Raw genomic sequence first — 72,089 nt, forward strand, 5'->3', positions numbered from 1 at the left:
TGAACATACAAATGACATAGTTAATGACACATGATGATGCAACGAACTTACTATTACGAACTTGCTTACTGTGAAGTCGCTCAACTAGTTGTTGACTCTCTGTTACATGCCTTGCAGGACAATAGGTACTCATGGAGCTTGCACGGGAGGCGCGATCGTTGTGGGAACATGGACTGTTGAGTTCCATGTTAAACATTTACACTTCATGAACTTATACTCATGTTTGGGTTTTCACAATTATGCTTCCGCTATACTTAACTATGTTTGGTTTTGACCACATTTTATATTGATGGGTTGAATTTTATTTAATACTTGCAATGTTTAATATGATTGGTGGCTTGATCCTGGTCATGTCACGCCCCCATGCGGTGATACTCCGCGTGTGGATTTTGGGGGTGTGATAGATTGGTATCAGAGCCATTGGTTATAGAGAACTTGGTTTTAATAAGGGGAAAACGTTTTTATTAAAACCAGACTATAACCTGTACAGTGCTCAACGATCCACAACGACGCCTCGCTCCACGTGCAAGACTCAACATTCTAGGTAATATGGTATATGTTTTATTGCCTACTTGCTAGATTACATAGAACTTTGCTCATGGTATGCTTAGATACACATAACCACCATTGCCTGAGAACACTTGTGTGCTTGCTCTCTTCTGTCATCGCACTTTTCGCGAACCTCCCTCACTTATGTTCCCTTTGCTATGAAGATCATGGCTGGACGTATTAACATGACTCAAGCCCAGTTGACGGCTCTCATTAACGAACAAGTTGCTGCGGCACTTGCAGCCGCACAAGCAGGAAGTCAACACGCTCAGCCACCTGTTTGCACTTTCAAGAATTTCATGGACTGTCGTCCAAGCACGTTCAGTGGCACTGAAGGAGCAGTTGGACTCCTCCATTGGTTTGAAAAGCTCGAGTCCGTGTTTGAGATGTGTGAATGCCCTGAGGCTCGCAGGGTGAAGTACGCCACCGGTACTCTAGAAGGCATTGCGCTGACTTGGTGGAATGCGCAAGTTCAGATTTTAGGGCTGGCAGCTGCTAACGCCACTCCTTGGAACGATTTCAAGGAACTTATCAAGAGGGAATACTGCACACGTGATGACATCCACAAGTTAGAAGTGGAGTTCTTTCATTTGAAAATGACAGGGTCGGAAATTGAGGCTTATACGAAATGGTCAAACGAGCTGGCCATCTTGTGTCCAACTATGGTGGACCCTCCTATCAAGCGTATAGAGTTGTATCTCAAAGGGCTAGCACCAGAAATTCAGAGCCATGTGACATCGGCCAACCTTGATAATATCCGGGATATTCAACGTCTTGCTCATCGCCTCACGGATCAGGCAGTGGAACAGAACAGGCTGCCAAAACGTATCAGTGCAACTACTACCGCTACCACTTCTGCTACTCCTGCTACTCCCAGTGACAACAAGAGAAAGTGGGAGGGGGATTCCAGCAAGGGTTCAGCCACAGTTCAGTCTCAGGTGCAGCAGCGAAAGACTGACAACTATCAGAGCCGTGGTCAACAATCTTCGGGTAATCAGGGACGGGGTGTGTATCGAGGAAATCACCCAAGGTGCAACAATTGTAACAGACACCACAGTGGCCAGTGCAACAAGGGTCGTTGTCAGAGGTGTCTCAAGATGGGTCATGAGGCCAAGGATTGTAGGAGCCCACGGCCTGTAACTCAGGATCGCCAGCAGCAGCAGCAAACGCCGCAGAATCAGCAACAGGGCAACAACGGATGTTTTCATTGTGGCGCTGAAGGTCACTTCAAGAGACACTGCCCCCAGTTAAATCGAAACCAGAACAACAACAACAACAACAACAATAACCAAGGCAATGGGAACAACAACGGGGGAAATAACAATGATGGGAACAACGGCGCTAGGGGTCGTGCATTTGTGCTGGGGCAGGGTGACGCAAGGAACGATCCTGACGTGGTTATGGGTAAGTTTCTTCTCGACGACTTTTATGTTACTGTTTTGTTTGATTCGGGTGCGGATACCAGTTATATGTCTCTGAAAGTTAGTCGGATGCTCAAACGTACACCCACACTTCTGAACACTAAGCATGTCGTAGAGTTAGCTAATGGTAAAAGTCTAGAGGCCACACACATAGTTCAGGGTTGTAATCTTATCCTCGCTGGTCAGACCTTTTCGATCGATCTCATTCCTATAACTCTGGGAAGTTTCGACATCGTCATTGGTATGGATTGGTTATCCCAATAGCAAGCAGAGATCTTATGCAAGGAGAAGATTGTTCGTATTCCCCGTTCTGGTAAAGAACCTCTCGAAGTCCAAGGCGACAAGAGTGGTGCCGTGGTTGGCATCATCTCCTTCCTGAAGGCCCAGAAGTGTTTACGAAAGGGCCACACTGCCATTCTGGCACTTGTTACTGACGCATCAATGAAGGAGAAGAGATTGGAGGACATTCCAGTTGTACGTGATTTTCCTCAAGTGTTTCCTGAAGACTTACCCGGTCTACCGCCTCATCGCCAGGTCGAATTCCAGATTGAACTAGCTCCAGGAGCAGCACCCATAGCTCGTGCACCATATCGCTTAGCTCCAACTGAGCTGGAGGAACTGTCTAGGCAACTGCAAGAACTCTTGGATAAGGGCTTTATTCGCCCTAGCTCTTCACCTTGGGGAGCTCCAGTATTATTCGTGAAAAAGAAGGACGGTACCTTCAGGATGTGCATTGATTATCGCGAGCTCAACAAGGTGACAGTGAAGAATCGCTATCCTCTTCCACGTATTGTTGATTTGTTCGATCAGTTGCAAGGATCGAGCTACTACTCAAAGATATATCTGAGGTCAGGCTACCATCAGCTGAGAGTCCGGGATGAGGACGTCTCCAAAACAGCATTTAGAACTCGCTACAGCCACTACGAGTTTCTTGTCATGCCATTCGGGCTAACGAACGCACCGGCAGTCTTCATGGATCTTATGAACAGAGTGTACAAGCCTTATTTAGACAAGTTTGTGATTGTCTTTATCGACGACATCCTGATCTACTCCAAGAGTCAGGAGGAACACGAGCAGCATTTGCGACTTATTTTGAAGCTCCTTCGAACAGAACAGTTGTACGCCAAGATTTCAAAATGCGACTTCTGGCTTCGTGAAGTCCACTTTCTAGGCCACGTGGTAAACAAGGACGGGATTCATGTGGATCCATCCAAGGTAGACTCGATCAGGAACTGGCCTGCACCACGTACACCAATGGAAATGCGCCAATTCTTGGGTTTGACAGGTTACTACAGAAGGTTCATTAAAGACTTCTCAAAAGTTGCGCAGCCGCTTACACTACTGAAACAGAAGGGTGTCACCTACCGTTGGGGTAGTACACAGGAAACTGCTTTTCAGCACTTAAAGGACAGGCTCTGCAGCGCACCTATTCTTTCATTGCCAGAGGGCACGGACGATTTCGTGGTTTATTACGACGCATCCATTCAGGGTCTTGGATGTGTGTTAATGCAGCGTGACAAGGTCATTGCTTATGCTTCGCGCCAACTCAAGGTTCATGAACGGAACTATACTACGCACGATTTAGAGCTGGGAGCTGTTGTTTTTGCACTTAAGATATGGCGACATTACCTGTACGGTACCAAGTGCACTATCTACACCGATCACAGGAGTCTCGAGCATATCTTCAAGCAGAAGGAATTGAACATGCGTCAACGTCGATGGGTTGAGCTACTTAATAATTACGAACGTGCCATCAAGTACCATCCGGGCAAAGTCAATGTTGTGGCTGACGCCCTCAGTCGAAAGGATACTACGCCTAGGCGCGTACGAGCACTACAACTTACTATTCAGTCTGGTCTTCCTGCTCAGATACGAGATGCTCCGGTAGAAGCATTGAAACCAGAAAACGTCAGGGCTGAAGCCTTACGTGGCTCAAGGCAACGATTAGAACGAAAGGAAGACGGCGCCTATTATGTAACGGGGCGTATTTGGGTCCCACTATATGGCAACTTACGCGAGCTTGTAATGGACGAAGCACATAAGTCTCGCTACTCGGTACATCCAGGTTAGGATAAAATGTACCACGATCTCAGAACTACGTATTGGTGGCCTAGCATGAAAGCTCACATAGCAACATACGTTAGCAAGTGCTTGACTTGTGCGAGAGTCAAGTTGGAATACCAGAAACCATCAGGCCTACTTTAGCAACCCAAGATACCACAATGGAAATGGGAGGAAATTTCCATGGATTTTGTTACTGGCCTACCTAGATCTCAACGTGGGAACGATACCATTTGGTGATCGTGGATCGACTCACAAAGTCTGCACACTTCCTGGATATTAAGGAAGCGGATAAGTTCTCCACTCTAGCAGACGTATATCTTAAGGAAGTTGTCTCAAGGCATGGAGTGCCGACCTCTATTATCTCTGATCGAGATGCACGATTTACTTCAGAACTGTGGCAACCAATGCACAAATCTTTTGGCTCTCGATTAGACATGAGCACAGCTTACCACCCTCAGACGGATGGGCAGTCTGAGCGCACTATCCAGACTCTAGAAGACATGCTTCGGGCGTGTGTTATTGATTTCGGCAACAGCTAGGAAAAGCGTCTCCCATTAGTGGAGTTTTCGTACAATAACAGTTACCATACCAGCATCCAAGCCGCTCCATTCGAGGCATTGTACGGACGTAAATGCCGGCCACCTCTCTGTTGGGCAGAGGTGGGGGATAGTCAGATCACAGGTCCAGAACTTGTAGTTGATGCTACTGAACGGATTGCACAGATACGGCAACGCATGGCGGCGGCTCGTGACCGTCAGAAAAGTTACGCTGATAAGCGCAGGAAACCACTCGAGTTCCAGGTTGGGGATCGAGTGCTACTCAAAGTCTCACCTTGGAAAGGTGTGGTTCGTTTTGGCAAACGAGGCAAGCTCAATCCGCGGTATGTCGGACCATTCGAAATCATAGAAAGAATAGGCAAAGTGGCCTACAAACTAAACCTACCAGCGGAACTCGGTGCGGTTTATAACGTTTTCCATGTGTTGAATCTGAAGAAGTGTCTGTCAGACGAGACCCTCGTAGTTCCTTTGAAGGAGCTCACTATCGACGAACAGTTGCGATTCGTCGAGGAACCAGTCGAAATCACGGACCGGGATGTTAAGGTCCTCAAGCACACCAGAATACCTCTTGTTCGAGTTCGTTGGAACTCCCGTCGTGGCCCAGAGTTCACCTGGGAACGCGAAGACCAAATGAAGCAAAGGTATCCCCAATTATTCGCAAACCGTACAATCACTACTGAGGCTGAAGCTACCACGGAATTTCGGGACGAAATTCCAGATCAACGGGGGGAGGATGTGACACCCCAGGAAACCCATGCAACTTAACTAGCTTCCTCAGTGAGTACGTACCAAATTTCAGGACGAAATTTCTTTCAACTTGGGGATAATGTGACAACTCGTGTTCCAAACCTCTCATTGTACTTTGATTATGTGATTATGTGAACTTGTTGATTAACTGAATGATATGTGATGTTATGTATTAATGTGTGACGAATGTATGTATTTAAACAAACCGGTCGCACAACACTTGGCCAATCGCACAAGCCTTTGGGCTTCGGCTCCTTACCACTCTCGGCTCACACTCTTGTAATCGGACCAATAGGGCAGCCCAAGGAAGGGTTCGGCCCACTCCTCTTATACGCAAACAAACACCCATCATTGGGGTTTGTTTCTCATAACTTGCAAACCAAGAGCACGCACACACAAAACCCTACTCTCTTCCTCTCTCTTGAAGCCGGCGACCACACCACCCTTCTCCATCGGAGCTTTGTTCGGATCATTCTCATCACACTCTCTTAATCGGTTAGTGCTTCATGATATGTGTTTGTAAATGATGTATGATTACATGTTCGATTACATGGTTAGGGTTGCATGTATGATGAACAGTGATGTTTTATATGTATGTAAATCGGATGTCATGCAAGTAATCGGCTGATTATATGTTTTGTTCCAATAATGTTAAAGATGATTGTTAACCGAAGGCATGATAATCGACTGTGATGTGCTACTGTTTGTATGATTGGTATATTGTTATGATTGGGGTGTATGTTAGTAATCACAACCTTGAATCGGTTAGGGTTCATATGAATTTCATGATAAAAACCTTGTTTTGATCGATAGCTGCATAACTGTTGATTGATTGATTGTGTGCAAATATGGAAATGTATAGGGATGTGTTGGGGCCTCGAAGCCCAAGTCCAGTCGCACAAGATCAACTGGATCGCACAAGATGGTTTCTCATTTATTAATTTGGGCCGTGTAAATGTATAGGGATGTGTTGGGGCCTTCTAGTTAATGGGCCGGGTACTATTGGGTTTCAAAGGGGTGACTCGCACAAGGTTGTTGAACTTGTGCGAGCCCAATCTTCTGATCACACAAGTTGGGTACGTTATGACTGTTAATATGATCCTTGTGTTTTCCATGCTCGCTTTGTGATATGACTTGTTAGCTTACGTGTAAACTTGCGTGCTTTACTTGAAACCAAAACCTGACTTGTATGGTAACCATGTTAGGACGTGGTTGACCACTTATAACTCAAGTGACCTTTTCATGTATCTGCCGAGCAAACCAAGGTGAGTTCACACTCTTACCAAGGCATGGGATTCCCGGCGGGTAGGGAATGGGATTTGAAGGAACGGGATTGAACAATTACTTGTACTTACACTGTTACTAGACTATCTACCATTGTCCTCGGATGCGAAGGACCCAAACGTAAAACCTACGTATACTTGTACTTATCACTGTCCTCGGGTTGCGAAGGACACTTACGTAAAACCTATGTAAACTAATACTCACTACTGCCTCGGGTTGTGAAGAGCACTTACGTAAAACCTACGTAAACCCCCGCGTACCACTGTCCTCGAGTTAAGAAGGACACTTACGTAAAACCTACGTAAATCTTGTACGTACTACTGTTCTTGGGTTAAGAAGAACACTTATGGTTGCCCCTAGTCTAGTACATATACACATGGGAAGCCCCCACTAAATGAACATACAAATGACATAGTTAATGACGCATGATGATGCAACAAACTTACTATTACGAACTTGCTTACTGTGAACTCGCTCAACTAGTTGTTGACTCTCTGTTACATGCCTTGCAGGACAATAGGTACTCATGGAGCTTGCACGGGAGGCGCGATCGTTGTGGGAACATGGACTGTTGAGTTCCATGTTAAACATTTACACTTCATGAACTTATACTCATGTTTGGGTTTTCACAATTATGCTTCCGCTATACTTAACTATGTTTGGTTTTGACCACCTTTTATATTGATGGGTTGAATTTTATTTAATACTTGCAATGTTCAATATGATTGGTGGCTTGATCCTGGTCATGTCACGCCCCTATGCAGTGATACTCCGTGTGTGGATTTTGGGGGTGTGATAGGTTGAACGTGGGCCCACATTTCTTTTGCAATGTCTGCATTTCATGGTCGATTTTTGGAGTTTTGGATCAGGATTTTCATCATATCTTTGATCTCTCCAATAAATGTTTCCAAATATGTGACCTTCTCCATCAATTCTTGGTTTAATCCATCACCTGTTAATAGGATCATCTGAATTCCCACCAGAGGTGGTTAAACTTGGTTTTATACTAAAAGTGTCCCATGTTCTTGGTACTGGGGACTTCCAACTGGTGTAGCGACTATTGTCTCAACAGTTGTTTCCTTCAAAGGGGTCTTAGAGATGTAACCACTGTCCAACTGTGAGACTGTTATCTCTACAGTTGTAGTAGCTGCCCCACTTGAAATACCAACCTGTATCTCTTTGGATACAAAAGGTGTTGCCTCCTCTACTTGTGGAATAACAATGATCTCTGAACTTACCCTAGTTACTTGTGGGAGTGAACTATCTGTGATTTGTTGTTGAGAGGAACTAGCTGTATGCAAGTCAGATGCATCAATTACATCAAGCAATTTTTGTAATGTTGATGGGAATGTTGAAACGGGTGGTGGTGTAGAAAGAGAAGCAGCCCTGGGTGAAAGGCTTGAGTAGAGATAATAAAGTGATATATATCCCCTTTGGCACGTGTTCCCTGTGCTTACAACACTTTCTTTTTGTGATGAAAAGTGAAGAGTTTGGCTTGGTGGAGATGTTTGCATCTGTTGTGAGGAAGTAACAACAGATGTTAGCTGCATTTGTGTTACAACAGGTATCTCTGGCATCTCACCCTCTAGAGACCCTTTCTTTTTGGGTTTTCTTTTGGATTTGGGGATGGGAATGGAAATGGTTTGTATGGAAGAGTCTGGTGTGGGTTCCACAGTGTTGGGTTGTGCAATGTGGCCACCAGGCTCAACAAATGTTGTAACATCTGTTGCTTGGTTTTCCAAAACGTTTTCATTTACCACATTTTCCTAGCATTTGGCCATCATGCGAGTAAAAGTTTCGTTTGAAAGATTGTTACTTTTAATTGCTTCATCCTATTCAAAGTTTTATTTCCTTAAAACATTTTGAAGATAGAAGCTTAACAACTGGGGATAGATGATAAAAGGATTTCCAGTTCCTCTCTTGATTGCCCTTAGATTTGCTACCAAGTCCAGAAACAGTATCTGGGATAGCTTATGGTTTGAATGTCTCAAAATAGCATATCCCAAGTACTGAGTATTGAGGGGTATTTCATTAAAAACAGTGGTTTTAGGAGATAGGCAAACCAAGAGAGTATGGAAAAATAATTTCATTTCAGGTGGGAACTTTGGTTTAAAAAGTGTTGCTCCCACCGTCTGACCTTTGTAGCCCCTTTCTATGAACTCAGCATGTAAGTCATTTTTGGGGTAAGATTCCACACCTGTAATATCCTCTAATCAAAACATGGTGGAGATGGTTTCTGCAGTGATTTCCACATGTTCTTTATTAACAGTGGAGGTAATGAGAAATGGCCTTTTGTTTTGCAAAGAAAGCTTTTCATTTGCCCAAAATTCTCTGAGTGTGGAAAGATAGATGGGTGCGTCTGCGGTGAGGATGTAGAGATATTTGGAGGAATTTATGTGTCGATGATGTGGTGAAAATCCGTATTCTTGCTGTGTTTTACAAGATACGGTAAGTAGTTGGGGGTGTTTTCATATTGAGGGCCATGATGAACTGTTTGTTCAAATCTTTTGAAAACCTTTATGTAGATGATCTTTTAATTGAAAGCAGAGTTTGATGGAAGCAAATTCATAGTTTTTCCCTTTTGAAATGCTTTTGAATTTTTCAATAAGGGTTGGTAGAAGTAAACTCTATTTCTCATGGGTTTTTATAGGGTTAATGGAATAGGGATGTCAGTGTAGACAACGGTTACCCTTTTTATCCACGTGGTCAGTTGCTATTTGTTGTAGCAAACCTCTATTCAGAAGGTGGGTCCTACAGAGGAAACCTTTTGAAAAAAGATATCAAATATTTGTTTTTCAAAATATCTGATTGAAACCTCTGTTGTGCTCAACAGACCTTTGAACAACAAGATCAGTGTTTTGAAACATCTGTTTGACTTTTGGTCAACAGGGTTTTGAGTGAAAACAATGGTGAATTTTGATGGAATAACGGCTTTGAAGTCAAACAGTTGTTTTGAAAAACAGTGGTTCTTTTGCCTCAACCAGTGGTTGTCACACTTAAACAGTCTTTTGAACCAATGAAACAGAGGTTTTACTCATTTGAACAGAGTTTTGATTTTGTTGATTTTATCAATCTTTCCTTGATTTTAAAACACTAATTTTTGATTTTATGAAATTAAGAACAATATTTTAATGGTGTTCCAAACCCTTTTTGTGAGATTTCAAAATGATTTTCTTTCTTTTATTTGGATAGATACCAATGCAAGAGTAACCTATGTCTGCAATTTTAAATTGCCAACAGTGGTACCCTGCAAATGATAGTTAATGGGTCAATCTTGCAGATGATCCAAAGCTTTTTCTGCTTTGGATTTGGTGTTATCAACTACTACATTGGTTCCTTGTGATTGGTCAGAGGCCATGAGAAGTTTTTGCACCATCTCATACATTTGTTTTTGACCTTCTGCAAGTGCCTGCACACTTGGATCAACTGGAGTTGACCATTCCCAATAAGATGTTGATACCCATGTGGATGCAGGTTTGCCCTTGGCTTTTGAGGTTGTGGGGCAGGTTCTACATACCTGTAAGGTACTGTGTTACATGGTGGTTGTCCATAGTCTCTAGGTAGTGGGCTTTGTGGTACAACAAAGGTTTGACCTGGCCTCTATGCAGGATAATGATTCACATTTTGTGGGTGAACAGAGTGATTTGACTCAACTCTTTTGGGAAGAGATTGGGAATTCCTGTTACCAGGCCTATCTTCCCTTTTGAAGTTCATTTTCTTTCTTGACGTATTTAGATTTACATCAAAAGGTATACGAAAAGAACGTTGTTGGGTGAAATAGTTGAGTTTTCCATAAATGGTGCACCCAGGGGTAGAGATACACTGACACTGTTTGTTCTATTAAATAAAATTTATTGTATTCACTCGTCCATAATCATCTATCGTTCATATCTTCTTTCATCATCTTTTAATCGCAACATACATGATATAATGGACAGTTCGATGCAATAGGCAGATACATGTTACGTTATGGTGTTTTATGGACAACTGAATTATGATGAAAGGATCGAGTTCGTAATAATTACTCAATGGAACAAGATGATACAGTTATGGTGTTTTACACCTTCAATTCCAGTAGATCTTTTTCGTATGGTGTTTTAAACTGCATTCATGGTGTTTTACACATGTATTTCAGTAGTTGTGCTTCGTATGGTGTTTTACACCTGCATTCATGGTGTTTTACACCTGCATTCCAGTAGGTGTTCTTCGTATAGTGTTTTACATCCGCATTTACACCTGTATTCATGGTGTTTTACACCTTCATTCCAATAGGTGTTCTTCGTATGATGTTTTACACCTGCATTTACACCTCCATTCATGGTGTTTTACATATGCATTCCAGTAGATGTTCTTTGTATGGTGTTTTAAACCTGTATTCCAGTAGATGTTCTTTGTATAGTGTTTTAAACCTGTATTCCAGTAGGTTTCATATCATGTTATACGTATTTTTTTCTCTATATAAGTATAACAATATGATACTCATATTAAAGATAAAAAAAACTCGCTATTATGGTGTAATTTATATTTTTAAAAAAGGTTATGTTTAAAAAGTTATTGACATTAAAAAAAGTTGGATGTAACTTGCATGTACGGCTGTTCATTTTTATCCAAAACCCGAAACCCAGCCCGAATTCAAAGCCACCCGAATTAGCGAATATCCGAAAAAACCCAAACCCGAGAAACCCTAACCCGACCAACCAGAACTTTACATGGTTCGGTTATCGGGTCACTTTTTCCCTACCAAAAACCCGAACAACCCGACCTGAAAAATGCGAAACACGAAACCCGAAAAAAAACATGAACATTTATTGTTTTTTTCTTATAAAAGTGTTTTGGTTTGGAGTCTTTAATATATGAAACATTAAGTTTTGGGACTTTTAAATATTACAATAGCATATTGTCAAATAATGTTTGAACTTTGATGATATTTTTAAAATAGCAATATGAACTTTGATGATATCTTATAAAAAAAACATAAATTTTTCATTTTTCATCTAAACCTGAAAACCGAACAACCCGACCCGAACTCGAATAACCCAAAACCGACTAACCCGAACTTTAAATGGGTCGGTTATTGGGTCAATTTTTCCTAGACAAAAAGACGAACAACCCGACTCGGAAACCCGAAGAAAAAACCCGATGAACACCCCTACTTGCATGTGCATTGAGCTTGATGACAGTTTCTTTATTTTAACAACACAACTTAAAAAGAGTATTACCCTTAATCTAGCTAAACTAGTAAAAAAATAAATAAATAAAACATAATTTACATTTTACATCCTTTTTTATCTCAACCATTAACTATAAGATCTAAGAGCTTAAAACATTTCTTACACTTCTCACAAAACCTGTAGGATCGTTAAACGACCAAACGAGTCGATCAGAAGAGGTCTCAGATAGAATCAGAGGCGGAATTCATTGATTCTGTCTTTGTTTAGCTTGAACTCACTATTAACTGCCTCGTTTATTAATCTGGAAGCAATTTATAGCACGTAGACACTTCGACAGAGCTTCGCCATCGGAAACATGAACAGTTGCAACTGATTTCGCTCGAGTAGGTATTTATAGGCATGTGATTCCGCTTGAACATGCTCAAGCGGAATCACATTCAAGCGGAATCACCACAAAGTTCTAAATCTCATGATTTCGCTTGAAGTGAAACTCTTGATTTCGCTTGAAATGACTATATGTCATTTCAAGCGGAATCACCTGTAAATTCCATTTCCTCGTTTTTCGTGTCCTATACAAACAGTTCTAATCTAAGACTCGAACGAAGATGAAGTCGACAGACAACTGCACCAACAGACCCCCCTGAATGTTGACGGAATCTTCAGTGAGAGCCTTCAACATGACGACTCTTCAATCTTGATCGGTCTTCTTTCTTTCTTAGCATGAACCACGATCTTCTCTTTGGCTCTAACCTCGTCAGACTCCCCCTTTCATCATGCTGGGATCGCTGTCTGGAATTATCTATCACCTTGAGATCAATCCCTGGCTTTTTCTCTGATAAAGCTCTCCACAGGTTCTGAATTGCATCCTGGCTTTCCGTAGCAACAGGTTCAGAAACCTTTCTTTTACCTATACACATCTCAACCACTCATAAACAAATTTTCTCATTTGAAATCTTTTCAAAAATTTGAAACATTCTAAATTCTGATTCAAATTAATGAATCATCTAAACATTTCAAAATTTTCAACACAAACACTCTTTTCCAAAACCATCAGTTTGTCATGTTTAGCCTTTGAATTTTGAAAATCAGCTCATCATCATCAGATGTCGAAAACCTTTTTGAATTTTCCAAAATATGTAAACTGAACAGAAATTTAAATGCAGAAATGAAATATGTACAAACATTATTTTTTGTGAGATTGTGAAAGAGGATCATATCAGTTTTTGAGACACATCACAAGCATCGTTAAGCTTTCAATCGTTTTCAGTTCTAAGCGATTCACATAGATTGACGATATTGTTGTCCACTTAAACTCAATCTAAAAACTTTCGAAATGCTTACCGATACGTTAGGTATATTAATTTTGCACTAAATTCGTATGGACCCCATGATCTCAGCATATCCCCTCATCATGTAATACACTAACTCAAGTAATGCCTTTAAACTTTGATCAACTGTGATTTGTGCGAAAACAACGCAGAATGTTTAAACATTAACAATCAGGTTGATACTTCCGTATACGCAGAGAAAGTCCAATGTTTAAATAAAATAAAGAAACTAAAAACAAGTTGAAATTGTTTAGGCTTTAACCACCAGTTCGATACTCACGTATACACAGAGGTGATCCAAAGCTTAAACGAAACACCAAAGAAAATAAAGCTGAACGTTTAGGCAATGACATCCAGGTTGATACTCAGGTATACGCAGAGGATGTCCAATGCTTAAACAAAATAAAGAAATAAAACAAGTTTAAGTCTTTGCAAAAGAAATACACAATCACAGTGTCATTTTCAGCAAAGTTGTGAAAGCTCACAAACTTAACCAGTTTTTATGCTTTTTGGCATTCAGCGATTACTGAGCAGGCACACAATCAAGAAGGACAAAACTAAGTACTATGCTTTCAATCATGTTTCCCACTAGAACTAGGCTTTTTCTTTATGTTTGTAACATTATCGCAAATCTACTAGTCTAGCTGAGCCTATCGTCACATCCTTAGTGAGATTGTTTATCACCTTTGGCATTACATTTCTTTAGCATGCTGTGATAGTCCACTGGTTTACTATCATTTCCTCTTGTATAAAAAAAAAAACTCATTTTTCATTTTATCATGTTTTTGGCTTTTTCAAAATTTTCTAAGGTTTTTGGATTTTCTAAAATTTTTTACTCCCCCTAAAATTCAAACACATTTAAAGAAATTTGAAAACAAACTGTACAGGAACATGACAACATGATGTGAATCGCCTCAATTCTCCATCCACTTGACATAAACATGTAACACCCCAAATTCCATGAGAATTTTAATTTAAGCTAGTTATGAACAAGTAAGGATAGTCTTGGTCTTAATAATATACATATTATTCTTGAGGGGCCAAATGTGTAAAGTGGCAAAACTTAAAACATTAAAAGAATGAAAAATTAAAAACACACATAGAGTGTGCGTGTGTATATACGATCGATCAGGGGCAGAGGGTGAGGTGAAACCCTAGTTTCACCAAAATCCATCAAATTGAAGGGGGATTGAAGGGCTAAACTAATGCATGAACCAAGATTGTCGATCACTTTAGTGTTTCTACCATCATGTAAGTCGAATTTTGGTATTCTAATAATGTTTGATCAAGTGGGTTTTGTGTAATATGTGATTATAGGGTAAGATTAAGCATGGATGTTAGTGATAATGAATGGGTAGATGCCAAAGTATGTTAAATTTTGATTATGATGAAGATTTGGGGAAAACCCATTTGCTATAGGTAGGGTGGTGACATGGGTATACTACCCATGTCAAATCTTATGCAAAAATTGAATGTGTATTGATTTATGTGATTGGTTATTGTTAGTTAGAATTAGTATGGTGCGAAGTTATGCGATTTCTTTTTAGGTGTTAATGACAAGTGAGCACAAAAATTAGGAAGATGAACATGAAAATATATTGTACATTATGCTTTAATGCGAAACCCGCCAAGTGTTCGATGAAATGCTCAAGAGAACAAGTTTGTGGGTTACTAGTAAGGATGATGTCGGGTTCAAGATTAGGGTTAAAATAGCTAATTTTTAATGATGATTGTTAATCGTGAATTATGAGTTGACTAGTACGGAAGAAATCGTTTGTGTTGTGTGCATATATGATCTTGTGGTTGTATATGTGTTTTATTATGTGAGTAGGGAATGAAAAGATATGATTCTAGTTAATACTTTGCGTTGATGGAAATTAACGAGTAAAGTTAAAATAGATTACGAATGTGAAAATGAATGCAATGTTAGAATGTGTGTTTATTCTAATGAAGTAGTAATATTGATGGTATGAAAGTTTAGGATCATGTTTAAAGGGGAAAGCATGGAAGGCAAACGGAAAAGGGATGAGGAAGCATGTATGAAACGGACACTCGAGGTAAGTGATTCCGTAATCACTTCTTAGTTTGTTTAAGTAATGTAGCGTTTTAATTAATTAAACATGATGTTTAATGTCAAATATGGATTTAGTTGGATGAAATTGGTGAATTTTTCTAAGTAGACCAAACGGGTCAAAATGAGGTCTTATGATTATATCGAAAAGTTGTATAAGAAATGGCTACGGTAATATAAACGGTTAATGGGTAGAATTGCACATAAGTACGCAATCCGGGAATCGGAGATGTGGTTTAATAGTCAAAAGATTCAGATGTGAGTTGGTTTAATAGATATACATTTGCGCAAGTGGAGGTTTTAGTAACAAGTTTGATACGTAGATTTAAATGGAATGAATGAATATAATGAATACCAGGTATCGGTTGCGTAAACCTCAAGTACGAAACTCTAGATAATATAAGAGTATCATGGATATAATGTTCATGTATGTTTTGGGTTAAAACAAAGGAGTGGTTTGATGAAAACATAAACGGGTCAAATAATTAGAAAATGATTATTAAGCCGATAGCATGTAAGTTAAGAATTTCCTTAATCCGGATATGGGATTTTAAGTTCATATGATAGAATGTGAATTTACAAGCATGTAGGAAGAAACGTGAGGTTAAACGGACAATCGGGTTAAAAGTTATGCGAGTTTTAGTGGGCATTTTGTATCTGCACCCGGAGTATGGAACGCCGGGTTTGGGAGTATGGAACGCCGGGCAGAAACCCAAACGCCCATGCTTCACTATCAAACGCTGGTTCCATGTTAAAGTGAACGTCGGGGTCTTCCAAACAAGCCTAGATCACTTTCCTTGAGTTCCTTTGATGTGTGTAAAGCTCCATGTGATAGGTTTATGATCCGGAATCATCACGTAACCTTCCACCACTACCCTACATGTAAAAATGCATCAAAGTAACATGTCTCGATACAAATTCGATGCTAAAACATGTAAATATTAACCACTTAGGCGTACCAAAAGCATATGCATCAGATATGTACGTATGTATGTATGTATGTATGTATGTATGTATGTATGTATGTATGTATGTATGTATGTATGTATGTATGTATGTATGTATGTATGTATGTATGTATGTATGTATGTATGTATGTATGTATGTATGTATGTATGTATGTATGTATGTATGTATGTATGTATGTATGTATGTATGTATGTATGTATGTATGTATGTATGTATAAATATGATTGTATGTAGATATGTAGGTGCGTATGATCAGGCGTATGAATATATGAATGCACGAAGTAGGATTTATCGTCTATGAAAAGAATGGGACAGGTATGCATGTATACATGGTTTCAATACATTTGAGTATGGACATTACTAATGATGTGCTTGAGATTGAAATGTAATGCAGGAATGAGAACGTCAGACTCTTGTAGAATTGAAGCCGAACCTTGAAGCCGAACTCGGAACAAAGGAATCCGAGAGGATAGTCGAATGAATCAAAGTTTATGTTGTCGAATGTTATATGATTTTTAATTTGTATCAGATTATTGTTGTATGACGTTGTCAATGACTAATGGTTAAGTTGTATGTGGTGTCCACAGGTACTACACGGATTTCTTCTACCACTATCGAAGATAAGCGGGCATAGATCGAGTCGAATAACAAGGGTTGTACGGAAAGAACGGTTACGTGGTCTTAATTTTGTAACACATTAATTTTAAAATTAAAAAGGGAAGTGAATTTTGTAAGCTTCTTCTTGAATGTGTGTATTGTTATAAGACCGTAAAGAAATTTTTAAAGCTATTTTTTCGCTGCGTTATCTTTAAGTTCTTACACGACGATCTTACAGGGAATTGTTCTTATTACGAACGGGTCATGCCCGAATTTTTCTTAAATAATAGTATGGTAATATTACTTTTCGGACTAAGAAATATGGGCGTTACAAAACAATCAGAACTCCCCCTCACAACAAACTATTTTCCCATTATGATTTCAAAACACTTAAGTTTGTTTTAATCAAAATGGTTTTTCTTGAAAATAAGTTTTGTTGATTTTACCACTTGTAAGAAATGGGGTTACTTCATCACTTTGTTCTCCTCAAACACATGAAAGATTTATCATTTCCGGTTTTAAACCTCAACACCGCTTGTAGAAAATCAAGTACAATTTAATGTCCTTGATTAACCACTTGTCGATCGAAATATCACTGAAGTGAATTTCTCAAGAAATGTGCCGATTCATGTTCCACGCTTACCAAACTGGGAACTCTGGCAAGTCAGGTTTTTTATTTAAACAGATTCACCCAAGCCTGACGGTCCTTGGGTGTTTTTGAATTCTTGTTCAACAATGGTGGAAAATTTACATCATCCATTGTTAAACCAGGATTCTCAACTTTTACCTCAACAAATGGCTCTTATGGCTTTACCACACCAGATTCATCGCCTGAACATGGCTCCGTTGACTTTGACGAGTCAAGATTATTGCCAACAACTGGCTCTTTTGTTTCAGAAGAAACAAATTCATCACCAGGAACTTTTCTTTTCTTCACACTCCATTCTGTCCTCAGATTTGCATCTGATGAATTCGTTTTGCTTGATTTGTCATTCTTTGGAGAGCAAGACGATTTATCAGAACTCTTCTCTGATTTTCTTGTTGTATCCGAGGACAAAATCCTTTCTAGATACTCTCTCACCTTCTTCCTCTTCTTCCTCAGTCTGTCTTTCTGCCCTTGTGAAAGTTTTACTTTCGTTTCTGGAACTTTCTGTTCCTTGGGCTTTTCTTTGACTTTGATTGGTTTCTTTGTCACTTTCTGAGATTCAGCCCTCGATCTCCCCTTTTGATCTCATTGGGCAATCTCTGGCAATGTGACCTTTGATTTGGCAGTTATAGCATCTCCTTGTCTCATAACTCCAACTCTGGCAGTTAACAGCAATGTGTCCTTTTACACCACAAGTGTAACACACTCTGTTATCGTACCATTCACCACTTTCACACCAAATACTCAGATCATAGCATTGTTTGGCTCTGTGGTAATCATCACTCCTCCTGAAAACTGAATTTGGCTTTGAAGCACTGTGGTCAAACCTGCACCACTCATTACCAACTATTTTTGAGTTTTCATTTTTCAATTTTTGTGATTTTTTATTGCGATTGGATGATTGATCTGATGAACTTTTATTTTCTTTTTGAACAATTTTCTTATTTTTCATTTTTTGTTTTGATTCTGCATTCTTTTCCAAAGGCTTCTGCTTTGAACATTCACCTTTTTATGTAGAATGCAAATTAGTTTTCTGAAACTTTTCTTTTAATTTCAAAAACAATTTCTTTTTCTCAATTTTTTCATTTTCATCATCATATTTCTCATCGCAATCTTCAATTTTGACTTTGTCAAAATTTGTGACGTTGTCACTTATTGGAACAGAATTGATCGGTTTTGGACAAGGGTGATTCAAAAACTATGATGAAGTTACAAAACCTTTCAATTTCTTTTCAAGCTCATCAATTTTAGCTCTTGAATTCTCAGCTTCATTTTCAAGCTGAGATATTCTTTCAAGATGAGACTTGATTGATTTTTCATTCTCATTCTTAATGTTTTCAAGAACAGACTTTTCATTTTCCATAACTTTTATCTGTTCTTGAAATTTTGTTTCATTTGCTTTCAGATTTTTATTTTCAAGCTTTATCCAGAAATCTTCATTTTCTGAAGATTTCTTTTTGCTTTCAAAATCCTTTTCTTTCTCTTTCAAAACTTTGTTTTCTAATGTCAAACTGTTCAAATCACTTAACAGTTTAACATTTTCAGATTTCAGCTTCTCACAATTTTCCTGCAACATAAGAATCTGTTTATCATCAGATTGCTTTTCATCTTTCAAATTTTTGATTTCCAATGTCAAACTTTCCGCATCCTTCAAGAGTTTGGCATTATCTGGTTCAGATTTTTCACTGTTTAAGCATTTCTCAGGAATCTGTTTATCATCAGCTTTCGTCTCATCCTTCAAAGCTGAAATCTTTTCAATCTGTTCCTCTCCCACTTGGACACCTTTATTCTTGCTCCTTTTTAATAATGATTTTCCATCTTGATTTTTCTTTTTCACAACATTGTTCTCCATTTGTTCTTCAAGCTTCTTAATGAATTGACAAATTGCCAGTCCATAGTATTCTCCTGATCTTTTTAGACTCAAAAGATATGTATCCCATTCTTTTTGAGGTAAGGCATTGGCTAATTTCTCAACCCATTCATTTGGGCTTTTGGTTATACCTTTCTTAGACATGAACGAACATGATGACTATATCTATCAATAAGACTCCTTGTACTTTCACCTGGACAACTTGAAAACGAGTTAAATTCTTTCATTAATAAAAGTGTTTTACTATCCATATTAAAAAAATTTATATCCATAATTTGGAAACACGTTTATCAAGACAGTCCCTTTCTAACGAAATTACCTACAAGAAAATTTCAAACGGAATCAACACTTTGAAGCGAAATAACTGATTTCGCTTGAAATGTTTCAAGCGAAATACGTTTTCAAACAAGATAATTCAAGCGAAATCACAACTTGAAGCGGAATCAATTGTAATTTCAAGCGAGATAATGTTTTCAAGCGGAATCAAGCAAGTTTTTCAAACGAGATTAGCGATTTCAAGCGGAATCACTGATTTCGCTTGAACCTTCTCAAGCGGAATCACTGATTTCGCTTGAACCTTCTCAAGCGGAATCAGGTGTTTTCAAGCGAAATCACTTATTTCGCTTGAAATGACTTCAATTTTCAAGCGGGAACAGACCTTTTCAAGCGGAATATCTTATTTCGCTTGAAATTTCAAGCGGAATCAAAACGACACGTTCAAGCGGAATAAGGTTTTTAGTCCATTTTTAGCAGATTTAGGCCGAATTTTGATCTGATTCTTTCAAGGCTTTGATAAAACACAATTTCGCTTATATAGTGAAAAATTCAAGCCATTTTATCCGTTAAAACATGTTCAATTTTGAAAAGAAGGTGCAGAAATCAGAATTTTCCAGCGAAAACGAGCTAAATAGTAAGAACTCTTCCTTCTGAGCTCTGATACCACTTGTAGGATCGTTAAACGACCAAACGAGTCGATCAGAAGAGGTCTCAGACAGAATCAGAGGCGGAATTCATTGATTCTGTCTTTGTTTAGCTTGAATTCACTATTAACTGTCTCGTTTATTAATCTGGAAGCAATTTACAGCACGTAGACACTTCGACAGAGCTTCGCCGTTGGAAACATGAACAGTTGCAACTGATTTCGCTCGAGTAGGTATTTATAGGCATGTGATTCCGCTTGAACATGCTCAAGCGGAATCACATTCAAGCAGAATCACCACAAAGTTCTAAATCTCATGATTTCGCTTGAAGTGAAGAAACTCTTGATTTCGCTTGAAATGACTATATGTCATTTCAAGCGGTATCACCTATAAATTCCATTTCCTCGTTTTTCGTGTCCTATACAAACAGTTCTAATTTAAGACTCGAACGAAGATTAAGTCGACAGACAACTATGTCATTTCAAGCGGAATCACCTATAAATTCCATTTCCTCGTTTTTTGTGTCCTATACAAACAGTTCTAATTTACGACTCGAACGGAGATGAAGTCGACAGACAACTGCACCAACAAAACTACCATTTTTTACACTAACTTATGATGAATAGTGATCAGAATATTTAAGTATATACTTTAATTTTTGATATGAAAATTTTAAGTATTATTACATTAAAAAGAATCAACTTTTTTTACGCATTAGGAGTTGTACCCCAAGCTTGGGGAGTTCTTCAAAATTTGATTTTTCACTTATAACCCAAACATTTCATATTTTGTATTTTAACCCTTTTAATTTTTTTACTTTTAACTCAAAGTTTCCATTTTTCATAATTTAAAAGAACACTTTATTATTTACAACTTTGTTCCCCTATACTTTTTATCTTTCGCAAGTTTTTCATTTTACGTTTCGTTCTAAATTTTGCAAGTTAACATATCGTAGCTTATATGTGAGGTTCAATGTTTTTTGCTCTATTTTTTCATATGGTTCAACGATTTTAGTCTGTTTTTTCATTCAGTGTAACTTTTATCATTTTATCTTTTTTATTAACTTATAATTTACAATATACCAACAATAAATGTAATCTTACATTACAACATAAATTCTACACAAGTAGTACAACCGTATATAATACAATACTTCCTCACATAAGTTGATCCAAACCATCTCTTTAAACAAAGAAACACGGTTATTAAAGATCAAGCACCCAATTTATATAAACGCAAGCCCAAACAACCGTGATTTCTCTGTTTAAAAAAATGATACGAATCAAATAATCTGAATCACCAACTCAATAAAACAAAATTAAATGCCTCAGATAGTCGATCTATCATCAAAATATTATCAGTCGGTAATTCCAACTATTTAAAACATAATTCCTCACCGGCAAAAAAAAGATATTCAAAGTTATGTAATCGCAATAAACGGCTCTGTGAATGAACGAACAATCGTTCACAGGTTCCTATAACATGCGAAACACACAAAAGTTTATTATCGGTTCAATCATAGCATCATCGGTCGGTCAATGCACTTTTGGCTACCGTTGACGTGGCATCGAACCTAACAGAAAACATATCTTAATTTAACTAAAAAACATTTTGTTCTAAAGTGAAACAGAAGAAACCTCAGGAGACCCGTTACAAATCACACACACAGCGGAACAGGATGAAGCACGATCCCGACCAAAAACCGAAGCTTTGTTAATCGTGTTAATGATTTTGAAGAGCCGGTTAAATGGTGGATGGGAAGAGTGTTAGCCGGATCCGCTGCTGTTTAATGTGTCATACGGCACTTCCTATCTTTATTGGGGATTTCTTCCTCATAGGATTCTTCTGCTTTAAAAGATTAAATAAAAACGAAAATAATTTGATACAGTAGAAACACGATGAGTTTGAAGAAGATTGTGATGAGTTGTTTGCCAAGAGTAGATTATATAGAGATCAGATGTAAACCCTAGGAGATGAAGAAGAACACGGCCCATTAAAGGCCGACTCAAAGCCCGTTTACGGTGACTTGCTTCTTCGGCCTTGGTTAGGAAAAGATTAAAGGAGGATATGAAAAGCGGATTTGACAAAAAGTCAAAAAGGAAAACTATATTGACCCATAAAAATTGAGGCCCAGTATCTCTTAGGTGCAGGGCCAGCTTCAATACCAATCATTAATCTGTGAGTTATAGGTACACAAGCAAACGAAGTTTGTGAGAGGAAAACCACTCTTAATTGGACAGTAGGATTTTTTTTAATACTATTTCATTTTATAATTACTTATTAACATATTTTGTTTTTATAACGATTAGAATACAATTTTTTTTATAAAATTCCGAGTATGTCCTTGCTACGTGTGTGTATATATATATATCTACGTCTTGATATAAGTGTTACTCAAAACCGAATTGTAAATGATAATGTACAAGTAATCGAAACACAGAAAATAAACTAAATTTTACTGTTCAATTAACACTAGTTTTCCTCTCACAAACTTCATTCGCTAATTGTTATTATATAAAACACATATTAAAATAAGTACGATGCAATGCAACAATATGGTAAACGACGTCACTTTATATAATAAATACTAAATCGTGAGGTAGCTTTGATAATAATTACTTTTCAACATATTATATTTTTTCTTTTATAACTTTTGAAATATGATTATTTTTAAATTATCGAGTATGCTGTTGCTACGGGCTTGTTTTTATGTATATCAAAAGTTTTACTCAAAACTGAGTTGCAAATGACAATGTACAAGTGATCGTAGCACAAATCAATACGGTATCAAAGCTGCCTCACGATTTAGGTTTTGTTAAATAAAGTGACATCAGCTACCCTACCCTTGCAATGTGTTTAATTGAATCTATGTTTTATTAAAGATTTTCGTTTTTGTGTTTTATTGTGATGAACCGAATCGGTACCGGCCGGTGTCATGACGAACCGATTTCGATAAAATAACATCGGTACCAGTATCACGATTATCCAAACCGATACATGTATATGTTTTTATTATCGATTGATGTAAAATACTTGTCGCTGTCCTATTAGAGATATTTCCTTTGGTTGTCATTCTGAGTGAATGTATCGTACTAGTACTATGATCGAATGTCCGCCACAATATGCAAGGAATTCAACAAGTTTAAATATTTTAAACACGTTTAATACAAAATTGAAGAATTGAAATATCATTAAAGCATTTTTATATAGTGCATCTAAGATAAGGAGTTAAGGACATCTATTGATTCAATGAATTCAATGAAAGATATAACAACAGTTAAAAAAACCGTAACATATATTATATTTAAATCAATAGATGTAATAATCCTAATTTACATACTATGAATTTACATACGATGAATTAGCAACATTATTGTGCATATTTAGGTGTAAGTTGGGTTCTGTAGTTTGTTTGTGCTTTATTGGGTTGTAACGTTTGTTTGTGGGCTTGTACCCTTACTTGGGTATTTAAACCGTGTTTGCTTGTGGGTTTGCTTCATTTGGCAGCAACCCACTTTCTCTCTTATTGTGTGCATCTTCCATCGCCATTGTAACGCCGCGCCTAATGACCCATCTTTCCGTCAAATTCCGGTAATACAACTTATCGGTGTTGTATTTATGTCGTGTTTCGTTGCTTTCGTTGGAGCTAAGTGACGATCTTTGTTGGTATGTTTACGATTCCGACCAGAATCGTTATTTTGTTTTTTTTTTTTTTTTGCTCTGATGTTACTGTTTTGGGGCTTTGATGTTCTTACATGTTATTTTTTCTACCAAAATAACTTGTTATGAACTAATCTAACCCACTAAGACATTACAAAGCCCATTAAAACCCAAAAGTGTACCATTATCATACATATACACATGTATTTTAACACTAAAATTACTTGTTATGAAACATATATTCAATAACCAAAGCCAACCTACAAGCACATTACAAGGTCCACTAAGGCTCAAAAGTATAACATTAATCATTAACATTAACATGCACTTTAACATCAAAATCGCTTGTTATGAACTAATATGACTTCTATAGCCATCCACTACCATATTATAAAGCCCATTAAGCCTAAAAGCGTTCCATTATATATATATATATATATATATATATATATATATATATATATATATATATATATATATATATATATAGCGGAGAGTTCAAATGAGAAGAAATTTTTTGTAAGAAGAAAAAAGAACAAATTTCAACCAATAAAAATGCTTTATCTTACTTCATTTAATATAAGTATTTAATGTTACTATAAGGGTACATTGGTAAATCTACATAGATCTTTAATTTGTAGTCTTCCTCTTTAATAGCTAATACATTAAATTTTTGTAACTTATCTTCAAAATATATATTTAAAAAAAAACAAAATAAAATAATTTAAAGTGTAGGATACATTAGAAGTTGTGTAGGATAAATTACGAGTTGTGTAAGATAAATTTCAACGTGTAGGATGAATTTCGAAATATGTTGTAACACCCCGAAAACGGGTTTGATAATCAAACTCCGTTAATACTGAAAGACGGGTAAAGTACCGTTAGTGGAAAAATTTACCCGGTAAATATTAAGATTTAAATAATTAATCCTAATATTAAATAAAAAGTAAACAAAAGCTTTTAAGGAAATAAAATAAACTTAGTCATAATTTCCCCCGAACCCACTAAGTTAACTAGGAATGTCTAACCTAGTTAATAAATGGGAATATTGATATTAGAAATAAGTAGGTTGTGATCTACTTAATAACGAACCAAACACGAGGGGTTAAAGTTGTATAACTTGAAAGGTTATTTATTAATAACTAAACAAAACACAAACACACAAGTGTGTGCTCTAGATCGATCTCAGGGGAGCTCCCATGGAGCCAAACCCTAACTTTCAACAAATCCATCAAATTGAAGGATCAAATGAAGCCCAAATTCACAACTGAGCATGAATTAATGATCACCCGAACAAGAGGATCGTAAGGTATGTAAAATCTTGATGATTCGTGAAGTTGTAAAAATTGGATAAACATCCTAATCGTGAATTAGGCATAGATTAGAGAAGCTATGGCTAGATTAGTGATGTATACTTGCTTAGGAACGAAACCCTAAGTGAAAATCATACATAACGTGCTATGAATTGAAGGATTTGATGAATTAACACACTTAGACAAGTGGGTTTTAATGTTATAATGATTTTGATGATATAACCATGCTTAGAATCAACATGCATGAAAACAAATAGAAGGTGTTCGATTTAACCATGAATTTGGGTACTTGTTCATATATGGTTGAAGTGGGTTTTGTTAGATATGATGAAATTATGAAGAACTTGAAGTAATATCACTTGTATGTGATTAACAAGTAAACTAGGAAGTAGGTTTTGATATAATAGTAAGTATGATGATAAGTTTATGTTTAAAATCATCATATTGGATAATAGAAACAAGGCACTCAAACAAATTTAGTGATTTGGGAACTTGTTCATACATGATTGAAATGGATTTTGAATATTATGATGAAATTTGGTAGCCATGTTCATGTAACTAAGTGTATAAGATCATGTTAGCTACTAATTGATAGATAGAGCTTGAATGTGCATTTATATGCTAAGGGGCGTTTGACTTTTAGTAGTCAAACCAACCATTAGTAAGATCGAATGATAAATTTGATAGAAAAATGCGTAAGATGGAAGAGTTATGATTAACAATGACTAAATTAACCATCTTATGAAATATGATAATAGTTTGACGCCTAACAAGCTAGGTGGAAGCTTGTGGATGAAGCGGGTCAAACGGAGCGCGTACGGAAAGAAAAGCGTGGCATGGATGCAAGGTAAGTATAGCTTACACTAGTCATATAGTTTAGAATGTCCTTTGTTGTTTTGATTTCGAACAAGACAAATGGGAAATTGAGATATGGTGTTTCCGGCGTGTAGTCGTACGGAACAAGATAACCAATAAGGGTAAAAATTGAAATTTGGACACTTGTTGACAATAATTATCGGTTTTTGAAAGATACATATTTCGTAAGCCTTAATAGGCCAAAAAGCGTTAAGAGGTGAATTATAGTTAAAACGACCGTGCGGTGTAAATTGGAACGAGTCGTGTAGACGAGATGGCAATAAGCTCTATCTCGCCAATATCATCGGTCATTTAGACCAACGGGTCAAAAGGTGAAAATATCACTTTTTGACAATATCGACTAATGGTTTGATAAGTTGTTTGATTTCAGAAATAAATATCGAGTGGATATTTACATCGCTATTACTTAGTAGATATCGAGGCAAGGTACTTAAATGGGTCAATGTAATGATCCGAGCCAGGTACGCATAATAAGATAACTCTCATTTAAATGTAAGACTAATGAGAGTTAAACGAAGTCTAGAATAAGTTTTTGATTACCCTAATAGGTAAACCAAATGTTAGGGACAATGGTCATTATATTTGAAAGGCCTAGTCCCCTTTCAAATAAAACCATAGTTAAAAGATCGGAGTTTGAGTTAAACAAGTAACTAAAAGTCATTCGTCGTAAATGAAGGACTAATGTTGACCAAAACGCCCTTGTGGGCTAAATTGAACAAACAACTCTTAAAGGTTGTTTGGAAACGAGTTTTACAATTAGATAATTACTTAGGATGAGTATAGAAGTTGAAGGATGTAAAACGTTAGTCAAATGGCTCTATTTGAGTCTTTGCCGTAAAATAACGATTTGAAGGGTAAATTTTGTTATATAAGTCACCACATTGAATCCACCACAAATATAGTTGTGGTGGAAGATCCTTTGATAAGAAATGTGGACATATGTATTTGGAAATGAATGAAAGCAATTGGTGCTTAAAATATGCTTAAATACCTCAAACGGGTCAAAATAAGCATATGGGTGAAAATGGGTTAAAGAAGATATATAATTCTATAATTGGAACCTAATATGTTAGACATCATTGAATTTAATAGATTTATGAGAATTAAGGGTCAAACAAACTTGTATGTTTGATAAAATCACGAACGGGTCAAATTTTGGTAAAAGAGTAATAAGCCGAAGACTTTAAAATCTTAAATTTTATCAAGCCGGATGTCGGATTTTAACTCCATATGATGGAGAATTAAATTACAATCATGTAGGAAGAAACGGTAGGTCAAACAGATAAGCGGTTTGAAAGATACGAAAGATTTCGTGCCAATTGCGGCAAAAAGGATACTGGGCTGCACAGAGGCCACCGTAACTTACGGTGCCACCGTAAGTTACGGTGGAGATGAAAAAGCTACGGTAGATTCCCCCTGTTTTACGGTGGGGGGAATTAACATTCAGAGGCCACCGTAACTTACGGTACCACCGTAAGTTACGGTGGAGGCCAGGTTGAAATTTTTGTTTTTGTTATCAATTGTTTCTCGGACTCGTTTACACACGTTTTAAGCCCTGTATGACTAAAGCATTTCATGTTTATGAAATGTAGGTACACCTTGGATGCCGGAAGACGATCAAGCTCAACGAAGAACCGAACACGATACAGTTACATGCTTCCGCACTTTGCCACGTTGTAAATTTTAAACAACGAATTTCGATCACGTTATGTAGAATAAATTATAATTTGTAAAAGTTTTAATAAACCCGTATTTATATAATATGTGTTGTCTTAACTACACATCTAATTGTTGGTAATTACATACAAATCGTTAATTAGTAACTAGGGTGTTACAAGTTGGTAATCAGAGCTCAAGGTTGTTGACAAATGTGTTCAGTTCGAGGCTTGATCGCAAATCCAGTAAGTGTATGTATGTTAATCGTTTAGCGTATTAAAGTGTTGTAAACAACACATATGGTTATCGTGAAATACACGTTACCCCAATTAAATGAAAGATATGGTTAACAACATTTCGTGCGTTGACACATATAGTACAAAAGCCTTGTACTATGATACGGGCATTTAGTAAAGTTGACATTACTAACTTTGTGAATGTCTTGATTGAAGGACACTTACATTTAAAGATGACAAAGGTTAAACAAATTCAGGATGTGATAGAGGAACAGTCCGAGGCATGACAAGAGGAACATGCCCATCAAGGACTAAATCGCGTAACGACCGCGAACAAGGCTAATGGCAAGAGAAGCCCGTTAGGGCAAGCATTATCAGGTGCACGTTTTAAATTATTGCATAAATAGTAATATGCAACAAATATGTAGAGATTGAAAGTTGCATATATAGATTGAAAACTTGGAAAGACCTGAATAGAAAACCTATCCGGGATATTGTTTCCAAGAAAAACAGATAGAGGTATTACTTACATAGGGCGTGATGTGAAAACTATAAAAAGGTCATGCGTGTCATGTGTTAATCGCTTACTCTGGCCAAGTAAGTAGTGGCATATGATACCATGAACTTCTTATGGCGGACACGTTTACATCCGATGTAGTAAGGGTAGGGTGAATGGGACTAACTTAAAAGTACCCAAATGAATCAAATGAGCAAAAATATTTGATAAAAATGTAAACGCACAGCCGGGTGACGGGAGCGTATTACATCAGAATAATGAGCCCGGGTGAAGGGACAAAGAAGCATATAAAATGATTTAGACAAGTATTGGGAGGGAGTAATACTTTCACTCGAACCCAAAAAAACGCAAGCATATAAAATGATTTAGACAAGTATTGGGAGGGAGTGTACTTACACTCGAACCTGGAAAATGCAAATATGTTCCTTAACGGGTCAATAGTGTAAAGCAAGGGAACAAGTTATGATTCCCCGCGTAAAATGAGAACGGAAAGAAATAAATTATGGGTTGTCATTTTCCTTAATATGAGTAATTGACATAGTTAAAAAGGAAAAACGTTAAACTAAAATTCTGCTTTAGTAAGAAGCAACGTTTTAACAAACATGAATACTATAAGACGAATTTGAAAATAACAAATATCAAAGAGTATGGGTCTTAACATCGATAGGTGCAAGACGATATATTCGAAAAAGTGGTATTTTCGAAAATGAAAGGTTGATATAAGTTAAACATGACGTGACACGATCACGGTCAAGAAATGCAATGTGAAGTGTAATCACATTATCACCAAGCGAGCGGTAAAAAGCGACTGGACTAATAAGTCTAGTTAGTGAGACTGGTTAAGGTCATTTAAATAAATTTGATTTACTTGTAAGCAGTGGATTCGGTATAATTAAACCGAATGAATAAAATTGAAAACAAAAGAAATTGTTGCTAAAAGTAACAGATTTCATTAAAGACCTTTAAACGGGCCAAAGTAACGGATTCATAAAGAATTCGAGAGTATATGAGAGCGATGAAAAAAAAATTGCTAAGTTAACTAAACTAGTGGAATTAACGAGATTGCGTTATTTCGAGTTGCACTATGTTGTATGAGATACGTAGACAGTTAGTAACCAGAAAACTGTTACCATACTTTTCAGGTAATACTAACAATTGGTTAAAAGTATAAGTGATGTTTAAAAGATTTCTTGGATCAAATACATTGAGTTTAAACTCAACGAATTAAGTAAGAAAAGGTTTCGAGGACGAAACCTCTTTAAGGGGGGTAGACTTGTAACACCCCGAAAACGGGTTTGATAATCAAACTCCGTTAATACTGAAAGACGGGTAAAGTACCGTTAGTGGCAAAATTTACCCGGTAAATATTAGGATTTAAATAATTAATCCTAATATTAAATAAAAAGTAAACAAAAGCTTTTAAGGAAATAAAATGGATAAAAGGCCTGGGTTAACGGGACCTAAAATAAACTTAGTCATAATTTCCCCCGAACCCACTAAGTTAACTAGGAATGTCTAACCTAGTTAATAAATGGGAATATTGATATTAGAAATAAGTAGGTTGTGATCTACTTAATAACGAACCAAACACGAGGGGTTAAAGTTGTATAACTTGAAAGGTTATTTATTAATAACTAAACAAAACACACACACACAAGTGTGTGCTCTGGATCGATCTCAGGGGAGCTCCCATGGAGCCAAACCCTAACTTTCAACAAATCCATCAAATTGAAGGATCCAATGAAGCCCAAATTCACAACCGAGCATGAATTAATGATCACCCGAACAAGAGGATCGTAAGGTATGTAAAATCTTGATGATTCGTGAAGTTGTAAAAATTGGATAAACATCCTAATCGTGAATTAGGCATAGATTAGAGAAGCTATGGCTAGATTAGTGATGTATACTTACTTAGGAACGAAACCCTAAGTGAAAATCATATATAACGTGCTATGAATTGAAGGATTTGATGAATTAACACACTTAGACAAGTGGGTTTTAATGTTATAATGATTTTGATGATATAGCCATGCTTAGAATCAACATGCATGAAAACAAATAGAAGGTGTTCGATTAAACCATGAATTTGGGTACTTGTTCATATATGGTTGAAGTGGGTTTTGTTAGATATGATGAAATTATGAAGAACTTGAAGTAATATCACTTGTATGTGATTAACAAGTAAACTAGGAAGTAGGTTTTGATATAATAGTAAGTATGATGATAAGTTTATGTTTAAAATCATCATATTGGATAATTGAAACAAGGCACTCAAACAAATTTAGTGATTTGGGAACTTGTTCATACATGATTGAAATGGATTTTGAATGTTGTGATGAAATTTGGTAGCCATGTTCATGTAACTAAGTGTATAAGATCATGTTAGCTACTAATTGATAGATAGAGCTTGAATGTGCATTTATATGCTAAGGGGCGTTTGACTTTTAGTAGTCAAACCAACCATTAGTAAGATCGAATGATAAATTTGATAGAAAAATGCGTAAGATGGAATAGTTATGATTAACAATGACTAAATTAACCATCTTATGAAATATGATGATAGTTTGACGCCTAACAAGCTAGGTGGAAGCTTGTGGATGAAGCGGGTCAAACGGAGCGCGTACGGAAAGAAAAGCGTGGCATGGATGCAAGGTAAGTATAGCTTACACTAGTCATATAGTTTAGAATGTCCTTTGTTGTTTTGATTTCGAACAAGACAAATGGGAAATTGAGATATGGTGTTTCCGGCGTGTAGTCGTACGGAACAAGATAACCAATAAGGGTAAAAATTGAAATTTGGACACTTGTTGACAATAATTATCGGTTTTTGAAAGATACATATTTCGTAAGCCTTAATAGGCCAAAAAGCGTTAAGAGGTGAATTATAGTTAAAACGACCGTGCGGTGTAAATTGGAACGAGTCGTGTAGACGAGATGGCAATAAGCTCTATCTCGCCAATATCATCGGTCATTTAGACCAACGGGTCAAAAGGTGAAAATATCACTTTTTAACAATATCGACTAATGGTTTGATGAGTTGTTTGATTTCAGAAATAAATATCGAGTGGATATTTACATCGCTATTACTTAGTAGATATCGAGGCAAGGTACTTAAATGGGTTAATGTAATGATCCGAGCCAGGTACGCATAATAAGATAACTCTCATTTAAATGTAAGACTAATGAGAGTTAAACGAAGTCTAGAATAAGTTTTTGATTACCCTAATAGGTAAACCAAATGTTAGGGACAATGGTCATTATATTTGAAAGGCCTAGTCCCCTTTCAAATAAAATCATAGTTAAAAGATCGGAGTTTGAGTTAAACAAGTAACTAAAAGTCATTCGTCGTAAATGAAGGACTAATGTTGACCAAAACGCCCTTGTGGGCTAAATTGAACAAACAACTCTTAAAGGTTGTTTGGAAACGAGTTTTACAATTAGATAATTACTTAGGATGAGTATAGAAGTTGAAGGATGTAAAACGTTAATCAAATGGCTCTATTTGAGTCTTTGCCGTAAAATAACGATTTGAAGGGTAAATTTTGTTATATAAGTCACCACATTGAATCCACCACAAATATAGTTGTGGTGGAAGATCCTTTGATAAGAAATGTGGACATATGTATTTGGAAATGAATGAAAGCAATTGGTGCTTAAAATATGCTTAAATACCTCAAACGGGTCAAAATAAGCATATGGGTGAAAATGGGTTAAAGAAGATATATAATTCTATAATTGGAACCTAATATGTTAGACATCATTGAATTTAATAGATTTATGAGAATTAAGGGTCAAACAAACTTGTATGTTTGATAAAATCACGAACGGGTCAAATTTTGGTAAAAGAGTAATAAGCCGAAAACTTTAAAGTCTTAAATTTTATCAAGCCGGATGTCGGATTTTAACTCCATATGATGGAGAATTAAATTACAATCATGTAGGAAGAAACGGTAGGTCAAACGGATAAGCGGTTTGAAAGATACGAAAGATTTCGTGCCAATTGCGGCAAAAAGGATACTGGGCTGCACAGAGGCCACCGTAACTTACGGTGCCACCGTAAGTTACGGTGGAGATGAAAAAGCTACGGTAGATTCCCCCTGTTTTACGGTGGGGGGAATTAACATTCAGAGGCCACCGTAACTTACGGTACCACCGTAAGTTACGGTGGAGGCCAGGTTGAAATTTTTGTTTTTGTTATCAATTGTTTCTCGGACTCGTTTAGACACGTTTTAAGCCCTGTATGACTAAAGCATTTCATGTTTATGAAATGTAGGTACACCTTGGATGCCGGAAGACGATCAAGCTCAACGAAGAACCGAACACGATACAGTTACATGCTTCCGCACTTTGCCACGTTGTAAATTTTAAACAACGAATTTCGATCACGTTATGTAGAATAAATTATAATTTGTAAAAGTTTTAATAAGCCCGTATTTATATAATATGTGTTGTCTTAACTACACATCTAATTGTTGGTAATTTCTTCTCAAATGAACCTTCCTCTCTATATATAGTGGAGAGTTCAAATGAGAAGAAACTTTTTATAAGAAGAAATTTCCACCAATAAAAATGCTTCATTTTACTTCATTTAATACAAGTATTTAATGTTACTATAAGGGTAATATGGTAAACCTACAAAGATCATTAATTACTAATATACCTCTTTAATAGGTAACTACATTAAAATTTGTAACTTATCTTCAAAATATATATTTTTTCAAAAAAAATAAAATAAAATAATTTAGAGTGTAGGATAAATTACAATGTGTATATGATAAATTACGGGTTATGTAGGATAAATTTCAACATGTGTAGGGTAAATTTCGAAAGGTGTCGGGTAACTTTTGATGTGTGTAGTCAAAAAAATTAGTGTGAAGGATGATAGTTTTCATGACTAATTAATTACTCAAAAATGATAATAAATAAGATAAGTGAAAAAGTATTTAATGTTTTACAATTTTACCCTTTGTTCTTTTTCTTCTCAACTAAATTTTCTTCTAAAATGAACCTTCCCCTATATATATATTAACACCAATATACTTGTTATGAGCTAGTGTAGCTTTCTATAACCAAAAGTGACCCAATAACACAATACTATGCCTAATAAAAGTACACCGTTATTCTCACATTTTTATATTAACACCAAAATGACTTGTCATAACTTAATGATTTTTAAAATATGAACTTAATGCAACATCTTGAAATATGACTCTCGACATAGTTACTCTCATATACGTATAGTTGTAAACAAGCGAAATGGATACGGATAACAAGTTGTTTTTGGTCGTTCATTTAAGTTACATCAAATAAATGAATAACCACTTAAATAAACATGATTTTATTGTCTTGATTTGTTTGATAAAAAAAAATATATATTTCTACGCGTTCGTTCATCTAATAGATAAAAGAACATACATGAAAACAAAATTATTATTTTTTTAAAGAGGAGTAAACTGCCATGTTCATCGTTGAGATTTGGTGAAATGTGCCCACTTTAGTCCATCATTAAAAAAGTCTGTTAAATGAGGGGTAAACTAGTCATTTCACATATATTTTTATTTTCAATTTTCACCGAGTAAATAAACTGTCATTTTCGTCCATAAGGTTTGGTAAAATATGCCACTTTAATCCAACCTTTTTTCTGTGATTTTTGTCCTTGATTTTTTTTTTCAAAAACATTGCCAGTTTCATCCAACTCGCGAGTTGCAACCCCTTCCGACATCTTTGCTCTTCATCTACCTAGACCTTAAGGTTATCCTATCTAAACACTAACACCACCCTTAATGCCATTGCAACCATTGATGCTCACACCTGATCTAGAATACCTTGGTCTGCGAGGCTATTTATGAAGATGATGACACAAATGGGACTACCATTGATATCGTCGTAGGCAAGAGACAACTGGAAAAGAAGAGGGTCGATTTTAATAGTGATGAGAAGAAGGGTTTTGGGGCCGGTTTCAATGGTGACGAAGTTGTGATGCCGACGACTTCATGGCGACACCATGCCAACATATTCCACCTCGTCACATCTCATGTTTCACCTCCTCGTGCACATGTGGCACCACCGCGTACATTGCAGCCTTACCACTACAAGAAATCAGGGCGTTTACCTACACATAATTTACCAACACATGTAAATGTGTGGGTAAATACCTACACATGTTTTTATATGTGTAGGTAATGATTAATGATATATTTTCATAATAACTAACACTTAATATGTGTTGGTAATGTGTTTTATCCACATTTGACAATGGTGGGAAAATTTCCCCCCAAAAATGAAGAGTCATTAATAACAAATTACCCACACATGTGATATTTTTTTTATGTGTAGGTAAATTATCTACACCTATATAAAAATATATATATGTGTGGGTTATTGATTATCTTTACCAACACATATATTTGTAAATAAAATGTAGATAAATTAAGTAGATACATATTTATTTTATTTTTTTTGTTAGAAATGACCTTGACAAATGAATGCCTACACATATTTAAAAATATACAATATGTGTAGATATTAATCACATATAAATTAAGTAAATTAATATTTATTTCACTTTTTTGAATGATCTATCATAATGTAATCTTACTTTACTCGAACCTAAATCTATTCAACGCCTAAATTGAGGTTAAAACCCAACACCTTTTGGGTGAGGGCTTAACTACACTGATGTGAACTTGTGAAGTGAAAATGGGTGTTAGGAAACATGATAATGTATTAAAAATGTTGAATAAAACTTACGTCAAAAAAACAGATTGGCTCGGATTTGAATAAATTTAAACCGAAACAACCTTTGTTTGTTAAAGATTTTAAGTAAATAAATTATTAAGTTTAAAATTTAAGTCAAATGGTTTTTTTTAGGAAATTAAGTAAAAAAATATTTGTAGGCTTATAGAATCTATTAATAAGAAAACTATTGAAAAATCAAATGCTATATATTTTTTACGTATCAGTTAAATTAAAGAAAAAATGCTTTATATTTGTAAATATGAAGTGATTTAAAATTTAATTATAGTATATACTTAGGCATAGCTGTCAATAGCGGCTATAGCGGTTGTCGGTCGTTATATGGCGATGCGACCATGAGTTTCATACGAACATCATTACCATATAATTTTTTTTGTTTATTTTCTTTAGGTTCTCTTTTAGTGTTTTTTCTACATTTTTTTAATTTTTGTTAGTGGTTCCGTGCGCAAGGCGCTCGCAGTGATTTCAAAATACATATAAATACGGACTAAATAACAAAAGAAGTACGCCATATAAACACGGACTAAATAACAAAAGAAGTACGCCGCAACGCGGCAACCATGATAAATATAGTTGAATTTATAATAGAAAATTTAATATGTACGTATATTATAAAACCCGGTTAACTTCTTAAAAAAACAAATCCAATTAAATTTTAAATATTTTGGGCCAATTAAACTCCTTTATCCCAATTAAAAATTTCAAATTTTAAACCTAAACTAACACTATTTTAGCGGTTATTAATCGTATTTTCCCAGTCAAAAACTTCAAATTTTAAATCTAACCTAAAACTCTCTTAGCGGCAACTAAAAAATTGTATGTGATGAGCGGGAAAAGGAGGGAGGACGAGACCGGCTATTCTCTTATTAACCTTTTGTTTGATTCCTATTATGATCGTATTCTTAATCGAAGCATCGCATATGAACCTTAGCGACATCAGTCGGTTATGGATTGATCTACAATACCATCTCGTTTTTGTATTTTGGATCCATTGTTTACATCATGACCCGACCAAGACATGTTTTCTTAGTTGATTATGTTTGTTCTGCAATCGGTGTTGGACAACCAGAGTCTGCTACTAAGCTTCGCACTTGCAATTGATTTATTGAATCAGCGATTAGGGAGAGCCGGAGACCGACAAACAAATAGTGAGTCATCTTTTTTTTTTTTTTTTTTTTTTTTTGTAATTCAGTTCGCCTAATCCATAGTTTATGTTTATCTAATTTTCTTATGTATAATTGTATATCCTGCTACCTGAACGAACCTAATCGGCATATCAAAACAATAATTGACTCTCCCAGGTTTGATTTGGAACCATGTAAGGTCTTTTTTTCCATGGTTTATTGTTCTATTTGATAATCTTCACACAGTATTCACTATTGTGACTTTGTAGATGCAAGTAAGTTCATAGGGTTTGGATAAAACATAGAATGTACAAAATTTATGAATAGTAGTTTTTTTATTAAGATACAGATTTACACGCGTATATTTCTCTATGTTTAACTTTTGTTTTTATGTATATTAGGTCCTTGTTCAAGATTTCAATTGTGCATTACAAGAGAATTTTATACTTCAAGTTTGTTTGGTACTCGAAGGGTAATTACCCGATGAATACCCAACTGGTTTTGCGTTGGATATGGTTTATAACCAGGTATGAGTATGGGCAGGAGCGGTTCTTAGAAGTGTAGTGGCAGGGCCACGGTCCGGGTAAGTTTTTCGGCCGTAGTGCTAATTTTCCGTATTTCGATCGAAAATTTTTATATATACTATGTTTGGCCCGGGCTTGTCCGGGCTTTTTGTAGTGCCCGTGTCTTTCGGCCCTGACATGTTCAACATGCAAGATCCGCCACTGAGTATGAGATTAGCCATACCCGACCATTGCCATCCCTACTTGTGGTAAACGAGTGCACATTTCTTTTGGTTTCTAATTATTCTTGCCTGATATGTTGTAGGTCATATGTACCTGTCAACTCATCACATATGCTTCTACATATACTTATTTGGATTTGAGACAGGTATTTTATGAACCCAAAGTCATTGTTTTCTTAAGCTACTTTTTATTAAATTGTATGTCCATTTTTTGTTTTTTTTTTCTTTTTGTTCCTTGAGAATGTCATGCTATGATCAGATTGTATTTCATAGAATTCTATGCAATTGGGATGCGGAAGAAAGTTGGATATCTAAAGAAGCGACTACAATATATGTAAGTTTACATGTTAATTTGTACCATTTAATATTCATTATTTGGTAAATAGTTAATTTGTTGTATGTCTTGTACTTTTTTTCCTTAAAATGAAGATATGATGAAGCCGAGAAACTAGCATACTATGGAATCAATGAGCGACAAGTCCATTATGGAGAATGGAGTTGGACGAAGCTCTATTTGCTTACATGGGTGGGGGTTGATCCAATTAGCTATTGATGATAACAAAATGAGTACTACTAAATAAGCAAAGTGTCCTACTTACGACGAGCTAGTGGATGCACTTCAAACACCAACAAGTTAATGTGCAATAATGGAACAAGCGCTGATTCAAACTAATATCATGTCTCCTTCAAGCCCATCTCGAAAATCTCAAGGTGATACATCAACGTATCGATGAGTAAAGTCGTTTTAGTAATTATGTAACATGTTAGTAACTTACGAACAATTTCAGTTTTGTTTGTTTAAGTATTTTATTTGGTTGTTTGAACGATGATGTTCTGATTATGAATGTTAATTTGGCCATAAATGTTTCTATAATTGTTTTTGTATTTGTTTGTATATATTTAAAAATTATTATTTACAAATATCGTGTTTATTGTCCACACATTAAATACTTTTACCAACACATCAATATTTTATTTCTTCACATGCTAAGATCAATACCTACACATAATATTATTTTTACCCACACATATATTTATGCCACGTCAGACGCCACTCAGTTGCCATCTAAATAAATTGCTATACTTTTAACCACACATATAAATTAGTTTTAGCCACACATATATGTGTAGGTATAGCTTGCTATATACCTACACATAACTTATGTGTGGGTAATGACCTATATCTACAGTCATGAGTCTACACATCATGACACTTAGTTTATGTGTTGGTAAACGCAACTACCAACACATTATATGTTTTTTCCTACACATACCATGTGTGGTTAAACACCCGAATTTCTTGTAGTGTACGAGACACATCTCATGTTGAAATTTTATGTGAAAATTAGGGGTTGATTGAAAATTGGATAAAACTGACATGTTTTGAAAAAATCAAGGTGACTAAAGTGACATATTTCAGCAAATCTCCTGGACAAAAATGACAATTCACTCGGTGAAAAAAATGAATATATATATATATATGTGTGTGTGTGTGTGATGAAATGATCATTTTCCACTAATTTAACTGACTTTCTTAACAGAGGTTAAAAATTGGATGAAACTCGCATGTTTTGAAAATGCCAGAGATGAAAATCATACAAAAAATAATTTTGACTAAAGGGGCATATTTCACCAAACCTCATAGACGAAATGATAATTACTCTAAAAAGAGCCTACAAAAATACAAATTTATAAATAAACATAATATATTCGTGTATATTCGTGTATATGTATAATATTAGTATAGAAACAAACATAAAAGTGTTCCGAATAATTATGAAAGTAAATAAACAAACAAGAAGTGTGTTTATGTTTATTCGTTTAACTAAATGAATGTAAAATCATGATCATGCTAACTCATTAAATATATCAACCAAGCATCTCGCCTAACAGTTCAGTAAATGTTTAGTTCGTTTACTGCTCCACTCAAACCAAATATAAGAAGTGGGCACGTTAATCATTTCATATTATCAAAGCTCCTTATCATATGTACTAACTCGTTTACGAGATATGGATAAAAACAAATATATGCAAGCCGACATACGCGAGTATGTTTGGATAGCGGTGACTCGGTGAGAGTTTACATGATTAGAAAGCTTTAAATGAAGTGTGGATTAGGAATGACAAGGCATATGAGTTGTAGACGAGACAAGAACATGAATATCAATTGTCTTTGAGTTATTTTCTATATATATTATTTGTGTTGTTGAAGATAAGAATTAAGATCATACCAAGTCGACAATGTTACAAGATTTTGAGGCTTCCCTTTTATCCAAAGCAGTGGTTGGGGAGCACAAGATGAAATATATATACTTCTTTATTAAGGATGCTAGCTTTTATAACACTTTATATGTCTTGTTTTTAAGATTGTTAGTTTAATTTAAAACTATGTGAACTAGTTATTTTCATCCCGCGCGTTGTGGCGGGACCCAATGACTAAAAAAGGCGTGTTAGCAACGGCAAACAGATACCGAATATCAAAACATAAATAAAATGACGTGGTAAGGATAGTCACTCCGTCATAATAAATCGATTTTAAATAACCTAATATATAATAATAGGACTCACACGTCCTACACGTTGGAAATTCGGTTGTTTTCAGTTCAGTTATTACGGTGCTAACATGTTAAAATATGGATGAGCTCGGTACCGGTAATGGCAGCGAAAGTACCGATCCGGAAAATCATTGAAATTAGGTACCGGCACCGAAAATGCTCGGTACAATACGGTATGGTATTTGAAGGTAAAAATCAATAAATACAGGTATGGTGTTAGACCGGTGTCGAACCGAAAGTAACGATTCTGAAAACGCCAAAAGGTGGGTACCAAATTGTTACCGAAAATGATTTGGTATAGTAAATTTGGTACCGATACCTATACCCGATACCATTTGCTCATCTCTTAATGATGTTACTATTCATTCCATTCTAATTTTAAATTAAATAAATAAATTACTTGCATTGTTGCGTTGCTACAGGATTTGATGACCTCGTTACCAACCGGTACCGAAAATACTGTTACCGAAATCCCCAAAAGTGGGTACCGGTACCGAATATACCTAGTATGGTACGGTTCGGTACCGGTCGGTACTGGTACGGCACCGGTATTTGAGGGTAAAAACCGGTGAATACCTGTGCAGAACCGGTACCGAAAATACACCGGTTTGATAAATTTGAGACCGGTACCTATACCCGATACCATTTGCTCATCTCTTAATGATGTTACTATTCATTCCATTCTAATTTTAGTTTAAATAAATAAATACTAAATGACTGTTCATACCTTTGCTTTTTTATCATATATGTCATACCTTTGCTTTTTTATCATATATGAATTAAATTCTTGATGTATAGACTATTATACATCAAGAATTCAATTCAAATGGGATGTGTGTTACAAGATGGTCTTATAGTTTATGCTTTATTACCAAAAGCTTTGTTTTGTAGGAAAGTTTATATGCATAATGCATACCCAGTAAGTTATTAGTATAAATAATAACAGAAAAGGTAAATTATATTATATTGTCTGTATACTATACTGCATATGTGTATCTGTACTATATAATAAAAGAAACCTCTAAAGGGACACGTGCTCTCTTCTATTTAATTTTAAATATTTATTTTTTTATAATTTATAATTAAAAATAGTCATTATATCACATAATTAGTTATTAATATTAATTAAAGAATTAGATTCGTAGATTTTGAAATAAACCATAACAATCTTATAGATAAATTTTTTGAATTAATAATTATGTTTCTTGATAAACATTCGATGTAATTAAAAGAAATATATATATATATATATATATATATATATATATATATATATATATATATATATATATATATATATATATATATATATATATATATATATCATTAGTTCCTTTTTGTAAATAAGAAACTATATTCTATATTGAATGAAAATGATAAACATGACCAAACCTAAAGGACGATTTTGGCAATTTACTCAAATAATAATCTATACTATATAATAAAAAAACCTCTAAAGGGACACATGTCATTCATTTGAGCGCTCTCTTCTATTTAATTTTAAATATTTATTTTTTATAATTTATAATTAAAAGTAGTCATTATATCACATAATTAGTTATTAATATTAATTAAAGTATTAGATTCGTAGATTTTGAAACAAACCATAACAATCTTATAGATAAATTTTTTGAATTAGTAATTATGTTTCTTGATAAACATTCGAGGTAATTAAAAGAAATATATATATCATTAGTTCCTTTTTGTAAATAAGAAACTATATGTTAGAAATAACCCGTTCATGTGGCCTAACGGATCATTTGAGTAACGTTGCCAATATGACATAATTACAAGTTCCTAACATTTACTTGATGGAAGTAATTGTTATAAGTTAACGGGACTTTACGATTTCCCTTTAGATGCCTTTAATAGAGAGAATACCAAGAGTTTATAACCAACCATGATTTATGATCATAATTATAGATCATTAGTGATAGTAGTCATGGTTTATAAATAGTTATATAAAGAACTCTTTTAAGAACACTAATATGAATAAAAAATACTAAAATTATCTCTAAGGTGATCCATCAACCCAAGGCTTCATAACAGGAATCATGGTTTCATCATCATCGTCTGCGAAGATAATCATTCCCACAAGTAAGTGCCTATAATTTCATGTTCATAATTATGTAAGACTTGAATAAACATGATTAGGGTTCTATGTTTTTAACCCATGTTTAAAGATATAATCAACATGTGGTATCAGAGCAATGTTGATTATATCAGGTTGATCATATAAATCGATTTGTTGCCATGTTTTATGTTTCGTGATCTTCTGACCTGCAAGTTGATTTAGAAGTTAAATCATGTAAGTCAATTTGTTAATAATATCACGAGCTCTTTTGGACAATTCAAATAACCGGCAATCATGATGTAATGGCTTTCTTATGGAAGTAAAATATATTCATTTTCAAATGATTCATTTTGACACTCTTGATAACCGAAAATATATGACATACAATCCAAAACAAAGAATTGTCATTTTAACTATATTTACATCATCTTGAATTGCAATTGATGGTGATTTTAATTAGTGACATATTTTTAATTGTGTTTTGTCTATTTGGTTTCACAATACTCTATTGCAATTCTTTATTCAATGTGATTAATTAGTGAATTAATGGTATATTAATTTTATATTAATGGTATATTAATTTTTAACTTTACGTAAATTTCCATGCCAACAAGAATCCATCAGTTGGATTAATTCTTTGATTGGATTTAGTTTTGCAAAAAGGATTTAATCAATTGAGATATTTTATTTTACAATCGATATAATTTTTTTTGCATATCGTTTATATGCCAATCGGTTTTCATGAATATTAAAAAGGCATAATTTGCAAATCACTAAATTAGCATTATTTTTTATAAATCTATTGATGATCGATTAAATCAATTTATTCTAAATGCTGGTAACTTATTTCAATCACACACCAACAAACCTATTAATGGTGATTTAATTTGGTATAGATGAAAAGTATTGAAATCGGCTAATTAGTTAATTATTTTGGCAAAATTATCTTGCAAATTATGAAATCGTTTTGCAAAGATGTCAAAATCGGTTTGCAAGCCTTATTTATTTATTTACTTATTTTTGCTCTAATATGGGACTAACTTGTGAATGGTCCAACTTAAGTATGCAAGTTAAATGGCGTACTTCAATGATCGATGATTGAACCAACGGGATATCATTTGATTAAACATTGAAGCTTTAGTTATGTCATCTTATGTAATTATCTGTATTAGCATAATTTACATAAATATTTCATTTCTGGCCCAAAGGTGTTATGTTATATTTATGTGTTTTACCTTATTGTGTATGTATGTTCATTATGATACATGAATTTTGGTCAAAGCCAAAGCGAAGCTAGAGTTCATGTAGAACATTGAGACAGTCTATATTTATGTGTGTTCATAATATGTGAATTTTGGTCAAAGCCAAAGCGAAGCCAAAGTTCATGTAGAACATTAAAGACGGTCTATTATTTATATCGTTCATAATGCTGAATTTTGGTCAAAGCCAAAGCGAAGCCAAAATTTAGGTAGAACATTAAGCCGAGGTTTATTATTTTATATGGTTCATAATGCGTGAATTTTGGTCAAAGCCAAAGCGAAGCCAAAATTCATGCAGAACATTAAGTTGGTTTTATTTATTTATGTTCATAATACATGTAATTTGGTCAAAGCCAAAGCGAAGCCAAATTTCATGTAGAACAATAAGTCAGTCTATTATGTATGTTTATAATGCATAAATTTTGGTCAAAGCCAAAGCGAAGCCAAATTTATTTAGAACATCAAGACAATCTGTTATTTATGTACGTTCATAATGTCTGAATTTTGGTCAAAGCCAAAGCGAAGCCAAAATTCAGGTAGAACCTTAAATTAGTCTGTTATTTTGGTGTTATAGTAGACTATTTATTCAATATAATAATTTGTGTCTGCCTTACTTGATTACCCCATAATGTAAATCACTCCAAACTTTTTCTTAAGTTTGTATCTCATCTATTTTATCCACTCTAATTTCAAAACCTAAAATGTTTTGCTTACTAAAGAGTTTCTACAAAATTTTCTCTTGTTGGATTGTTGATTATTTCTTAAGATATGATAATCCTATTGCTCTTTTCTGATAAAAAGTATTACAGAAGAAAACTAGAGCATGACTAGTGGGATAAGTTAAACATTATATCTCTTATGATAATCAAGAACCCACTTAATTATTGCTATCATGTGAGTCATTCTAGATTCTAAATTTCCTAAGACTAATTTATTTTCTTTGGAAGAGTCAAAATAACTCCTAAGACGCATGCATTACTCTATATTCTTACTATAAAGATTAGTGGCATATGTGAATACATCATGATGTACAATACCATGACCCATAATTTAAAGGTTTACATATGAAAATCAGTACACTTTTCTGGTGCATTACATATAACTTTTCCACTAATATCATAAGTTGCCTTAAGAATCAACTATTACACTCAAGAGTACCAAAGGAAAATGAGTGTGTTGATTAGCAGCATATGTACAGGAAAAGGAATGCATGAAACTGGAAAATTAGATGTTGTTCATCTCATCGCCACTAAACCTGAAAGGAGGATACTTTTAAGATTCAGAGATAGTGTACAAGTACTACTTCCAGCTATAAGTTTCTTCAAAGGAAAGTCTCACTACAGCTTTATGCCATTAAACTAGGCATGAGCATCGAGACTATCCATAATTCAATGGAACAGCTAGCTAAGATAAGTAGTAAGATATTTATGATATTTAAGTCTGCTAATGGTAATATTCTAACCAACACATGACTGGTTGACTCTAGTTCTATGTGTTTCCTTACTAGAAATCAACAAATAATTAATATGAGAGTTAGTGGCAAAATTTTATGTTAAGACTATAAGAACCATAATAAGTTGTTTTATAATCTGGCTTTATGATACCTTATATATTCTGTAAATTATTCAGAATTTAGTATCAATACGAAAGCTACATTATGACAGTTGTAAGGTTTGCATGGTCATGACAAAGTCACTCTTACCTTAAACTCTCATATTGTTTGTCATCACAAGATAAGAAACCTTATAAGATAGAACTAGATGATACTACATTTTCCACAACTTTTGTTATCATGAAAATGAAAATTTAACAAAAGAAAAATGAGATCTACAAACTTCATCCATTAAGACCAAATTGCATGCGAAATTTGGACTAGGTTAATGAAGGATGAAATATTATCAAATCTCATTTTTAGTGACTTATGAGCATGTGTTAAAAGCCTTAATATTTAAATGGCTAAGGGAATAAATCAAGTTCCATCAGAAATTATATTTCATTGGAACTTATCCCAAAATGGAATATTCAGACATAAGTCATTTATCATTTCAAATAATATTTACTTGTATCTAATATGTCTCATATGGATCAATTTATTAAAGAAATTAATTCATATATGCTATGATTCCTTCTAAATATGTCCCTCAAAATTTTTTATAACATCTGGACATTAAGGAAATCAAGTCTACATATATGACATGTTCCCACAGCACGTACATTATTGAAACTTATCTTGTAGCATTCCTAGAGATCTAAAAGGTTAGTGGGAGCATTAAGTGTCTTAATCTTAATTTGCGAGAGTTGCAAGAGGTAGGGGAGTGAAAACTTGTTGTTACCTCAATTTGTACCTCCTATACAAGACACTGCTTCTTCACAACTTTTCTCTTTAAGAATATACTGCTACTTTAACAAAAGTTTCATTGTTGCTTAGACGTGAGCACACTCAGATTTCTTGCCAAACTTGTAATCCTCAAACAGAGAAACTACAAGAAGTAAATTCATGAATTTGTTTCTCTATTAGAATTTATTGGTCTTATAATGTTGACCATAAGCATGCTAAATTGTTAAAGACTTCTAAGTCAGTGGGAGCAGTAAAAGTCCTTATCAGGACTTGCCAGAAGTGCAAGAGGCGGGGGGAAGAGACCTATTAAATTTTACTCCGATTACACCTCTTGCACACCATACTGCACCAACTCTTACACACTTAGAATCTTGAAAGTGATAGCAACTTAATCAAGAGTTAATCCATAAAACTGAAACTCATAATACAACCCAATAATCAACTACGGAGGTCATCTAAGTTTAACTTTGATGATTATGTATCATCCTTAACTTAACTTGAAATGGATATTGGAAAGTTTACTGGTCCTATTTCCTCTAATTAAGCCATTAGCATCAATCAATTTTCTAAATGGAATAAGAATTGTTATTAGCAAATTTGATTTTAACGTTTGAGATTTGGTTGAATTAACTAAGGGTGTTCATCACTAAACAAAATCTGAATGCAAACGTTAAGACGCTAAAAGTATGATTGATTGTTAAAGGTTATGCTTATAGAAGAGAATTATTTATCAAAGAATCATTTTACCTTTCTTACAAAATGTTTCTTTGAGGATCATTGTTGTTCTAGTGGCTTATAATCATTTAGAGCTACATTATATGAACATTAAAACAACTTTCCTTAAACAAAGACTTACATGTTCATAAAACAACCTGAAAGTTCTAAACTGAAGGTCAAGAACACTTCCTTTGTAAGTCAATTAATTCCATGTATGGGTTTTAAGGCAAACATCAAAATGTGATGAAATTTAATGCATTTTTCATCAAGAATTAAGTGGATTTATGTACCTACCTCAAGATGAGTGGGAGCAACTAATGTAAACTTGTCCTTATATAGATAGCACTTTTTGGATATGTATATGTTACACAAGTCAAATAATTTCTCACACATATTTTGATATAATGAATCTCGGAGATATCACTTACGCGAGAGATATTAAAATATACCGAGATAGACTCAACAGGACATTAGTTTCGTCCCATAAGCTTTACTCTAAAGCGGGCTCTTACATGTGTAACAAACAATATAGCTCTCCTTTAGAGGCTAAAATGATAAATGAGATTACTTCCTTATGCTTCATTAATTAGAAGCCTTACGAAGGTTCAAGTCTATACTCGTTTAGATATTGCTCACATTGATGAACATTAGACCACTCTAGATTATTGTGAAGCATCTTACAATATCTTTAAGAAATGAGAAAGACTATAAGAAGAGGTTGATATTCTTACCTTGATTTTGTAATATTCAAAAGAAACTAAAAGTCAATTTGGGGTAATCCTTATGTCTGCGGACAAATCTATCTCATGGAGGAGTCATAAGAAACTGTTAACAACAACCTAAATTATAGTGACATAATAGGTCGTTAATTAACAACGCAATTGTCACTAAATGTTGTTAAAATTTTATCAGTGGGCTCATAAACTTATTAACTCCATATAAATACTATATTGAAGACTTACTGTGAAAAGTCAGCTACCTTATTTCCTCGAATAGTAACAGTTCGAGAGGTGCTGCATTAAACTTTGATACAAAATTGTTGTTCGTTTATGAACAAGAAGAGGAAACTAAATATTTGTATCGAATGCATTTACATTCATGATATGTTTGCGTATCCGATAACTAAGGTCTACACCCAAAGTCTTTTTAAGAGCTCATAATAAAGACGAGTTTTACTAAAGGCCTTACATAATAACATATCGTACATATGAATGATTAGTTATTTTTCCTCAATTATACAATTTGTTTGTCTATAAATACGTATGTGCACCTAATGACATATAGACAATAATTATACAAATTAATTTCAAAGGGCTTACCTCAGTCATTTTGGTCTTAAATTTACGTATGTTTTGATTTGGGGTTGTAACATGATTAATGGGGGTCTTGAGTTGAAAATAACTCAATGACTGTATTTTTCTGTTACAGTTTCAATTTGAAACATTAATTAATGTTATAACTTGGCCAAACTTACTTATGCTTATCACAAATGATCACTCGGCCAAGTGGGAGAATGTTAGAAATAACCCGTTCATGTGGCCTAACGGATCATTTGAGTAACGTTGCCAATATGACACAATTACAAGTTCCTAACGTTTACTTGATGGAAGTAATTCTTATAAGTTAACGGGACTTTACGATTTCCCTTTAGATGCCTTTAATAGAGAGAATACCAAGAGTTTATAACCAACCATGATTTATGATCATAATTATAGATCCTTAGTGATAGTAGTCATGGTTTATAAATAGTTATATAAAGAACTCTTTTAAGAACACTAATACGAATAAAAAATACTAAAATTATCTCTAAGGTGATCCATCAACCCAAGGCATCATAACAGGAATCATGGTTTCATCATCATCGTCTGCGAAGATAATCATTCCCACAAGTAAGTGCCTATAATTTCATGTTCATAATTATGTAAGACTTGAATAAACATGATTAGGGTTCTATGTTTTTAGCCCATGTTTAAAGATATAATCAACACTATATTCTATATTGAATGAAAATGACAAACATGACCAAACCTAAAGGACGATTTTGGCAATTTACTCAAATAATAATAAAAAGGTATATGTTTAAAAACCCTGAATATTTACACGGGTTGAATAAATGCAATTTTGAATACTAAATAGTAAAAAGATATATCTTAAAAAAGCCATATATTACATGGGTTTTGTATATTACTTTGTTAGTTCTGAATAGTTAAAAAAAATAGTTTGTGTAGTGATTGGTGCGCTATATCTATACCAGTTAGATCCATGTTTGAATACTACAAAACATTTATCTCATCTACTTTTATTTTAACGCTAAAATCATATCACACATGCCCTTAATAGGATTTGAACCTACTACCATTTGTAGGGGTGTGTACGGTTCGGTTCGGTTTGTGGGCAAAACCAAAACCAAAATGTCGGTTCTTGCCTTTTTAAAACCGTTCGGTTTTGGTTTTTCAGTTTTATCACCGGTTCGGTTCAGTTTTTGAAACAAAATTATGTAAGATTCAAAAATAAAAAAGTATAATTTAAATTTAATAATCTTTCTTATATGTTTACATTTAAGTTATTATATTTAACCTTTTAATTAAAAATGTTCACATAAACCTAACATTCTAATCTCTTTTATGTTTCTCCAAAGTTTTTTTAAGACATTTTCTTTTATAATACTTTGGAGATTATGTAATTTATATATTAAATTTTGTTATTGTTGTATGCAATAAATAAATCATCTCAGTTATAAATAAACATGTTGATGTTTTTATTATAAATACTTAATATTCAAGAATAAAATTAATAATTTCTAAAAGTATGGGTTAAACGCTTGAACAACTTATACTTAAACATAAAAATAAATGGTTTTTTTCGGCTACTGTTCGGTTATTTCGGTTTTCTGCTCAGCCCTAACCATTTGATTGGAGAATACACCACTTTATCACCAGGCTATCCCCTTAAGGACATATCTCATTTACTATTTTTCATACTTTTTCTCCCTGTTGTACAATTATTTCCGCATATTAAAAGCTACTTAATTTAATATTTTATTGATCCAACCACGTGTAATACATATGTTTTAACCTAATAATAAATAAACAAAACAAAGTACAATGTTATAAATAATAAACAGTGCATCAACATTCATTTTTTAAGACACATTTTGATGAATGTATGAGTTAATCGATTAAATTACATTTTATTCAACTTGTGTTATACACAGTTTTATTCAATCATTATAATACACCGTTTTATTCAAACAGTGCAACACACAAGTTCTTTTTAAGAAATAATTTTTTATCACTTAATATATAAAACTATATTTATTTAACCCGTGTAATACACGGGGTTCTAACCTAGTGAATATATAAATACGAAAATATAAAGGGAGTGACATAGCTATTTAAAAAAACAAATTTCTTTGGCGCTTTTTTCCCCTCAGAACGCTATATATATATATATATATATATATATATATATATATATATATTAATTGCCTTACACCTTTACCTATATATAGGTAAAGGATCCTGTAAAAAGTGGCCAAAGTATAAGAAGTGTAAGAAATAATCTGGTGTTGACATGTGTCCATCAATTATATTAATGAATAAGGGTAATAATGTAATTTACTCCTAATAGTAGTTAAAGTCAATTAAAGGAAATTAGATCATGTGTTAACTATTTTAGAGTGGTGATCAGGGGGAACCATTTAGAGGTTTAATACCCACATAAATACCAACTCATAACCATTTTTGATTCGTCATAAGACTGAACCATTTGCAAGATATTGCAATGACAACCGTTAGTTACGACGGTTGCGTTTATGAGCTATAACTATGGAAATGCAAGACCAAATTGATTGTGAACGACTTACAGAAGTGTGTTCTTGTTTATGGAGCAGAAGAGAATGCTTGGGAGCACTTAGAATGATCAGTAGTTGTGTGTTTTGATGTTGTGAATGATATGAGCCAATGTAGCTTATTTATAGTGCTTAAGAGCCTTCAAGATCATTACACAACAAGCTACAATTGATCATGGATCATGGGCAGGTGTCCCTAAGTGGTATGGGTCGTGTAGGGGGCACCCATGCTCAATTAAATGGTTGTTTGATCGTTCAAAAGCTCCAAAAGCCAAGTAGTTACAACCATTCTGCATCTGGGCACTTTACGCGGCCCGCATGGGAGTTCCCATGCATTTTAATGCGGGTCGCCTAAAGGTTAAGAAATCAGGCGAATTAGTGAGGAGGCTCGCGGCCCGCCTCAACTAATCCTTAACCTTCACGCGGGTCGCCTAAGGTTAAGATTTCAGGATTTTTAAATCTTTTTGTAATGATTGCAGAATCCGACCATTAATAACGAGATCTTTCGTAATGATTTACCTGACCTTTCGGGTTTGAAGGGGTAACTTTGCGGTTTGGCCCTCGGTTATTTACCGATAGGGGCCTCGTGTTAATTACCCGCATTATTAAGTCCCCGGTTTATTTATTAATTATATTGGAAAGCCTTAACTTTCACTGTTGACGCTTTTAACCCTTCTTCTACGAATTCGATCGTAACTTTCTCGTTTCATATCGAAACTTCGCGAAATTCATATATATTATTTTAGTGAGGGTATAATACCGTTACAAAGTCTTTGGAACGTTAAAGGGTCACTCAGAGGTATTATTAAACATGTTGACACAGTTAACCCCTGTAGTTTGTAATCTCTCACTTTCTTCCGCGTTTTATTTTTGTACGATCTATAATTTATTCGATTGAAGGTTTAAGCATTATTTAGGGATAATATACAGTATATTTACCCTTGTTGACATTTATAACCCTCGAATTTACATACTTTCAAGGTTTGTCAAAATTAGTCCCTTATTTATTATAGATGCCACGTGTAAACAAATGCCACGTGTTAACACATCATTGGACACAAAAATTCGAGGTGTTACATCCTCACCCCCTTAAAATAAATCTCGACCCGAGATTTACTCAAATAAATAGGGGTATTTTTCTTTCATTGTAGCTTCGACTTCCCACGTATATTCAGGACCTCTACGAGCATCCCATTTGACTTTTACAATCGGTACGTGCTTTCTGCGAAGCTTCTTCACCTGTCGATCTTCAATCGACAAAGGTTTTTCTATGAACTTTAAGCTCTCATCTATATGCACATCTGTGTGTGGAATCACCAACGATTCGTCGGCGAAGCACTTTTTGAGATTGCAGATGTGGAACACATTGTGAATTCCATTGAGCTCTTCAGGCAAGTTTAGTTTATAGGCAACTGATCCGACTCGTTCAATGACCTCAAAAGGCCCTATGTATCTCGGACTCAGCTTGCCTTTCTTGCCGAAACGCATCACCCCCTTCCAGGGCGACACCTTAAGTAATACTTTTTCACCCACTTCGAAGTGAAAATCCTTACGCTTTGGATCAGCGTAGCTCTTCTGCCTATCGCGGGCAGCCTTGAGACGTTCCCGGATCTGGACAATCTTGTCCGTCGTCTGGAAAACAATCTCTGGTCCCGATAATTGGACCTCTCCTACTTCCGCCCAACAAACAGGCGATCTGCATTTCCTACCATATAATGCCTCGAAAGGCGCAGCCTTTATGCTGGTGTGGTAGCTATTATTGTAGGAGAATTCGATCAGGGGTAGGTTTTTATCCCAGTTACCACCTAAATCGATCGCACATGCACGAAGCATGTCTTCTAGCGTTTGGATAGTACGCTCACTTTGACCGTCCGTCTGTGGATGGTAAGCCGTACTAAAATTTAAACGCGTGCCCAAAGATTGCTGGAAACTCTTCCAGAAGTGAGATGTGTATCTAGTATCCCTGTCGGAGATAATAGACACAGGTATGCCGTGTAAGGCTACAATCTTATCAACATAAAGTTGGGCTAACATATCGGAGCTATACGTCTCCTTGATGGGTAGAAAATGAGCTGATTTAGTCAGCCTATCAACTATGACCCTTATTGTATCGTTTCCTTTCCTGGTTTTGGGTAACTTGGTTATGAAGTCCATAGTTACGCATTCCCACTTCCACTCGGGAAGTTCAGGCTGTTGTAGCAAGCCAGACGGCTTTTGGTGCTCGGCTTTGACTTGAGCACAAGTCAAGCACTTTGCTACATGGGCGGCTACAGACTTTTTCAAGCCTATCCACCAATAATTTGCCTTTAAGTCTTGGTACATCTTATCAGCACCAGGATGGACTGAGTATTTGGAACTATGGGCTTCCTGGAGAACAACATCACGTAGTCCTCCGTAAACTGGAACCCATATACGTCCATTCAGTCTTAGGATTCCATCCTTGCTAAGAGTCAACTGCTCCTCAGTTACTCCCAGTTTTTCATTTGGATAATTAGCTTCCAACACAGCCTCTCGCTGTGCAGCCAAAATCCTTTCAATCAAATTATTTTTAACTTCAATGCTCTTGGCATTGATTCGAATGGGTTTTACCCTTTCTTTCCTGCTCAATGCATCGGCGACCACATTCGCCTTGCCAGGATGGTACCTGATTTCACAGTCATAATCATTCAGGGTTTCCATCCAACGGCGTTGTCTCATGTTCAACTCTTTCTGGTTGAACAGGTGCTGGAGGCTTTTGTGATCAGAATAAATCACAAATTTAATACCATAAAGGTAATGCCTCCACAACTTCAGTGCAAATACAACGGCACCCAACTCCAAATCATGGGTGGTGTAATTCTTTTCATGCACCTTTAATTGCCTTGAAGCATAGGCAATCACCTTGCCCTTTTGCATAAGAACACACCCCATGCCTGTGTGTGATGCATCGCAGTAAACTACGAATTCATCTGTACCTTCCGGTAATGTCAACACAGGTGCGTTGCTTAGCTTTTGCTTCAGTATTTCGAAGGACTCTTGCTGCTTTGGGCCCCAAATGTACTTTTCTTTCTTCTTGGTCAAGGAAGTCAAGGGCGCAGCAATCCTTGAAAAATTCTCAATAAATCTCCGGTAATATCCTGCTAATCCCAGGAAACTACGGATTTCGGTAGGCGTCTTTGGCTCTTGCCAGTTCATGACTGCCTCCACCTTAGCGGGATCCACTTGGATACCACGCTCACTCACAACGTGTCCTAAAAACTGAACTTCTCGTAGCCAGAATTCACACTTCGAGAATTTGGCGTAGAGTTTCTCACGCTGTAGTAATTCGAGAATGCAACGGAGGTGCTTCTCGTGGTCAGCTTGGTTCTTGGAATAGATAAGGATATCGTCAATGAAGACTATGACGAATTTGTCCAAGTACGGCTTGCAAACGCGATTCATGAGATCCATGAACGCAGCCGGTGCATTTGTGAGCCCAAAAGGCATCACTAGGAACTCGTAATGACCATAGCGAGTCCTGAATGCAGTCTTGTGTACATCTTCATCTCTGACCCTTAGTTGATGATAGCCCGACCTTAAGTCGATCTTGGAGAAGTAGCTTGCTCCTTGCAGCTGATCGAATAGATCATCGATCCTCGGTAAAGGATATCTATTCTTTATGGTAACTTTATTCAGCTCTCTATAGTCGATGCACAACCGCATTGATCCGTCCTTCTTCTTTACAAATAGGACAGGAGCTCCCCAGGGAGATGAACTAGGTTTGATAAAACCTTTCGCCAGCAGTTCATCCAATTGGGTCCTCAGTTCTTTCATTTCCGTTGGCGCTAATCTGTAAGGTGCTCTTGCTATCGGAGCTGCTCCAGGAATGATGTCAATTCTGAACTCCACTTGTCTATCTGGTGGCAAACCAGGTAGTTCTTCAGGAAAAACCTCAGGGTATTCAGAAATGACAGGAAGATCCTCGATCTTCGGCTTTGGTTCTTCAATTATCACCTGAGCCATGTAAATTACACAGCCTCTGTTCAAACACCTTGAAGCTTTCAGCATAGATACGTCTTCGGGCAATCCGTAATGCGTATCCCCTCGAATGGTAAGAGATTCACCACTCGGAGTCTTTAAAACTATTTGCCTTTTGCCGCAAATGATTTGGGCCTGGTTATGGGATAACCAGTCCATGCCTAGCACGATATCAAAACCCGCCAATTTGAAGGGAAGTAGAGATAAAGGAAAAGAATGGTTCCTAATGGATATTTCACATCCTTCTAGAATAGTAGAGACGGTTTCCATCGTGCCGTCTGCTAACTCTACTTCGTATTTTACGTCAAGGGTTTTGATTGGCATATTTAGTAGTTGGCAAAATTTCTGGTCTACAAAGGACTTGTCAGCGCCAGAATCGAACAGTACTCTTGCAAATATATTATTTACGAGAAAAGTACCTGTAAGCACATTGTCGTCCTTGACCGCTTCCTTTGCATCCAAGCGAAAAACTCTCACGTTTGTCTTCTTAGTCTCTTCTGCCTTCTTGGCATACTTCGGGCAATTACTCTTTATGTGCCCCTTTTCGTTACAATTAAAGCAGGTTGCATCCTTTATCTTTTTGCACTCCACTGTCTTATGCTCCTTGGACTTGCATAGCCCACAGGGTGGAGTCCTTTGTTGCGACTGTGAACTAGACGCAAACCTACACTTCCCGGAGTGAGGTTTCTTGCAGACCTTGCAGTGAGGTCTTCCATCAGTTTGCCCCTCCTTCTTTGCCTCCGACCCTCTCTTGCCCTCACCGTTTCCACGGTGCTTTTTCCCAGACTTTCGTGAGGTATCATCCTCACGCTTTCGCTTTTCAGCCTCCTTGCTCCTTTGTGCCCTCAGACGGACAGCATCAAGTGTAAGAGACAAGGAGAGGTCAGTAACTGACCTGAAGGTCGTTGGCCTAGAGGCCTTTACGCTGGCCTTGATCGCCGGCTCTAAGCCCCCAATGAATCGGGCAATTCTTCGTGGTTCTGGTGTCACAAGATATGGCACCAGGCGTGACATAGTGTTAAAACTTGTCAGATAAGCTTGACAATCCAGGTTTGTCATCACTAGTGAGACAAAATCAGCCTCAATCTTCTCAACCTCGTGCTGAGGGCAGTAGTTTTCTTTTATGAGGGTAATAAACTCCCCCCATGACATTTTGTACAAGGCAGACTTACCTGAAGCCTGCACCAGAGCTCTCCACCATGCCAGGGCTTCGCCCTTGAATGACTGGGACACAAACTTAACCACGTCCCTCTCAGCGCACCCGCTGATGTCCACAATCGTGTCCATCTCGTCCAGCCAGGTGATACAATCAACCGCACCTTTTTCCCCTGTAAATTCACGGGGCTTGCATGATACAAAGTATTTGTAGGTGCAACCCTTAGCACTGGACGCATCAGTATATTCTCTATCGCGGTGAACGCTGTGCTCAGTAGACGAATGCTTGTCGTCATCTTTCTTGGGTTCAGAGGGTGGTTTGGAGTGTGTCTTTGGTTTAGAGGGTGGTTTTGACACAGTTCTGCCTTGAGACTCGGTATTTTGACGATCAATAGCTGCCTGGACAGCATTGTTGATCAGAGCCTTTAGCTGTGCGCCTGTCAAATGTACTGACGCATTGTCATAGTCATCTTCGTTTGTGTGGCTGTTCTCTCCATTGGGATCCGCCATTGTAACTTGAATCTGTTACAGAAGATAACAAAATTTTAATTTAGGAGATTATTATGTGATTGTCTTTTATGACAATTTGTCAACCATGGTACAGAGACCATATTGGGTTAACTTTTTATTTCTTTAAATATTAGGATTTGAATATATCCTATTTTAACTATATAAATAGTATTGGCGGCATAAAGTCTAATCATGATGATGTTTTATAATATAGCCGAGATTTCAGAGAATCAAAGGCATAGAGAATTGAACCGCAGTTCTTTTATCTCTTTCTGACAGAGAGTCATAGACTACCACTGCCTCTTGTCTTTATAAGACAATTATTATGGCCCATAGGCACTACACCTCTAATGGATGTCTTAATATGGTTGGCCCGTAGGCACTACATCACTAATGGATGTTTTAATAATATTGGCCCGTAGGCACTACATCACTAATGGATGTTTTAATAGTTCTGGCCCGTAGGCACTGCATCACTAATGGATGTTTTTATGATACTGGCCCGTAGGCATTGCATCACTAATGGATGTCTTAATAGTTCTGGCCTGTAGGCACTGCATCACTAATGGATGTTTTTATAATACTGGCCCGTAGGCATTGCATCACTAATGGATGTCTTTAATATTGATCACCTTCATTGGTGATTTAACCCACGATTTATATATCATTTAGTTGGGTTTTGAAATCCTTAAAGGATTATTGTATAAGAATGACATGCGTGATTATAACGAATCACATCTGCCATGAATGTTAACATGCGTACAAAGGTTAACAGGGAATCAGAATCTTTTCAGTTAGGTCGTACCATCTTGACTAGATCTTAAAAGACCCCAAGCTAGGTTTCACCTTTTAAGATTCTTTATTTAGGCAGATCAATATAAAAGGAATGGTTTTGATTTATTTTATATGTATTAAAACAACACTCATAACATACATTCCAAAATCTCAAATACAATTACATATTGCCCTAAACGGGTCTTTCAAATAATACATACCTCCATAGAGGTTTTAAAATAAGTGACAAGTCCACGCAGGGACTAATATAAGATAGGTGTCCATGCAAGGACTAAAGATAAGTCCACGTAGGGACTGAAATACGATAAGTTGTCCACACAGGGACTTATTTTAAAGTAGAAATTACAGTAGTACAACTATTAAGGGCTAATGGTCACGTTTCTTCTTCTTGCCCTTTAGTAAATTCGCCAAGCCCTTGAGAAATCCTCGGTGGCTTTTCTTCTCTTCCTCGAATTCTCTCTCCACTCGATCTAGTCGATGGAGTATTTCTTCCTGTTCAGGAGGAGAGAATCGTGGTTGTGGCGCTTGATGCGGAACTGGAGGTCTGGGAGGTATTGGATATCCATGAGCTGAGTAATCCGGTGGTCCCATGTTTCCATGTGCTCCGTCAGGGTAGCGCGCATTATATGTAGCCGACACCACATATGGGTCGCGCTCATAGCCGTAGTTGTATTGTGCTTGTGACGGTTCAAACGGGTTGTAAGCCGTTGGACCTGTGTAAGCTGGTATGGGTTGGTCATACCCAAATGGTGGCGAATTTCGTGCAGTAGGTGCGGAGTTCGCTTCTTGTATAGGACTTGAAGGTCCTTCTTCTTGTAGCGGCGGATAGTGGCTGCTACTAGAATGTCGAGGAGTGCTGAAGTGGTTACCCCCTCCTCCTCGTGTAGACATACGAGCATTGGTCCTCCTACGCCTCGGCGGATCAGGTATTACTGGTTGTGCCGGTGGCGGAGGTGGTGGCGTAACTGCCTCAAAGCGTGAATCCTCAGAGGGATCCTGTGGATGTCTCGGTTGTTGTGTCTGATGAGATGGTGTGTTGTACCACTCATGTCGGTCAAACAAGGCCATAAAGCTATCTGGGCCTTGATACTGCGGACCATGATATGAAGATCCATCAGATACTTCTATCGGATGCGTGGGCGTACCACGAGCTGGTTCAGTTGGATCCTCATCTTCCTCCATGGGATCTTCAGAAAAGTGGTCTTGAGGACCAAGCGGAACAAATCCTGAAGGTTCCTGTATGTAGTCAGCCGGATTAAACTGAGCTACGTAGTAGGGAGTAGGGTCGTCGTAATTCCGGTGCGAAACCGAACGTTGTAGAGGTATGAAGGAAGGTTGTGGGTTGTTGGGATTATTTTCTGAATCTGGCCCAAAGGAGTGCCGGTAGGATGGCGTCGAGCTGTGCGAAGTGGAATGCCTCGCTGGTTCGTAAAGATCTCTTCGTCGTTGTGGCTCTTCGCTTCGTGTCATCGAAGGATGTCTTGTACCAGATGGTCCAGCTTCTTGATCGTGATGTGTCACGATTTCTCCTCGGCCTCTTCGTCCCCTTCCTCTTCCTCGGAATATAACAGGTGGCATTTTCCTGCTCCAAAACTTATTAAAAATCAAATCGAAAAATAAAGACAAAAAGGAGTATCAATCCGAATTTGTCCTAAGTTCTTGTCTAGACTCAAATATGTGCAATTGTGTCATTGAGATTAAACACAATAGGATAGTGTTTAATTCACTCAATGTTGGCTCTGATACCAACCTGTCACACCCCGATTTCCACGTGTCTCACCGGTGGGCCCGGTGGGGGATTACCGTGACGATGTTGGCAACAATATAGTCAAACCACACAATTATATAATGCACAGCGGAAGCATAAGATAAATATATATATTTCAACCTCTGGTGGTAATATCAATGTATTACAGAAGTTGAATATCCACAGTGGATCGTAAATAAAAGTAAAGTATTGTTCCATTAGATACTGCAATCAAGCTTGCGAGGCTTATCCCGACGCTAGGGAGCTAATACCAGCCAATTACGTTTAGGTACCTGCACTTAATCTTTTTGGGGAAAATACGTCAGTTTACACTGGTAAATACATTCAACTGACACATTTGAAAATGTTTATTAAAATTGATTTGAATGCACAAGGCACAAACTCTTTTATAACTTGGGAAAATTCATAATGATCTTGTGAACGTTTTACATGTTCTTTTATGCGTTCAGTAGCCCGGGTCGTGCCGGGTTAAAGATTTATAGACACACCACGTTTGCGTAAAACCGTAGTATAAAAACCAACGGCTACGTCTTTTAATTTTAATGTCGACACTTTATACCGGGTGTACGCCTACACCGGGATGTCGATGGTCGTGGCCATTTCGTAAAATGATGCCGAGGATATCCGGGACAACGGTCATTAAACCCCCCAAAGGCTTATAAGCAACAAAACTGTTTAAATGAGCCAATCATATTTAATCAATTAACCACCTAAGCGATGGAATTATATAATGCTCAATCAAGCGGTATTAATATACCGTAACCCAAGCCCATATAGGGGAAATAAGTTAAAGTATTTACCTTTGCAAGTATTAATCCTTAATTTAGATCAAGTCACCGATAGCTTTTACTGGGGCTCCTAATCTGGAACGAAGGTTTTAATTAACCTCTTAGAATCCTAACGGTCCTTGTATTAGCCGTAGCTTAAACCGGTTGATTCCGATATATAGATATGGTTAATTCGCACGAAAAGGCGAAAACCGAGAATGGAGTATGATTTGGACCCAACAAGTTCAAGGACTTGTTTTATATGGTTTATAGTTCATACTCTGGATTTTGGGGTTCAAATAATATAATTTGACCCACATCGGCTATTGCACGAAAACTAGTTCCATGGGTCGTACCGTGTGCGCAAATAGGCGAAACGGTTAACTATGAGAGTCGTACGCTTATTTCCTAAGTCAATATGCCTTAAAAGTATTTTGGTATCAGTAGGATACCTTCCGTGATGCCCGTAACGAGTTTAAGTTTATATTATGCCCCGTAGGGGCTTTTCGGTCATTTTAAAGACTTTAAAAGGGCTTTTTGAGTTCTACAGGAAATCTGAGTTTCCCGAACAGCTTATAAAGCTTAAAATACTTTATTTATTATTTAAAACCAGTAGCAACTGGAATCGGGTCAAAAGACCTTGTAGAACTCCCGTTTTGGCCAAAAAGGGCATATTCGGTATTTACCGAACCGTAGCCATAACCGCAGGTTATGAGCAAGGTAAAAATTATTAAAAATCTTTAAAATTCCCAAAAATATTATTTTACCACAGTGGGTAAAAGTTTTGGTGACGAAAACTTGGGTTAGATGAGCGTTATGCTAATTGCGCCGTTAATTACAAAACTTTCTTAAAAGTGCGCCTTTTAGCATAACTCTCATTCTAGGCCTCGGATTGACGTGAAACTTTAAGGACATGCTTATAATTTAACAAGCAAGGTTTTGGTCCGTTCACGTGTCCGAAACACCCGTTTTAATTTTAAAAGGCCGTTACGGTCGACTTTTAGGCGAATGACGGAATTGCGCAAAAGACTCGGATAACTCATGAACCGACCACAGAGGTTTATACCAACATGTGACCTGGTCCTAAGAGAGTCCTAAGGTATATTTATACCTCACTAAAACGGGTCAGAACTGAAGTCAAAGCAAAAGTCAAACTTTTGCGACATTCGGCTCCGAACCGGTTCTATATAGTAAATGATCGATTCAAACGAGCGCAAACAGGTTTATATACTTATTATCATGTTTTATGATTATCAAAACAGGTTCCATAACATATATATTACAGATTATGCATAAATCGCCAAAATAGCTTTCTGTTGACTTTTTAACCGCGCGTTTGACTCGATATTTGACATAGTTAGAGTGGTGATCAGGGGGAACCATTTTAGAGGTTTAATACCCACATAAATACCAACTCATAACCATTTTTGATTCGTCATAAGACTGAACCATTTGCAAGATATTGCAATGACAACCGTTAGTTACGACGGTTGCGTTTATGAGCTATAACTATGGAAATGCAAGACCAAATTGATTGTGAACGACTTACAGAAGTGTGTTCTTGTTTATGGAGCAGAAGAGAATGCTTGGGAGCACTTAGAATGATCAGTAGTTGTGTGTTTTGATGTTGTGAATGATATGAGCCAATGTAGCTTATTTATAGTGCTTAAGAGCCTTCAAGATCATTACACAACAAGCTACAATTGATCATGGATCATGGGCAGGTGTCCCTAAGTGGTATGGGTCGTGTAGGGGGCACCCATGCTCAATTAAATGGTTGTTTGATCGTTCAAAAGCTCCAAAAGCCAAGTAGTTACAACCATTCTGCATCTGGGCACTTTACGCGGCCCGCATGGGAGTTCCCATGCATTTTAATGCGGGTCGCCTAAAGGTTAAGAAATCAGGCGAATTAGTGAGGAGGCTCGCGGCCCGCCTCAACTAATCCTTAACCTTCACGCGGGTCGCCTAAGGTTAAGATTTCAGGATTTTTAAATCTTTTTGTAATGATTGCAGAATCCGACCATTAATAACGAGATCTTTCGTAATGATTTACCTGACCTTTCGGGTTTGAAGGGGTAACTTTGCGGTTTGGCCCTCGGTTATTTACCGATAGGGGCCTCGTGTTAATTACCCGCATTATTAAGTCCCCGGTTTATTTATTAATTATATTGGAAAGCCTTAACTTTCACTGTTGACGCTTTTAACCCTTCTTCTACGAATTCGATCGTAACTTTCTCGTTTCATATCGAAACTTCGCGAAATTCATATATATTATTTTAGTGAGGGTATAATACCGTTACAAAGTCTTTGGAACGTTAAAGGGTCACTCAGAGGTATTATTAAACATGTTGACACAGTTAACCCCTGTAGTTTGTAATCTCTCACTTTCTTCCGCGTTTTATTTTTGTACGATCTATAATTTATTCGATTGAAGGTTTAAGCATTATTTAGGGATACTATACAGTATATTTACCCTTGTTGACATTTATAACCCTCGAATTTACATACTTTCAAGGTTTGTCAAAATTAGTCCCTTATTTATTATAGATGCCACGTGTAAACAAATGCCACGTGTTAACACATCATTGGACACAAAAATTCGAGGTGTTACATAAGGTCCCTCTAATTAAAACACAATTTACATTTTTATACCCTATTGATCTCAACCATTAGATCAAATATCCAATGGTTTAAAACACTTGTTACCCTTCTTACATTTTAGACACTTTTTACCATATCCCTACCCTATATATATATATATATATATATATATATATATATATATATATATAGGTATAGTAAAGAGTTCAAATGAAAAAATTCTTTGTAAGAAGAAAAAAGAAAAAAATTTCAACTAATAAGAATGTTTTATTTTACTTAATTTATTAATACTGTTTCATGTTAGGTTGTCCGCTATGGGTTCGGGAGAGAACGCGGGGAGCCGATGCCATTGGGAGTTCTTCCACGTTCTCCCCGATCTATATTTGTGTGTATTTTATAGTTTTTTATTTATTTCTTTTATTACTTTTTTTTGTGTTGCAGGTTGAAGAAGGACGTCAAATGGTGAAGAAGGATGTCAAATAGTCAATGTTATTTTATAACTTTGAGTAAAATGCTAAAACGGTCTCTGAGTTTATGTCACTTACTTTAGTTCAAAAATGAAATCTTTTGAATTTGGATCCCTAAGGTTTAATTTTTTTAGAATTTGGGGTAATATGGTGCCTATGTGGACTTGGGGAAGGGGAACCACACCCCATAGTCTTTTTGTGACGATATATTGCTAAACTTACATAGATAATTAATTTGTAGTCTTCCTCTTTAATAACTAATTACATGTGTAGTATAAAATTCGATAATGTGTACGATATGTAGGATAAAATTTTATAAGTGTAAGATAAAATGAAAGTGACTAACTAATTAAAGAGTGAATATTTAATGAAGGAGTTATAAACTAGAGTAAACTTTCGTTTTGCTCCCTGTGGTTTGATCACTTTAACGGTTTTGCCTTAAACCTTTAAAAATAGCCATTTTCCTCCAATAGTTTGCTATGGTTTTTCCATTTACTCCCCGCCTCTAACTCCATCCAAATTGTCTGTTTTTTCATTTTGCTCATGTAAGACCCTAATACATATTTGACAAAAATCGCAGCGGAAATTCGTGCCGTAAAATTTCTTTCATTACACACGTCTTGACTTACTTGAAAATTCATTTTAAAAATATCTGTTTTACAAAACAAAAGCATAACATTCGTTTGCTAATGTACAAACTCAATTAATTCCGTACAATCTCTCTCGTGACTCGGTCTTCGATCTCTATTCCTCATGATAATAACCCTATTATTTCGACCCGTTATGGGTATTTGTGCATAAAAAGGGGTCTATGACATACAAAACCCTATTCTTCGCTTTCATGCTCGACCAAGACGTTACTCAAATCGAATAGCTTGTTTCCAAACGACTTTTAAGGTCGTTGCCCGATATACCTATCAAGGGCGTTTTTGTCAACTTCGCTCCATCCTTACAACAAAGGACTTCATTGCATAATTAACCAATCCTACTACTTAACTACAACTCTAATCACACATACCTGGCTCGGATCAAAGCTATGACCCGTTTTAATACTTTGTGCACTAAATAGCTAGTTAATAGCAACATAATTTCTTTCGCTATTCATCATGTGAAAGCATAATACTTAACAAAACAATTCATTAGTCAATATCGCCAAATGGTGATATCTTCACCATTTGACCCGTTAAGTCTAAATGTCCATTTTATTCTTGTGGGATTTTAGTTATTCTTTATCCCATCCATGTAACTTATTCCTCCGTTAACTCGTAACCAAAATCACCATAATACCCTTTTTACCCTTTTTGACCATCAAACTTAGTTTCTTAACATCCTCACATGTTCCGACCCATATTAAAGCTTGTCGGAACATTATAATTCACATAATTACTTACCATGTTTGTAATCAATACATTAAAAAGATATTTTACAAAAAAGGGTGTAAGCTTTACTTACATAACATCCAAATATGCTTCCCATGCGCATTAGTCCCGTTTGACTCGCTTCCTTCTCAAGCTTCCATGTCGCTTATTAAGCATCAACCATATCATTCTCAAGATAGTTAACTTATTCATCATTCATCAAATTCTTTTTATCACACGGATCTTATATTAAGTTTATCATTTAACCTTAAAACATGCTAATCCATCATTTCTTATCCAATTTCTTTAAACATACTTACACATATATGATTTTCAACATTATTAACATAAGCATATCATTACTTCTATCATATCATCAAAAACCCACTTCATAACTACTTTGTTAATCACTTACAAGTGATCTAATGTTAGGTTCTTCATAATTTCATCATACTTTTGATGTGTGTACTACCTCCTAAGCATAGTGTACAACTAATTCATGCATATCCTTCTAATCTCATTCATAATTCAACAAATTCCTCCTTCTAATCAACATAAATCATTCATGCATAAACATCAAACATACTAGTATCACATTTCTTTCAATTCCTCTAACAAGAATCCATCATACAAATCAAAATACATCAATATTAAGTAAGAATTGGACATGGGTAACCATTCAAGTCGTTATCATCACCATAATCAACGGGTTTCATCTCTAAACATCAAATTAGCCCAAACCGTACATACCCCATGTTCTATATGACAATTCTAACACATACTCATTCTCAATTTCATACAAATTCGCAACTTACATCATAACCCACTTCGTGAAAGATCACCAATCTAATCTTTAAGACATACCTTATGATCCCCATGAGAAGGTGATCACTAATCCATGTTCGCTTATGAATTTAAGCTTCATCTTGCCTTTGATTTGATGAAATGGATGGAAACTAGGGTTTTGAGCTCATGGAGCTCCTGATCGATTTCTAGAACACACGAATGTGTGTGTGTGTGTGTTAACTTTCATAAATAAAACCCATCTTTCCATCCTAACCTTTTTGGTCCCTCAAGTTTCGTTTTGATTGCATACGGGACTAAAAACTCATCATCTTATTACTTATATACATAACACCACTAGGCTAATTTATTCCTAGTTATTTTGTGTATGGGTTCACTTTTACTACTAACGGTACTTTACACATTCCTTTAACTTAATCAGGTTCTAAATTACCAAACCCGTTTTTGGGGTGTTACAGCTCCCCGCATGGAGCAAAATAGAAAAACCATAGCAAACTATTGGAGGAAAATGACTATTTTTAAAGGTTTGGGGCAAAATCGTTAAAGTGACCAAACCACAGGGAGCAAAACGGAAGTTTACTCTATAAACTATTTAATGTTGTACCATTAGACCACCTGTAGTGGCCCTTGTTTTGGGCGTTTTTGAGCCAAACAATATCCCCACGCCCACTTCTCCGCCCCCTTGGGCTTTTTTCGACCAAAATATGCCCAGAGCGTTTTAAAAACAACGTCGGAAAGGATGTTTGATGGCCAATAGGATATTATTTGTTTTAAAAATTAAAAAAATAATTGGGTAATTATGGGAGTGCCACATGTCGAACAACGCCCAAGGGTGGGGGCATTATCCCACTACGCCCATTTCTTCAAAACGCCCCTTTGCTGACAAGGATGCCACGTGACGGACAACGTCCAAGGGTGGGACATTATTCATCCAAACCACTACACATGGTCTTATACCCTTTTCTTCTTAAATCGATTATATATATATATGGTAGGTTTCTAGAGTGAACACTAGGTTGAGAGTGAACTGTGTGAACTAATCTGGGCCATTGGATTACATTATCTAGAGATTTTTAAACAATAGCAAGATTGTAATTATAATGTTGTAATTCCCCTTTAAAATAAATGACAGAAGGGTATTTGTGTCTTTTGTAAATTGCATTTATTAAACAATATAATCAAAATCCCTAAAATCTCGCTAGTTTTCGTATATACAAGATACATAGTTGTTAGTGTATACACATGTGTACAGTCTCGCTAGTATCAGTTTATACAATATACACAGCTGTTAGTTTATACACATGTGTACAGTCTCGCTAACTATCAGTTTATACAAGATACACAACTGTTAGTTTATACACATGTGTACAGTCTTTTATACATATGTGTATTATATTCAGAGATGGTTACATATGTGTATGTTAACAACACATAGTATATTAAGTATGCACACGAGTAGATTCATATAAAAATTATGAAATTAATGAAAATGAAACATATCACATGTATGCAAAAATAAATAACTTCATCACATATTCAAAAAAAATTTATGCCAAAAAATAATTACAATTTCAATCTCAGAGAAATTTTTTAATGTTTATTGAAAATTATAAAAAGTTAAAAACAATATATTATGATATCTATATATACGGATAATAAAAAAACAATATTCAAGTTAAAATTAAAACAAAATCTATGGATAAAGAAATAATGGAGAAAATAATTAAAAATGAGAGAGAGTGAGAGATGGAGAGTTAAGAGATGAGAAAATTAAGAGATTCTAATTAAATATACTTGGGTAATGTCAATCTTACCCTTTTAATCTAAAAAATGATCAAGGGCCAAGATTAGTTCACTCAGTTCACTCTCAAGAAGTTGTTCACTCCTGATCCTAATCATATATATATATATATATATATATATATATATATATATATATATATATATATATATATATATATATATATATATATACGGGAGGGTTTAAATGAGAACGCTAAATATCGCGAGAACCGTGAGAACGAATGAAAAAACCGCAAAAACCTGGTCAAAAACATTTCAAATTCAAAATTTCTTTTTATAGTTATCATTATTATTCGAATACAATGTTAAAATTTAAATAACACGTTTAAATTTACATGTATTCGTAAATATTGAAAAATTACACATGTGTAAGTTTTCTCATTTACACATGTGTAAATTTGTTGTATTTAACAAATTTACAAGTGTGTAAAAAATCTAATAAGAGTGATTTTGAGAGAATAAATGAATTATTGATGTTGTACATTCTTTTTTTAATGTTGTATCTAAATTACAATGAGGTTCGTATTAAAAAAAATTGATTTTGATTGGTTTTCTTATTCGTTCTCACGGTTCTCGCAATATTTAGCGTTCTCAACATAACCCTCTGTCACACCCCAACCGATGGCGGAATCATCGGGGCGCGGCACTGAGCGAAACAGATTGTCCAGAAGTTTCCACAACAACTATTATATAAATTCAGTTTAAATGATACGTCCCATACCGTATCCCAAATAAATAAACAAGTCATCATAGAAAGCAACTAGGCAAATAATTCCGTTCCGACAACTCAGATTCAATTATTATTACAGACAATTGTTTATTATTTCTAGACTCCCTAGCCTTGATTTCATCACCACGCGCCTAAGCATCCTAGCAACTTAAGCACCTGTCACATACGTTAAAATAAAGTCAATACATAAGGACACAGCCGAGACCAAGGTTAGAAGCATCACAGTAGACAATGAAGTTGTTGCTTCCGTCGGGCAGCGTAAGAATCGGTGCGTTGCACAGCATATGCTTGAATGTTTGAAAGGCAGTCTCTTGTGCGTTTCCCCACACAAAAGGCTTGTCCTTAAGAGTAAGAGCGGTAAGCGGCACAGCGATCTTGGAGAATCCTTCAATGAATCGTCGATAATAGCCCGCTAGTCCGAGGAAAGAACGAACTTCAGATGGGTTCTTAGGCGTAATCCAGCTTTTGACAGCTTCAATCTTCGCAGGATCGACATGGATACCCTGACTATTCACGATGTGACCCAGAAACTGAACCTCCTCCAACCAGAATTCGCACTTGGAGAACTTGGCATAGAGTTGGTTCCCCTGAAGTAACTCGAGAACCAAACGTAGATGATCCGCGTGTTCGGCTTTCGTTTTGGAATAAATCAAGACATCGTCGATGAATACGATGACGAAACGGTCAAGGTATGGCTTACACACGCGATTCATCAGGTCCATGAAAACCGCGGGTGCGTTGGTTAGACCAAAGGGCATAACAACAAATTCGTAATGGCCATAACGGGTTCGAAAAGCGGTTTTAGGAATGTCTTCCTCTTGAATTCGTAGCTGATGATATCCTGAACGAAAATCGATCTTAGAGAAACATGCTGCACCTAGTAGCTGATCAAACAAATCGTCGATTCGAGGCAAGGGGTATCGGTTCTTGATGGTTAGCTTATTCAATTCCCGATAGTCGATGCACATCCGGAACAATCCGTCCTTCTTTTTGACGAAAAGGACTGGCGCGCCCCAAGGAGAGATGCTTGGGCGAATAAAGCCTTTTTCGAGAAATTCCTGGAGTTGATTCGAGAGTTCCCTCATTTCGGATGGTGCGAGTCGGTGAGGGGCTTTGGCAACGGGGTTAGCTCCAGGAATGAGGTCGATACGAAAGTCGATATCACGACTCGGTTGTAGTCCGGGAAGATCGTCAGGGAACACCTGAGGAAATTCACGAACCACTGGAACGTCTTTGACTTCAACTTTCTTTTTCTTTCCCTTCTCCGCTACTACAATGTTGGCCAAGAAGGCTCGGTATTCCTTGCGGAGATACTTGCTGGCTTGAATACATGACATAAGCTTGAGACCTTTCGACGTCGTTTCACCGTACACACACAATAAATCACCATTCGCGAGCGAGAATCGAATCATCTTTTCGAAGCACACAACTTCAGCATGGTTTTCGCGAAGAAAGTCCATGCCTATTATGACGTCAAAACTTCCGAGTTGCATCGGAATAAGGTCGATTGGAAAGATGTGATTGTTGAGTTCGAGAGTACAATCATGGAGTACTGAATTAACGGCAATAGTTCTTCCTGTAGCAACTTCGACTTCGAATGACGAGGATAGATAAGAGCGCTTACGCCTAAGGAGCTTCTCGAATTCAAATGACACAAAGCAGTTATCGGCTCCAGTATCAAACAAACATGATGCATAAATACCATTCACAAGGAACGTACCATTAACCACGTTGTTATCCGCCTGAGCCTGGCGGGCATTGATGTTGAAGGTTCGGGCATGGGCTGCTTGCTGTTGCTGCTGCTGTTGTTGCTGCTGGGGCTCTTGCTTAACCACCCTGTTCGGGCATCTGTTGGCAAAGTGGTTAGGGTCACCACATGCAAAGCAGACTCGAGCATTAGCTGCTGGTGCTTGAGCTGCCTGCTGGCCTTGAGGGGCAGGGAGTAGAGCTTGGTACACAGTAGCTTGAACTGGGGCTTTACGGGGACCATAGCGAAAGTTCGCAGTGAAATGATTGTAAAGGTTGCAGTGAGCGCAAAAACGACAAGCTAGACCCACTGGATGATGATACGAACATGTCGGGCAGAGTGGGTGAGGGCCTGTGTATGCACGCTTTGCTGGCGGTGCATTGATCACTGGGGCTGAGCGCTGGTGCTGCTGCTGTTGAGCTGGTACAGCTTGTAGAGGAGTGGCGTTTGTTGCGGCAGCACAGCTCTTGTTGCTGGAGCTGTTGTTGTTGTTCTTCTTCTTTCTTCTCAATGACTTGGAGGGTTGAGCAGATGAGTCGGTGGGTGCTGCGGTGGCTTGGTGCAGAGACTTGGTTTGCTTATCCCAGAAGCCAGACTTTACTCGCTTATCATTGATCTCAGCGGCGAGTAGGTAGGTTTCTTCGATCGTTGCTGGCTTAGCGGCGTGAACAAAGTCGGCTACACAATCGGGCAGAGCTCGAATGTAATTCTTGATGGCTTGATCTGAGGTCTTGACTTGATCAGGGCAGATGATGCTAAGCTGCTTGAAGCGGGCAGTGAGAGCAGCGTTGTCTCCATCCTTCTGCTTGATTCCCCAGAACTCGTCCTACAGCTTTTGGCGTTCATGAGGAGGGCAGAATTCGTCGATCATAATTGCCTTCAACTCCTTCCATGTTAGCCCGTAAGCTGCATCATTTCCGCGCTTGTTTTGTTCGGCCGTCCACCAGTCTAGAGCACGGGACTGGAAGACGCCTGTAGCATTGAGAGTGCGGAGCTTCTTGGGACACCCGCTCTGGCGTAGAGTGACTTCGACCGAGTCAAACCAATGAAACATGGCTGTAGGACCATCTTCGCCAGTGAACTCTTTTGGTCTGCATGCTTTGAACTGCTTGAAGCTGAAAGCAGCCTTTCTTGAATCCTTAGGGTTTTCAGCTCGGGATTCTTCTGACGACTTGCTAGCGTTTTCATACACCTCAGTCACAGCTTTTGCTACGGTTTTGGAGATGATAGCAGCGAGGCGTCGGTCTCTCTTTTCTTGGCGAGTAAGTGGGGTTCGGTGTCGGGATCCAGACGACGACATGGTTTGCATTAGACATCGTCACGAGACTCAACACAACGAAATCGAATCTCACCTCACACGTCTAGACGACTAAAGCTTAGAATCACGTCGAATCATACATCATGTAAGCACACAGATTCACAGATATACCTAATCATGGAGCACAGAAGCACATAGAACACGTAGGTCACAGAAGCACATAAGCACGTAGAGCACGAAACACAGAAACACGTAAATACCTAGGCACTTAATTACTGAAGCAGTCAGAAAACAGAAACCTATCCTTCAAAGCTCGCGTGTCGTTCGTATAGCGATCGCGTATGGCATATCGAGTAGCACAGTATAGTATATCCTAGCTTAGTCGTATAACATATTATTCCGTAATATCGTCTAGATTGCAGCAACTGGGGATCGATTAGGCATAGAATAACAGTACAAGTCGTGCGTGTCGATTAAAATGATAGCAGAATCGAATAACATCCCAAAATATAAACACAAAACAGAGAAAGCACACATAAACACATAAAATCAACGAGTCATCAGAGTACGCGGTTGCGGTTCTCAGAATCGAAACACATAAAATCGAGGGGTAGATTGTCTGCGGCTACTAGACATCGACTACCCAAGGCAACTTGACTATTCACAGTAGACTTGTCATCACTTTCGACTCTAGTGGTTGTGTTTCTGCCTCGATTCTTGGGCATTCCACACGCGTTCCCTAGGTCATACTTTGTGAGTTCAGGTCGTTGGAGTCCGTCGAATGCCTTGGTGAGATAAATAAAGTCCAGAACAAACTGCCAAAGTCAGGGTTTCACCCCTTGGCTTAGCAATTCCTTCCTTGTTTTAAAAAATTTTTAAGGAGAATTTCTTCAAAATGGGGGTTTCACTCCTGATTTGGTATAATCCTCCTTATATGCAATTGGAAATATTAGGTTAAGCATGAGTAAATGGATAAAATCGTCATAAGTCGGTCAATTTAGTCGGGAGTTTGCGGTTTTCACACCTATTCCTGACTGAATCTTCTGACATTAATTGAAAGTCCGAGTGCAGTGATAGTGAAGGATTGCAGAATAAGCATATAAACTTGGTCTGATGGTTCCTAACTATAGTCTAGGTCTCTAAGACAGCGACCCGGACTAGGTCGTGTCTAACCTCATTCCCTATAGTTATGGCTCTGATACCAATCTGTCACACCCCAACCGATGGCGAATCATCGGGGCGCGGCACTGAGCGAAACAGATTGTCCAGAAGTTTCCACAACAACTATTATATAAATTCAGTTTAAATGATACGTCCCATACCGTATCCCAAATAAATAAACAAGTCATCATAGAAAGCAACTAGGCAAATAATTCCGTTCCGACAACTCAGATTCAATTATTATTACAGACAATTGTTTATTATTTCTAGACTCCCTAGCCTTGATTTCATCACCATGCGCCTAAGCATCCTAGCAACTTAAGCACCTGTCACATACGTTAAAATAAAGTCAATACATAAAATGTAAAGGTGAGCACACAAGTTTGATAATAGCATATAGAGTTCGAATTGTTTACGCATAACCAGGCACGTACACAGAGGAAAACGATGCATGTTAATTATCGACATGGACCTATCAATACCAATGACTGCGGGTTGACTGTCCGAGACAGTTCGCAATACATGATCACCACCGTAAATCATGCAAGTAGTTTGTCCTTAACAACCCCCGTATGAACGGGTGCTGAGTCCAAACTATAGTACTATGTTGCTAAGGCAGGTAGATAGCACTCCACGTGTAACATAATAAACAGCATTCATTTAGTCAAGTAGCACATGCAAATGGTTAGCGTTCAAATAGTTTGTGTTGATTGTGATTTGATAGGTAACGTATGTAACACCCAAAAGTGCTAAAAGCAAAAAGGGTTCGAGTATACTCACAGTGATTGATTATGGATTGAAGGGAGCGCTGAGAGTAGGGTTAGCCTGAATAGTTCGATAGTACAACAATAAGTAACGCGGGAATGCAAACAAGTGTAGGCGGAACGAATAGGCTGGTCGATCGAACGGCAGGTTCGATCGAACGGGCTGTTCGATCGGCTGGTAGGTCCGTGAACAGTCCTGTTCGATCGGCCGGTTGGCTTGATCGGCTGGGCCATTCGAGTGGATTGTTTCTTCCTCTGGTGTGTTTGTGTTTGAGGATTTGAACTTTTGAAGTTTTCGTTGTAGTATATGAGAACACTGAAGTGTTCTTACCTTTCAAGTCGGTCGATCGAACGGTTCGTTTGATCGGTAGCTCACTCGATCGGCTAGCTCACTCGATCGGCTAGCTCACTCGATCGGCTAGGAACTTCAGAATTTGTCCTCAACTGAATGTCGCTCGATCGAACGGTCTGTTCGATCGGCTGGCATTCCCTACTACGAACGAGTTGTGAAAACAATTAAGTGTTGAAGAGTAGT

General features: G+C 36.6%; 2 long non-coding RNA genes and 2 other non-coding genes across 8 annotated transcripts; 2 read left to right on the forward strand and 2 right to left on the reverse strand.

Annotated features, from left to right (window-relative positions):
- The first annotated feature begins 14,222 nt into the window (after positions 1–14,222).
- On the forward strand, positions 14,223–16,950 carry LOC110882877. Of its 2 annotated transcripts, none has more exons than XR_002560268.2 (4): positions 14,223–14,372; positions 15,103–15,178; positions 16,396–16,476; positions 16,556–16,950. It is a non-coding gene; the product is annotated as an uncharacterized LOC110882877 (long non-coding RNA). The 2 variants fall into 2 exon arrangements; XR_004869751.1 differs by having other exon boundaries at positions 14,234–14,372; positions 15,098–15,178.
- Positions 16,951–21,614: 4,664 nt separating this feature from the next.
- LOC118483636 lies at positions 21,615–21,768 on the reverse strand. Its single transcript, XR_004870923.1, has one exon. It is a non-coding gene; the product is annotated as a small nucleolar RNA snoR2/U65 (small nucleolar RNA).
- Positions 21,769–21,966: 198 nt separating this feature from the next.
- LOC118483637 lies at positions 21,967–22,035 on the reverse strand. The gene has a single exon (XR_004870924.1). It is a non-coding gene; the product is annotated as a small nucleolar RNA U49 (small nucleolar RNA).
- Positions 22,036–35,961: 13,926 nt separating this feature from the next.
- Positions 35,962–37,944, forward strand: LOC110882876. Of its 4 annotated transcripts, XR_004869752.1 has the most exons (6): positions 35,962–36,356; positions 36,510–36,526; positions 36,734–36,915; positions 37,161–37,223; positions 37,318–37,411; positions 37,507–37,944. It is a non-coding gene; the product is annotated as an uncharacterized LOC110882876 (long non-coding RNA). The 4 variants fall into 4 exon arrangements; XR_002560267.2 differs by lacking the exon at positions 36,510–36,526 and having other exon boundaries at positions 35,963–36,356; positions 36,734–36,859; XR_002560265.2 differs by lacking the exon at positions 36,510–36,526 and having other exon boundaries at positions 35,964–36,356.
- Positions 37,945–72,089: the final 34,145 nt, after the last annotated feature.

The sequence above is a fragment of the Helianthus annuus genome, chromosome 10 (assembly GCF_002127325.2).
Source record: "Helianthus annuus cultivar XRQ/B chromosome 10, HanXRQr2.0-SUNRISE, whole genome shotgun sequence".
Lineage (NCBI taxonomy): Eukaryota > Viridiplantae > Streptophyta > Magnoliopsida > Asterales > Asteraceae > Helianthus > Helianthus annuus.